Here is a 72089-nt window from a genome sequence, read left to right as displayed (position 1 = left end):
GATATTTGGAATTTATGGATATCGACCACCTACCTCATTTTGTGTGCGGCAATAAACACGGAAAAATCTCAAAATCCTAAATTTCTTTTGGTCGGGGGTTAGGAGCTTTAGAATTCAAGCTTTTGTCTAACTTTGAATGTGAGACCAGTAATTTCTACTCAAATTATATATACAATTACAAAAAAAAAAAGAACTGATATCAAGCATCACGCATTCACAACGTACATGGATGCTTATTAAGGTGTACTCCAATAAGAGAGAATACAAGCTCTATTTATATAGGCTAGACACAAGAATATCTAAGTAAAATAATCGTAAAACCTTAGATATTCCCTAGATTATAACCCGTGCAATACACGTTTATAACAATTTTATAATTCTTAATAAATTTTAATTATTTAACGGTGTCAACACCAGTTACTACGTGACTTTCACAAAAACGCGTGTCCATATTTAATTTAATCTTATGGTTACAAATGGATCGATCCAACGATTATAATTTCATTAAAATTATGCACGTTCAGAACTCTCGTCCAACCCTTCAGTCTATGCTGTGTTTCTAACCCCTTTTATGTCTTCTTTCACCTGCAAATTCGAAATCCATCAACCAAAATTTAGATTTTAGACTGATTTGAGTTTTATTATAAACCCGATTCCAAATACCCACGTAACTCCTCATTCACCTCCTAATACACCCATATTATTGTCATCTTTATAAAACCCTAAATTTCAGATTTGCAAAATTTTAACACATATTATCAAAACTAATGAACAAAATGAAGATCAAACGAATACATACCAAACGTTAAATATCCCAAATAAATACTCGTATCCTTTTTATTGAAGACTAATAACAAGCCCATATTAAGGTAAAAGAAAAACAAAGAGCACACCAAACAAATAACAGATTACCCTGTAAATGTTGATTATTGTTCCTACATAAAAGTAAAGATTTAGATCGATTCCAAATACCAGATTACACATTTTCTTCTTCAATAGGTGGTCTTCTTCAATAGGTGGCTTTAGCTGTTACTGTACCTCCTATATAAGCTCAGCGGGATGCCGTTTCTGCTGATTTACCGAACATTGAGTAGATCTGCCCGATGGTTTCTTTGTAGTAAATAATCCATGGGAAGAACAAGCAGACACTCATGACGAAAATCAAAACCAACTCAAGGTCTGTTAAACCAGGACGCTTGGTGGTGGAAGTTTGGTTCGTAAAAGGGATAGGTGTTCCGATATAAGCTGGTGATACCATACTTCCCACGGTGATTAAATAAGTTAATGCCATGGAGCAGCAAGCTATCCACATACTGCAAACAACCCATTGGAAGATACGTTTTTTTTTGAAAGGTAGGTCAGTTAAGAGCAGAAGAATTGTGTTTATTGAGCAGAGGAACGCCAAAGTGTTACAAGCGATCACAAGTTTGAAACGGCCAGGATTTGCATTAAATAGTACTGACACTCCGGCGTGTAAGGGTGTCTCGTTGTAGTTTTCTTGCCAAAAACCTCCAGGTGGAGTCAGGGCAGTTGTAAAGGCCATGGTTGCTACCAGTACTGCTACCACTATGATCGCGTTCCATTTATCTTTCAGCCATTGCACGTGCTCATGATTATCTGCGCCTGGTCTCTCCATTTTCTCTCTATCTCAATACTATTACTTTTTATATGCTTGAATGAGTATGCATACAACTAGCAGTTTGGTACCTATTTATAAGCAGAGTTCCTTAACGGTGACGACTGGTTTAACAGTCATCACTTAAATCAGCCGCCAAAGGAGAAGTAAAAGTCCATCGTAAAGTCAAGAAAATAACACATGTGGCCCTCTTCAGATCCATTAGGATATCGCTCTAGATCCATTAGATAACTAAAGCCCCGAGAATAGAACTCGTCTGACTAATATTATAGGCTAGTTTAATACTATTTCTTCCTTAAGAAAAGTAGTTTTTCTACGTAAAATATGCTAAATGTTTTAGGAGAATCATGGATGAAACAAAGAAAGATAAGAGGAAGGAGAAGAACAATATTATTAGGAGAGTAGTATAGAATCAATACATAGTTTTCCTTATATACAACCCTAGAAATCTAGTTGGACCGCACATCCATGTGTCGTAGGCCCTGTAATACCCCCTTGTGCAGTTCAATAATAAAACTTTATACATAATGCTTTACATATAGTTCTTCAAATGTCGTTCTTCCTTGATGACTTGTGCCGGAGTCCATTGTCTCATTAAAACTTTGATAAGGAAAAAATCCGGTGGGATAAAATCTTAGTGCAACTCTTCACATGTAATACTTCACATGTTGTCTCGTATTTTATATGTAGTTCATCACATGCAACATGATCCTCAAAAATCGACGAGTCTAAGTTAATTGCCTCGTTAAAACTTCGTCAGGAAAAACCCAGAGGGACAAAACCTGAACTAAAGAAAAAGAGTACAATATTAATAAACTTAGAGCATAGTTGGATGTGTATACGTTGCCTCATTAAAACCTTGACAAGGAAAAACCCAATGGGACAAAACCTTGACGAATGGAAAAGAGTACAAAGTGGAAGATGCAAGTAAAGGTGGATATGTTGCAGATGATCACTTTGCTTTGTTGAAGTTGACTAGTCGCTTCACAACTCCTAAGACAGAAAATTCTCGTGGGAAAAAAATAGCCTTATCTGGGAAATTACATTCCCAGTGTTTGTTGTGGTCTCATTGAATACCTTACCGAGTAACAAAACCCTATGGGAAAAAGTAACCCCGGTGAAGGAAAATAGTTCAACACACCATTAGATGCTCCCCCTGATGTCATACAATTTTCTTTAGTCTAATGAAGTCAAAAGGAGTTCATTACACTTTACTTTGGTGACTGGAACGTTTATAAAACCTTGTTGTTGAATCTAGAAATTACGTTGCTTAACAAACTATCGCATTTCATTTCTTTGATTCAGATATTTTCAGTAATATCAACACGATCTTTATGTCTTCAACGTTCAACATACTTGATGTCTTTAGTGTTGTCTTGCTAAAAACCTTGTCAAGTAACAAAACCCTTTGGGAAAAACTATTCTCGGTCGAAGGGAAAAAGAGTACAACACAGCTTCAATTTCAAAGTAAAATATGTCGACATCATATCCTTGGATCCTCCCCCTGATGTCGACATCTCCCCCTGATTACTTTCAGAGTTGTTCCAAACAGTTCCTTTAGTGATGTATTTTTCGAAACCGAATATTGGTAATGACTTAGAAAATAATATACCATATTTCCCTCTGATTTCTTTAGATGGAGAAGAGATTATTGTTCCTTCATAATCCACAACTTATAGATTGCACTTTCATTAGCATTCCTTTTAATGTCTTTGTAGGGATAAAACAAATTTTGTCAATGGTTACTTTTAATTACATGATTACATTAACTATACCATTCTAATGATGTTGCGTTGGCGTAGAGCTATATCTAGCTAACAAGTTCCCTGAAGATGTAAAATTTAATCGAGTACATTATTATACTAAGTACAACAATGCGTCTATTGTAGTTGGATATGGGAATTTCATCTCCCAACACATCTTCCTCATATTCTTTTGGATGAAATGGTTACTTACCTACAGTTGAACCTCGACTAATCATGGGAGTGTTATCAGGATGCATGTCTTTGTTAAATTTTCTGACAACTTTAGACATATGCAAACTGGTGGAATAATATACCATATACTCAGTATTCGATCGAGCTTTCCCTAAATTTTTCATCTCAAATTCGGATTTTAAATAGCCTTTAAGTTCTCTTATTACATCAAGAGTACACATCATGTTTATACCATCAACATAAATAACTACAATTCCAAATCAGGAACTTTCTTATGAATAAGCAAGGAAAAATAAATTACTTATCTATGCCCTCCAAATCAAATAGCCACTTAGACGGGTATACCACATCCACCTGATTGCTTGAATTACTAAGTGAACGTTCTATCTAACTGTAAACGCACTCTATGGTTTAGAGTCATTTGATTTGGGCAACAAAAGTCTATCAAGTACTTTTGTAAATATCTCCTATCTCTTGATTCTTTCAGAGATACGTAACAACCACATATATATGTTGCATTTTAAGTCCTTTTGAAATTACTAAGCTAATTAAGTAGCGAAACTCTATAACGTTCATTACAAGAGAACAATTCCAGGGCTTCGTGAGAAACCTCGCGCCACAAGGCGAGTCTTTGTACTTTAAGACTACTTTATTCTCATTATGCTTTATGACAAATTAATTATGTATGTCAAAAATAGGCTTTACACTTGGTTGGTTAGCACTACCACACCAAATACCCGTATATTTTCCAAAGAACTAAGTTCTACCTGGATTGTGTAGGCCAAATATGATATTTATTTGAAATTAATCAAAATAAAGCATGGTTCGATCTCAATGTGCTCTATTTCTGGAGCAACTATTTATGAATTATATCATCACTGTGCACGCATGATCCATCCATTGACTCATATGCATTCTCATAATCTGTCAGGATTTCATTGTTCTCTAGAATCATTTAAAACTTCGGAGCATCCTCCAGTATTGTTTCATGGACATAGTCAGAGACAATCAAATGAGATGATTTCATTAATGACACAAATTAGGTTGTGCCTTACTCGTCTACTTCCTCTCTAGGTGAGCATTGATTGAACCCGGTGGTCTCTCCATCTTCCTTTATGGAGCCACGGCCTCAACTACGCTTCCACCAAGTGTAGTTGCAACACCTTAGTCTATAGTGTACCCCATACTGAGGATTTCTAACCTTGCAGGAATATTTGCAGTTGGTATTTGTGATCTTGTCACTTTAGTGGCATCAGTGTACATTCTGAAAATTGATTATTTTTTGTCACTGCACATTTACATTTGTGGAGTAAAAGAATTAATATGAGACACAGTGGGAACACACAACGACAATTCATATCGTTCCCTTAGAAAATACATTTTCTTATCTCCCCTTAACGACGGATAGGGCAAGACAATTCAGAGACTGGAAATAGAAGACGACAGAAACTTGAGAAACAAATGTGAATCCTTAATGAAAGGGTAGGTGATGCAATTAAAATGATATGTTTTGCGGATTCTGAAACGGAATGGAAGACGCATCGCGCATGCGTGTTATACTAGTGAAAAGAAAGTAATGATGGGTTTTGCAGAATTCACTGTTTCCACGAATTTATAATCTCATGGGATTATAAATTCCGGGATTCATGTATTTTCGTTGTGTGTTTGGTAACTCAATTAAAATTCCTAGGATTTATAGAGTTTTCTTTTTTTAAAATCTTTGTATCTTTTGGCATTACTCTTAAATCTAAAAGATATATATATATATATACAAGATTTATAGTTAAAAGAAAAAGTGGGTCCATAAATCCCTTGATAAGTTTCCCAGCAAATATTAGGAGGAAAGGTCGGACTCCATATGCAGGATTTGCTGGAAAACCGAATCCCGTAGGAAGCGTGATTCCTAGGATTCGAACAACCAAACGCACAGAGGAAAACGTAATCCTACCAAATCCCCTGGACCCACAAATTCCACCTTTAAAATTCTACATCCAAACACATCTTAATACTGTTTACAACAGGACAAATGTCACATGAACCTACAAAGGCATTAAAGACCTGCTACAGGTTAAAATAATAATCCAATAATGTTCGAATGATTATAGAATTAAATATGGAAACTAATTTCCATATGCCCCCCGTGTTCCATTTTACTTGATGTTTTAGTTTTTTTTTATGTTCCACAATAGATGAGTGTTTAGATATTTTTCCCAAGTTCTTACTAGTTTTCCCTTGTTTTGGGTTCATATCATACCATTAATTTTCATTGAAATTAGTAAATGGATAATTTTTAAATCCACTTCATGGAGGATAAATACTCTATCCCAAGTAAATTGCAACGATTCGTAATTTACACTAAATATAAAAACTAAAAACTAGGGGCTTTAAATTTTTAGGAAGCTATTAATATGGGTAGGTTTGGAAAAAATTTACACCCTATGTTATTTCTTAATCTGCGTGAAAAACTCTACAACATCATGTAAAATAGAACTGAGAGAGTATATGACAAAGTAGAATATCTTTGTTTATCTCGCGGTCCTATATGTTTCTTTCCATCCCTCTTCCTTAATAATTTCTCTCTTCGTCTTCTCCGTTTATTGGGTCCCTCCTCCTTTATAAGTTCTCAATTCTCATCCCAAGACTCAATTCTTCCCAACATCCCGTAATAAGTAAAATTAAAATAGAAATTGAATTTGTGACTCAAACAGATTTCCTTAAATACGTATAGGATTTTAGAAAAATAAGTAGATTCTTGTACTTAGGGTTTGGCAGTTGGATTTGGGTTTGTCTATTACAAAAAGAATAATTGGGATCACTATTTCTTTTTATTTTTTTTGAAGGGAGGATCACTAATTCTTGAATCAACATTTATATGATTTTTTTATGCTAATGTTTATTATTGACGCATGATTGATGATTCTAATCAATCATGATTCTACTCAAAACTGTGTATGACTCAAATATTTGGTTTTTCATGTTGGACTAATTAAACCCAAAAATTTACAATCAAGTAAGAAGTCGTACCATGCTAAATTGTTCCAAAGACAAGCTTAGATGTAAACTAGAATGAAATGGGATTTTTACTGTTAAAAGTCTTTATGCTAAATTGTTCGAACGTAGGAATGCTAATGCAAACACCGTCTGCAGAAATTTTTTTTGGAACCTTAATGTTTCTCAAAGGATTAAATTTTTTCTTTGTAAATGTTTAAACAACGCCTTACCTACAAGGCAAATATTGTCCTCTACAATGAGCGAAAGGGGGTTTGATACCTCTTGTCATTTATGTGGTTTTGCTGTGAAGTCTTTGACTCAAGTTTTCTTTGATTGTCCTTATGCTAAGTCGGTTTGGGCCTTGTCCCCGGGGCCTAATGTTTCTAATGTGCATAATAATGACTCTTTTTTAGATCATTATAATGAAATGGACTAGGGATGATTCGACTTCATTGTCTTTAAAAGTAGCTGCAACTAAAGTTCGGTATATACGGAAAGAGAAATGCGACAAGGTGTTTTATAACAAAACTAGTACTAGTATTAGTTTGTCCATACAAATCCAGAGGTTTATACAGTTTTGGACTCCTTCTAGGAATGTTGATCAGAATAGTGTTACTGTGATTATTCAAAGTTCAAAGTTACCTTTACCTAATAGAGAGTGGACTAGTCCCTTAGGTGATACTTTTAAGATAAATATGGATGGTGCGTGGACTTGAACGGATACAAATGCAGGTTACGTGATTGTTATTCGTAATGCACAAGGATACCAAGGAGCAAGAGGAGGGACCTGTGGGTTTCGTCTCCTGAAGAAGCTGAAGCACTAGCTGCTTTTGAAGCCACAAAATGGGCGAGGGAGAAAGCGTTAACACATTTCTCTTTGGAAGGGGACTGCAAAATATAATGGACTATTTGAACGGAATGAGTACTTCAATCTCTTGGCAGGTACAAAAATTACTTGATGAAGTAAAAAGGATGATGGTTGAAGTTACACATTTTCAAGGATACACTTTCATTCACAGATCAGGCAACGGTTTTGCTGATCTGCTCGCAAAAGAGGCTAGATCTTCTGGTTTTTTCTCAACAGATTTGGGTTCATGTGCTACAAGTGATCAGCCAATCTCTTTTAAAAGAACAAGCCAATGTAATGCATGTGTTTATTTTCCTGAATCTCTGGATTGTTCCACTGAGAACCCTTGTAATATTAAATATTTGGGTTAGTTTTGTATGAAATGTTTGTTTCTCAAAGAAGAAAAAAAGTAAGAAGTCGTCTTAATCTTGAAATCATTTGATATAACAATAAGATTTTCTACCGATTTTACTGGATGAAGAAACTGGAAATAAGGATAAGTTTTGAGATGGGAAGACAAAGAAACTAAATTGCCATGGTCAAAAGTAGGGAAATTAATTTAAAACACTTAATAGAAGGATAAATAAGGAAAGCCCGTTTTTTCTTATACTAATAGGTTTGCCTAACCAAGAAAAGATTTACTTAACCAAGAATCTATGTGATTCCCAAAAACATTTATAAATACAAGAAAAAATAACTAGATCACCGCTGCCGCGGTGGGGAGGGCCCACCGAAAAAAGTTCGAAACACCGTTATGCGTAGTAGTGTTATAAGGTTAAAATTGATATGCATTCAATTTATGGTAGTTTACATAAATTTTTCCCATTTTTTATGCATTTTGTGGTGGTTTATATTAATTTAACCCATGTGCTATGTATCCTTTGTGATGCTTTGTACTATGCACTAATTTCCCCATGTATTATGCATCGTTTGTGGTGCTTTGCATAATAACTATGTATTAAATTTTAAAAATCACTATCAAATTTTTCGTAAAAACACTAAATTTGATATTGTTGTTTGTACTCGTTGTGTAGATTTTTTAAAATCCTTTCCAGCAGTAAAAAATTTGTAAAATTATAAGACACGAATTTTTAGATATGTTATATGAAAGTTTGATTGCCAATTATACCCCTGAAAAAACAGGGTGTATAAAGAATTATAATAATTAGACTAAAAGGAGGGACATTTTAGGTTTTTCATGTCCCAAAGATTACCATCAAATTCATTTCCAATTTTTTTATCAAATTGCACATTTCTGTTAGGTTTCAATTTATAAAAAGTGGCTATAAAAAGGATCCATCCCTACGGGCCCTCCGGTTGGTCTGCCCAATAATATCTTAAGGCAATTAATTTGGAACCGTTTTTGGGGGACTACTCTCCAATTTTTGGGGGTGGATATTAGTAATAATGAGTCACCCCTTATCTATTTTTTAATATCAAACTTGCCCTTGGTAATTAAATTAGTTAGTATAATGATTAATTAGTGTTAGTATAATGATTAATTAGTGAGGTTAAGATTAATTAACCAGGTGTTTTTAAAAGAATAATTTTTGAGAGGAAGGTTTTTTTTTTTTTTTTTAAGATGGTTGATTTCGAGATGAGGGTTTTGGGTACTTAGGTATACTTCAAATTTAGTTAATGTTGCTTGAATTGGCAAAATCTTTCGAAAAATTGAAAAATTTATAAAAATGATTTCGACCATTGAAATAGAGTTCGGCAAGGACATCTGAAGAACAGGTAGCCAAACTCATCTGCAAGTGTAGTTCGGCTAATAGTTTTGAAAACACAGGTAGCCGAACTCAACTTTAATGGAGTTTTTGCTTTCAAAAAAAAGTTCGGCTATGAAAAAAGTTGCGACGTAACCGAACCACATGTTCGACTGGGAAAAAAATCGACGAAACCGAACTCAATATATATGTTTTCAGAGAAAAGTTCGGTTAGGTGAAAAAAATTGTGATGCAACGGAACTAAACGTTCGGCTAGGAGAAAAAGGAAAAAAAAAGTGCGACGTAACCGAACTAAAAGTTCCGTTAGGAAAAAAATTTGCGAAGTAAACGAACTTTTCTCTGAAACAAAAAAACTCCATTAAAGATGATTTCGGCTAGTTCAACAAACTGTTTCACATAATTCCTAGCCGAACTTTTCTCTGTAACTTCCATCTTCAACTCATTTTGATGATTATTTCTCATTTTTTTGCAACGTAAAACGAATGAAAAGTAATGGGTTTGTTATAATTTTGATTTTGATTTTGTTTTGTTAGTGATGTAAATTAAGCTATATATATATATAGGTGGCGGTGGTGGTGATTTGAGGTGGTCGGTGGTGGTGAGCGGCGGTGGTGATGGGAGGAGGTGATTATATATATAGGTGGTGGTGATGGGAGGAGGTGGTTATATATATATGAAGGGTAGGTTAGTCATTTTCACAATTCAGGATACCCCTTTTAAGTATAGGATAGACATTCCTATCACCAAGTAGTCCCCCATCATTTTTGAGTAGCCCCCAAAAACAACTAGGTTGGCTTAAATGAATTCCTATTTCCATACGATATAGATTGGTGGAATCAAAACTAGAGTAAAAGAGCATATGATTTTTCAAAATTCCATAAATCAGTGTAGAAAATTGTGACCAAAAAGGGGCGAATATACTTAAACTTGGAAATCTTTTGGAAATGAAGAAAATTATTAAATCAGTTGGCATAAAAGAGCGTCATTCAAGAACTAATGATTCTCCGTTGAATATGTTCATGAACAATGCATGAATCTCATATTATGTGGTTCATATGTGACTATTCTTTTATCGAATCCTAAAAGTTTGTGGTCCAAGATAATATTTTTATTGTCAGGCCCACAATTAATTTTATCTACCGTGACACTCATAATTATGAAAAATATCTACCGTGACACCTATAATTATCCGAAATTATTAAAAATGTTTGCATGACGGTTTATGCATTCGCATGACGAGTTATGCATACTATTTTTCAGGCATGACTCGATATGCAGCCTAATTTTTCAGGGGTATAATTGGCAACACAATTTGGATATAACATATCTAAAAATCTGAGCCTTGGAATTTTACCAATTTTATATCGTTGGAAATCTTTTTAAAAGAGCTACAGAATGAGTACAAACAACAATATCAAATTTTTGTTTTTCACGAAAATATCGGAGGTGATCATCAGTTTAGGGAAAGATTTCGAAAACTAACTACATATTCGTTATACATACTCCAAAAAAGATGCATAACACAATATGCATACACCACAAAAGATGCATAACACGTTATGCAATCATATTTTTGTTCATGCATCAATTATTTTGGTTATGCAACCACTAAAATGATGTATATGCCTGAATCCAACAGAAAAAGCAGACGCATAACAAATTATACAATCATTTTCCCGACTGCATAACAAGTTATGCATCTATAACAGATTATGTACCCATTGTTTTGGTTGATTTTAGTGCACACGGATAAAATCAATGCATAATGCATTATGCAACCATATTTTCGGACGCATAACCTGTTATGCATCCATTTTCATGGCTACATAACATGTTATGCAGATATTATTGTAGGTGCATGACAAGTTATGCAGTCTTTTTTATTGCTGGTTTCGATACTAACAAATAAGTTGATGCATAACGTGTTATGCAACCATTTTCTGGACTGCATAACAAGTTATGCTACAATTTTTGTAGATGCATACAATGGTATGAATCCGTTTGCATGAATGCATAACATGTTATGCAAACATTTTCTCGAATGCATAACATGTTATACAACCTGTGGCCTAGGCATACATCTAACATTCATCCAATACCAATTTCATCTGATATTCCCTTCAATACTCTCAGCTGCATTTCCAGTACCATTAATTCTGAAATCCACCACCTGCAATAGCTCACAATCTAGCCAGTAAGTTCATATCCATCCACCTAAACCCATTTTACAACAATTCAATGGCACCACCAGTACCTTCATTGCAAGCCTAAGCATTTATCTAGGTTCCACCTACACCATTTCAGTTGAGTTCCTGCAAACCCTTAATCCTAATACAGCAAAACAATAAGCCTTTGTTCAGTTACAGCAGTAGCCATTCCTCCTTTGCACATTGTCGTCCTTGTTGTAGTCAGCAACACACCCATACTTTTCTAAATCCATTGTAAAACCACCTGCAACACCAGTTAACACTGCACCAATAACACAACTCCATTTCCTGCATCTTCACCAGCACCGCAATCCCCTGTCAATCATCAAACCAACGATTCCATTATTCTGCATCTCATGTCACGTTACCACATTCACGTTCTTTCTCCGTCCATCTCTCAATCTTACTCTTCAAAACCCACAACCCAGAATTTACCTTCTTAAATCTTCGATTTTTAGTAACAGCAACAGTGGTAGACTCATCTTCTTCAATACTCTAGTCTCGATCTGATTCATTTCCTTCTTTGAGCTCAATTTCTCCATCTGAGAACCCTAATTTCACCAGAATTGTCAAATTCGTCAAACCCATCTTTCAATTTCTCAATCTCAGTTTAGAAAAACTTCATCTTAATTCTTCTCGTTCTTCCCTAATTTATCCGTCTCCTAAGTCTCTGAGATTTCATTAAGTCTCAGCAACAACCGTCATGGGGAATTCACGGTATAGTGGAGAGGAAGAAGAAAAGGAATTGAAGATGAAGAAAAAAAAGACTGAAACATAATTTTATAAATTCTGGGTGTAGGAGAAATTTTACCCCAGAAAATGGGTGCGCGCCTGAACTTTTCTGGGTGTGGGTTTCACAGTGGTAGAAATCTGTAAAATGGGTTTGTCTGTAGTTTTCTCTTTTCTTTATGATCATATCATGGGTTGTGTTAACCTGTGCACACAAATTAATAGCCTTAAGATATTATTGGGCCGACCGACCGGAGGGCCCGGAGGGCCCGTTGGGAGGTATCCCTTTTATGGTCACTTTTTTATAAATTGAAACTTAACAAGAATGTTCAATTTGATAAAAAAGATGGAAATGAATTTGATGGTAATCTTTGGGACATGAAAAACCTAAAATGTCTCTCCTTTTGGTCTAATTATTATAACTCTTTATACATCCTATTTTCAGGGGTATAATTAGCAATCAAACTTTAATATAACATATCTAAAACTCCTTGTTTTAGAATTTTATATCGTTGGAAAGGATTTTAAAATATCTACATAACGAGTACAAACAACAATATAAAATTTAGTGTTTTTATGAAAAATTCGATAGTAACTTTTAAAATTTAATACATAGCTATTATGCAAAGCACCATAAACGATACATAATACATGGGGAAATTAGTGCAAAATGCAAACCATCACAAAAGATACATAGCATATGGGATAAATTGATGCAAACCACCACAAAAAATGCATAAAAAATTGTGGAAATTTATGTAAACCAGGTCGTGGAAATAATTAACCTATCCATCATGAAACCATCTAACACAAACCCTCCTCCATCCATCTGGAATGGTGGTTTCGTGGATATCTAGTCTCTCCTTCGGTGGATATTATAATAAGATTCGTTATCATCATGATCACTTTGTATTGGTACTTATTAGCTTCTCTAAGAAAAGCAAAAGAAAGGAGATGACTGAAATTTTAAAGAAGAACAAGGAACTCAAAAGAAAATGAAAAACCCTGACTGCAACACTTTGGACCACAAACTTTTGGGGTTCGATAAAACAAATAGTCACATATGAACCACGGAATAAGGGATTCATGCATTGTTCATGAACATATTCAATGGAGAATCATTAGTACTTGAATGACGCTCTTTTTATGCCAACTTGTTTAATAATTTTCTCAATTCCAAAAGATTTCCAAGTTTATGTATATTCACCCCTTTTTGGTCACAATTTTCTACACTGATTTATGGAATCTTGAAAAATCATATGCTCTTTTACTCTAGTTTAGATTCCACCAATCTATTGTATGGAAATAGGAATTCATTTAAGCCAACCTAGTTTTTTTTTTGGGACTACTCAAAAATGGCGGGGATTACTTTGTGACAGGAATATCTACCATGTACTTATAAGGGTGTCCTAAATTATGGAAATGACTAACCTACCCTTCATCTATATATATATATATATATAACCACCTCCTCCCATCACCATCACCTATATATATATATATATAATCACCTCTTTCCATCACCACCGCCGCTCACCACCACCTACCACCACCGTCCACCACCACCACCGACCACCTCAAATCACCACCATCGCCACCTATATATATATAACTTAATTTACATCACTAACAAAACAAAATCAAAATCAAAATTATAACAAACTCATTACTTTTCATTCGTTTTCCGTTGAAAAAAAAGAGAAGTAATCATCAAAATGAGTTGAAAATGGAAGTTACAGAGAAAAGTTCGGCTAAGAATTATGTGAAACAGTTTGTCGAACTAGCCGAAATCAGCTTTAATGGAGTTTTTTCTTTCAAAGAAAAGTTCGGTTTTTGTTCGGTTACGTCGCAACTTTTTTTTCCTTTTACTCCTAGTTCGGTTACGTCGCAATTTTTTTCACCTAACCGAACTTTTCTCTGAAAACATATATATTGAGTTCGGTTTCGTCGATTTTTTTCCCCAGCCGAACATGTGGTTCGGTTACGTCGCAGCTTTTTTTTCCTAGCCGAACTTTTTTCTGAAAGCAGAAACTCCATTAAAGCTGAGTTCGGCTACCTGTGTTTCAGAACTATTAACCGAACTACACTTGCAGATGAGTTCGGCTACCTGTTCTTCAGATGTCCTTGCCGAACTCTATTTCCATGGTCGAAATCAGTTTATAATTTTTTCATTTTTTCGAAAGATTTTGTCAATCAAGCAACATTAACTAAATTTGAAGTATACCTAAGTACCCAAAACCCTCATTTCGAAATCCACCATCTTTAAAAAATAAGGGGGGTGACTCATTATTACTAACATCCACCCCAAAAAATGGAGAGTAGTTCCCCACCATTTTTGATTAGTCCCCAAAAAAACGGTTCCAAATTAATTGCCTTAAGATATTATTGGGCAGCCGACCGGAGGGCCCGAAGGTCCCGTAGGGAAGAATCCCTTTTATGATCATTTTTTTTATAAATTGAAACCTAACAAAATGTTCAATTTGATAAAAAGATTGGAAGTGAATTTGGTGAATCTTTGGAACATGAAAAACCTAAAATGTCCCTCATTTTAGTTTAATTATTATAACTCTTTATACATCTTATTTTTTCAGGGGTATAATTGGCAATCAAACTTTAATATAACATATATCTAAAAATTCGTGTCTTAAAATTTTACAAATTTTTTACCATTGGAAAGGATTTTAAAAAATCTACACAACGAGTACAAACACTAATATAAAATTTAATACATAGTTATTATGCAAAGTACCACAAACGATGTATAATACACGGGGAAATTGGTGCAAATGAAAACCATCACAAAGGATACATAGCACATGGGGTAAATTGATACAAACCACCACAAAATATGCATAAAAAATGGGAAAATTTATGTAAACTACCATAAATTGAATGCATATCAATTTTAACCTTATAACACTATTACACATAACGGTGTTTCGATTTCTTTTCGGTCGGCCCTCCCCACCGTGACAACGGTGATCTAGTTATTTTTCCTTGTATTTGTAAATGTTTACGGGAAATCAGATAGATTCTTGGTTACACAAATATTTTCTTGGTTAGGCAAACCTATTAGTATAAAAAAAACGGTCTTTCCTTATTTATCCTTTTATCAAGTGTTTTAGATTAATTGCCCTACTTTTGACCGTGACAATTTAGTTTCTTTGTCTTCCCATCTCAAAACTTATCATTATCTCCAGTTTCTTCATCCAGTAAAATCTGTAAAAAATCCTATTGTTATATCAAATGATTTCAAGATTAAGACGACTTCTTACTTTTTTTTTTTTTTTGAGAAACAGACGTTTCATACAAAACTAACCCAAAGAGTTAACATTGCAAGGGTTCTCAGTGGAACAATCCAGAGATTTAGGAACATAAACACATGCAATTACATTGGCTTGTTCTTTTAAAAGAGATTGGCTGATCACTTGTGGCACATGAACCCAAGTCTGTTGAGAAAAAAACCAGAAGATCTAACCTCTTTTATGAGAAGATCAGCAGAACTGTTGCCTGATCTACGAATGAAAGTATATCATTGAAAATTTGTAACTTCAGCCACCATCCTTTTTACTACATCAGGTAATCTTTGTACCTGCCAAGAGATGGGAGTACTCATTCCGTTCAAATAGTCCATTATATTTTTGCAATACCCTTCAAAAGAGAAATTTGTTAACGCTTTCTCCCTCGCCCATTTTGTGGCTTCAAAAGCAGCTAGTGCTTCAGCTTCTTCAGGAGACGAAACCCGACGGGTCCCTCCTCTTGCTCCTTGGTACCCTTGTGCATTACGAATAACAATCCTGTAACCTGCATTTGTATCACCTAAGGGACTAGTCCACTGTCTATTAGGTAAAGGCAACGTCGAACCTAGAATAATCACAGTGGCACTATCCTGATCAACATTCCTATAAGGAGTCCAAAACTGTATAAACCTCTGGATGTGTATGGACAAATTAATACTAGTACTAGTATTGTTAGAGAACATCCTGTCGCACCTCTTTTTCCGTATATACCAAACTTTAGTTGCAGCTACTTCTAAAGACAATGAAGTCGAATCATCCCTAGTCCAGTCATTATAATGATCTAAAAAAGAGTCACTACTTTGCACATTAGAAACATTAGGCCCCCGAGGCAAGGCCCAAACCGACTTAGCATAAGGACAATCAAAGAAAACATGAGTCAAAGACTCCACAGCAAAACCACAGAAAGGACAAGAAGTATCAAACCCCCTTTCCCTCATTCTAGAGGACAATATTTGCCTTGTAGGTAAGGCGTTGTTCAAGCATTTCCAAAGAAAAAGTTTAATCCTTTGAGAAACATTAAGGCTCCAGATTTTCATCCAAATTCTTTTTCCTGTAGACAGTGTTTGCATTAGCATTTCTAGGTTCCAACAATTTAGCATAAAGACTTTTAACAGTAAAAATCCCATTTCTTTGAGAAACATTAAGATATTCCTGTAATCCAAATTCCCGTCTGGCGTGGGGCAAGAGGTGATGCCTCCTCCTGATGAAGCCTGCAATATTGAAATTGAACTGTCAAAGTTAGGAAGGCACCGGAACTCGTCATATTTATAAAAGCTGAGATGATATCTAAGCTCATAGGCACATGCTAACTCATAGACACATAGAGTCAGACCATCAGCTGAAAAAATACCATGGAGAACATCAGCTTAAACTGCTATATGCAACAGTTTTTTAAAATATTACACACAAAGAACAGTTCCCTCTGAGATCCTGATCTATCCTGGTGATAAAAAAGAACAGTTCCCTCTGATACGCCACTATTGGTAACAAACAAGAAATCTTATTTGCATCAAATTGAGTGATCAAATAGTGAACTGCAGAACCCAGTACAGGAAAATAAACCATAGCGGCAAGATCTTTACCTTTTCTAGCTCTTGAACGAACGTCGCCTTCAACAATAAAGTGGGCTTGGCATCTCCTACATTCTCACTTTGTATGGAGGAGGTATCTTGAGGATTTTCAGAAAGAGGAGGTGCAAAGAGAAAAAATTCATGGCTGCATGTAGTGACTTCTTTCCTTGGATGACATCGTTGCAGAAAGTTGAAAGATACAAAACGGACCTACGTAGCAACATAACAGAATTTCAAGTTTAAATGTAGCAATGACAATAATATCTAATGGAGAGGGATAGGTAAACTTACATGTCTGACGGGCAAACAGATAAACCGCTACCTAACTGGAGAACTCTAATTGAAGACACATTCAGAACACAGAGCTGGAAAGAGACATACGTAAATGTCAGACTTCATCTCAGCATGATAACAAAAAATACAGGGGGAGGAAATCTTACATCTAAGAGGGAATATCACCAGCAAGTTTGATAAATCTGATTTTATTGAACCCCTTATAATACATATTCCCCTGGAAACCTTTTCTCTGACTTTGCATTTGTCATCACTTTCAGAGCATTCTTCTGGCAAATTTGGAGCTCGAAGTAAGAATGGTGTTGATGGACCAATAACAGAAGGATTTATAACCAGATGCTGACTGAGCTCGAAGTAAGCTTGCAAAACCTCATCAACTGATTCTTCTCTGTCAATCCAAGACTCCGGTCTTTGAAAAAAAGAGGTACCTTGAAATGTGAACCACCGAGTATAAGGTGAAGTTAGGTGTCGATGACCAGGGAACAAATGTTTCTCTTAACACTGAGTCTTTACTACTACTGCAATGTTGTTACTAACTAAGAAACATGTGGAGCTTATTTTTAATGACTGTATTGTTTCAAATGGATGAAGTACACTTAGTTATGAATTTATTATTATTAGTGATTAGTGAAGCTGCATCAGATTATGCTTATGCTATTGCTGATATGCACAGGTGATCAAGTACATCTCACAGTTCAAGTGGTGATAACAATAAGGTGTGACAACATTCGCCCGAGCCCTAGGATCATAGAACAACTTCCGCATCTAGCATTAGCAGGTACACTGATTGAAAGAGGCAGAAGTGTCAATCTTAAACTGACCGAGAATTGCAGTTACTGTAAATGAAAGAAGCAAGAAGTCCCGACCTGAAACCCACCCAGAACAAAGACAACTTCGATGTTCGGATTTCCTTTATTACTTTTAGACAATGTAAGCCCTGTATATATTCTCAATGCACGTTGTCGGTTCAAGTGGCAGGCACATTTGCGAGTGCAGTCTTTATTAAGATGTTTGTTTGACTGTACAATCTGAACCGAGAACACTGTTTTCTCCCAGTTGGATGTTTAATGTAATTACTGTTATCTCCCAGTTGGACCCAAAATAAAGTCAAGTTTTTCCTCATCACATGTGCTTCCAGCTTTTGGCCGGAATAACAGGCACATTGTGCATGCATTATCACATCAGTTTTCGATACTCGATCGCCGATTCAAACGGCTGGCGCATCGCGCGTGCGTGTTATACTAGTTATGATAAATGAAATTCAATAATACCTTACTGGTGTTTGCCACAATCACACTGAGCAGAAGTTGTATTAGACAATTAGTATCTTATCCTATGTTGTAAAAGGCGCTAGGCGAGGCGACCTTTTATTTAGAAAAAACCAAGCAGCAGTATAATTTGGCGCATGAGCGCCTTTTTTTGCCAGGCGCAGTATAAAGTAGAAATACAATTAATATCTAAAACTGAAGATATTATGAGGACCCATTACTCTAAAGAAAAATAAAATGTTGAACTATTCACATTTGTCATTTAATTTTCACAAATTTCCAGTCTGGCTTCTCTTTCTACATGTCATAACCAACAACTAGCATGCTCAACTGAACCTTTCAAAGGTGTGTGGATCCTCGCGGTGCTTCTCTACAAACCATCTCGTAATTGTTCACCCTTCAACTTTGAAAAGATCCAATTCTGAAGGAGATACGACGTCACAATCGTTGGTGTAAGGTCCTTGAATATCTGACCAAACCCTTAACCTACAACTCTTATTGGAATCAACAATGACAACAAAATCAGAATGAACCAGAGATGGGTGATGCCGGTAAGCCACAAAATCTGCATCATACTGTAACCCAGATTTTACTACCCAGTTCTTCTTTCGGAGATGAGAATACACAATGTAGGACTCGGGAAATGCTGTACTCTTTGACTTCAGGTCGGATCCTGGAAGTTGAAGAAGCAGGCACTGAGACAGTACTAGTGTCTTTGCTAGGAAGGATTAGGATATTATTTTGTGTTGAACTCAACCTTTTTGTAATGTGTAGATCCTCATGGTGCTGCTCTGGAATCATCTCTTCAACTTTGTAAAGATCCAATCCTGGAGGAGATACGACATCACAATCCTTGGTGTTAATCCTCAAAACCAATAAGGTTTTAGCTACACTAGCACAACAATGAACCGCACATTTAATATCTGACAATACCCTTAACCTATGACTCTTGTCGAATTCAAGAATGACAACAAATTCAGAATGAACCAGAGATGGGTGATGGCGGTAAGCCACAAAATCTGCACCATCTTTTACTACCCAGTCTTTCTTTCGAAGATGAGAATACGCAATGTAGTCTTATTTGTCAGCAAGTAGTATTCTTACTATAAACTAAGACGAAATAGAGACCCCAGTGACCGACTTCCCTTTGCCAATTAATTTCAGTTTTTGATTCCAATAACTAGTAGGTTTATAAAATCCTTAGTACATTGCATATATGATCCCAAGTCACATTCCCTAATCTCTTCTTTTCCCCGTAGATATCGGAAAACAAAACAATAATAAAAAGAGGAACACCAAAAAAAATAAATAAATAATAAAAGGATTTAACAACCACAAAACCTATAGCCGTCTGTATCTTCTTCTTCTACTGAAATACTAGTCTCTCTTTCTAGCTTGCTTCTCCATCCTTGTACCCTTCAGAAGCGATCATTCAGGTGAGAGTTATCGCGATTAGTCTCTCCTTTATTTTTTTGTTAAATAAAAGGTCACATAATATAGAAAATGGTGTTAGTGATTTTATTAAAATTTTATAAAGAAATTTTATAGCTTTGAATGTTCTGATGGGAATAGATTGACCTCAAAGTTTGATTCTGAGATTGTTTGTTTAACCCTAACCTTTTTTTTTTCTTTTTCTTGGTCATATAGAAAAGTCTACCTAGTCATAACATTGTCTAATTTCTACTCCAATTTCTCTTATATCAAATGAATGGGTAAATCAGAAAAAAAAGCATGAAAAAGTGGCTATAATGATTAGTTTTTTAATTTTTGTAAAAACCAAACAAACTTATTTTTTTTAGAAACGGGAAGGAGTAATTATTACGCAATAATACTAAATTATCAATTATGTCATTTTCATATAAATTTTTAATTGCTTGTGTACCCTCGTAAGTGCATTAGTACTTTTCTTCTGCACAAAGTTACAAAAGAGGACCTCTTATTTCCAATGTGCTTTTCATGCAACAATAAGCTTCATTCAACTTTATTTTACTGTGCTTTTTATCAAATGCATAAACTGTTTTGTGGAGTTTGATTGTTTTGGTGTTTGTAGTTTTGAGGGAAATGGCAGGGATTTTTTCGAACGGTAGCGTTTACCGGATAAGACAGTGTGCCCTCGACCTATTATCGATTGTTGATTTGATGGATGAGGAGGTTTCATGGGACGTTATAGGAAGAGATCTCCAGCTTAGATCAACATTCTTATACTGTGATTTCAAACAAATCATTTCTAAAGCAGCAGAGGACGAAAAGCAACCCTTAATTAACCTTGCCAACCGCTTATTATGTTCTACAGAAGAGGTAAAAATGGGTTTGTTTCTAGTTCTAGGCACTAGGTTCATATGGCACTTATATCTTTGTGTGTCCGTTTTCATTTGATTCGTCATATCTTAATAGGCTTAGGCCTTAGAGGACTTCCAACTTACAATGTGTAATGCCTATATGCAGATGAGCTATGCAGTAAAACTAAAAGATAGTGCTTTGATGGAGAGCAGATACTTAGACACAACAAAGGTTTTGGAAGACTTGATGGCTCTCCTTCCTTATCGCGACCCATTCGTCGAGGATGAATCGGACGATTAAGTGAATCCTTTATTAACTGTATATGTTTTACCCCTTCCCTCGTGCCGTCTGTAAATACTAAATACCAGTTTAGGATGATTTCATATGTAAAAAGTTTGGTTTAGGCTTAAATGTTTCAACTCTTGGATAGATTCTAGTATAATACTCCCTCCAGTTTTACTTTTTTAATTTGGTCTAATTTTAAGTAAAAATGAAAAAAAGCTGAAATATCACTTTTCCTAGGACCGAGGTAATAGTATGTATTGTTGCTTGCCGACAGTTAACAACTGTTTACTAAGAGTTCTGAATGAGAAATCTGCTCTCACATATAGTGAGTGCGGACCAACATCCTCTGCCAATGAAGACAAACCCTGTCTATTGTGAGAATGCTCCGTGCCAGGGCGGTGTCTGACATTTCGACGATCTTGTGCCAAAAAGTACATAACGCCCTTTTACGCAAAAAATTTTTTCGCAATTATAGTTATATGTTTTCCAAATAAAATATATTGTATAACACGGAAAATGAAGTAATTTATGTCGCGCAACTTAAGAGCAACATTAAATAGTTAGCAATTTTCCATCAAAAATGAAAAAAAAAAAAAAATTAAATTTTGAGAGGACAAACTAATAGGATGATAATCAAAGAAGCAATTTTACGGCTAACACAAAATTATAAGAAATGAATCATATGAAGTCAAAAGCTTTCAGTAAGATATCAAAAAAAAATGTTAATCAAATTCCAAAATCATTAAATATCCACTAAGATCAATTAATCGATTAAATTGAAATATCAGAAGCAACTATCCAGTAAGATTCAAAGTGAAATCAACAAATAGAAATCAAGTTAATCAACTAACCGCAGTAAGGCAGTAACTCTAATTCTATAACCATCAAAAAAACGCAACTAGTCTTCGAGTGATCATGACTATTAAACTATATAAGACTATAAGATAAGAGATTACATATGAATCGAATGGAATGGATTGCTTCCTCCTACCAAAATGCATATGAGTGGAAATATGGAATTCTTGAATCTTGGCTAGGGTTTATCGTCAAGGGTTTTCTTTTTCTTGAATAGATAGTTTAAGGCAGAAGGAATTACTCAGGAATATAATTATTAAGAAATATTGGGATCATTTTATCAAACATGTGTGATATGGGTGACTAAACCGTAGCAGGCCTCCAAAAATATTAGTATATATCCCACCACTAAACCAAACAACTAGTGAGCACGTGCGTTGCACGTCGGTAAACCTTAGTTTCCACCCACCACTTAAAATATGCGATTCTCGCAATATCAATTCCACCAATTCAGTTATAATTCACCAGCTAAGCCTAAAAGATATATAATATGCAGGTGCAAAAAAATCATTGAGGCGTATCTTCAATAGCACTGAATTTCAGCAATGTCATATTGCAAAACTCATCCAAAAATTAGTCTCATGCTTTCCGACATGGCACTGCAAGCATTTTTAAAAAGAAAAAGCAACGGTAACAAATCTCGTGCACAATATAAAAAACAGATAGATGAAACTAAGGGTGCACAGGAACCGAGCCGGACCGACGGACCGTCCCGGAACCGGTGGTATTGTACCTATTTTTGTACCGAACCGAGGAAGGGGATACATGTACCGGTCCAAAAAATAGGAACCGGCCTCTTGGGGGTACAGGTACACGGTTCTATGCATGTCCCGTCCCGTCCCGTTTGTACCGACTAATACTGATCATTAGATTTAGGGATTTAATCTGATGGTGTATATAGAAAAATTAGCTAGGGACGACGATTGTTCAAAGTTAAATCTGAGAGCAAAAGCAGATCGAAATGAAATAAGGGCTTGTTGATGGTGCGATTCGGAGATGTAGAAGAAGAAGCTGGATCTGTTTCCGCCATGGATGATTCATTTGAATGAATGGAACTTACAGAAAAGAGATAATGGATTGAAGCAGATCGAAATGAAATAAGGGCTTGTTAATGGTGCGATTCGGAGATGTAGAAGAAGAAGCTGGATCTGTTCTGCCATGGATGATTCATTTGAATGAATGGAACTTACAGAAAAGAGATAATGGATTGAAGCAGATCGAAATGAAATAAGGGCTTATTGATGGTGCGATTCGGAGATGTAGAAGAAGAAGCTGGATCTGTTTCTGCCATGAACGATTCATTTGAATGAATGGAACTTACATAAAAGAGATAATGGATTGAAGTCTGTCGATGGGGTTTTAAATTGGACCTGTGAACTCGATAAGAAGGGTTGGTGGTGGATTGACAGGATAATAAGATGGTGGATATGCAACAATATTAAGATGGGTATGGTTTGATTTTGAAATTGATGGTGGTGTTCTTGATGATTTCAAAAGCCAAGGGAAATGGGTTTGTGGTAATGCCGAGATTGAAATCAAATTCAGGGTTTTCAGAGATTCCAGTCGAAGAAATAGGGTTGATAAATAATGGGTTTCGATTGATGAATGTGTTTGATTGATGAAATCGTAGGAAGAAGATTAAATGGATTTGAACATGGGTCTGAGAAGATGATGAAGCTGCTACTGTTGATGTGAAGTACAACAAGAAATTTTGCTCGAGAATCAGCAAGAAAAGTACCGACTAGTACCGGAACCGTTCCTGGTACCGTACTTTTCCCGAATGGTACCGGAACCGAGGACACAGGTACAAGTACCGGTCCAAAATCTGAGAACCGAGGCTAGGGAGGTACAGGTACTCGGCCTCGGCAAGAACCGAGCCGAACCGTACCGTGTGCACTCTTAGATGAAACAGTTTTGATACCGTTTTAATCAACTGAATAACAACTGTTTTGTTGAGGATTAACTTAAAAACGAACAAAAATGTTGTAAGCTTCTCCAGCATTTCCTATGGATTTACAGGAATTAATCATGAAAATGGATTTACTGGATTTTTTTTTTACCATATACAGATCTAGGTAATCACCATACTCAAGTATTTAAACTACTAATAGGGTGTTAGTCCTCAAGAGAGTTGGGGGAGTTGGGTGTAGTTAGGTTTATCCCCGTTAGTCGTGGGGAAATTTGAAGGAGTTTCTCAAAATCCCCGTTAGTCATGGGAGAGTTTAGAAGAGTCTCTCAAACTCTCTCAAACTCCCTGTACTCTCTTACACTCCCTCAAAATTCCCAAGATTCAAAATACATTAAACTCCCCCAACTCACTGGTGGACTAACCCCTGGAAATCAAAACTAATTAGAGCTAAAAACACTTTGAAACCCAAATTCTGAAAACCCCTAGTTTTAATTTCAAGAATTTAAACTACAAAAGTCAAAACTGAAAGTAATTATTAGTACAAATGATTTAGAACCCTTATTACCAAGATAAGTTTTTGATATTGAACACTTACCTGATGACTTAATGAGATTAAACGGAAACTCGATTTGGATGGAGATGAAAATCATCAACTCAATTGTTGTTGCCCAAGAATAAGTTTGGGAAGATGAAACCAATCGAATTTCGATTTGGGGAAGAAGTTGAAATCAATCGAAATTGTTGTTGTTGAATTAATCATAGAAGATATCTGTTGGGAGAGTTGGAGAAGATCCATGAGACCAAAAATAAGGAGAAGAAGAACTGGGGAGATCTAACGATCCAACGGGCGATGTTAAAAAAACGGATTTATTGAAAAGTTCGTGTGGAGCACCAAATTTGTTAGCGTTTTTCAGTTAGGCTTGCTTGCCTTAAAGAGGGGGGAGATATTCCCGCCTTGTGCCGTTGTCCCACCTCAGAACCGGGCCTGCACCTGAGTATGGAAGGGGAGTCATACCATACTTAACGGACGCATTCCAAGCTATCTATGTCAAAGTTCCTTACAGAAGTAGAATTTCACCCTCAGCCACCGATTCTGAAATCCTAGAAGCACTGCACAAACTGATGGGAATGCAGACTAGAGTACTTGTTGTGCACATGACAAAGTCCTTGGAAATACGTGTGTTTCAAAAGGCAAAAATGACTGGGATGATGAGTGAAGGGTATGCATGGATCATTACAGATGGGTTAGCTAACTTTTTGGGCTCGTTCAATTCTTCTGTCATTGATTCGATGCAAGGAGTATTGGGTGTAAGGCCGTATATATGTTCCTAGGTCATTAGAGCTTGTCGAATTTGAAGCTCAATGGAAAAAGTTCTCCCAAGACAACCAGATACCGAAAAGTTGTAGCTGAACATTTTTGGTTTAAGAGCTTATGATACGGTTTGGGCACTAGCAAGTGTGATGGAGAGACTTGAAACAATGAATTTATCAATCCCGTTGGAGCCGCAAGCAGTATCAGGTGTTTCACGGATAGGTCCTATGCTTTTGCAATTAATGCACGAGATAAACTTTGGTGGCCTTAGCGGGGATTTCAATCTCATCCACAGGGAACTGCAATCGGACGCCTTCCAGATACTTAATGTGATTGGAAATGGAGGTAGAGAAATTGGCATTTGGACAGCATCCAATGGTATTTTACGTGACTAGAACTAAAGATTTCTCGAAGCCTGGAGATGACAACCCTTAACCTACAACTCTTATTGGAATCAACAATGACAACAAAATCAAAATGAACCAGAGATGGGTGATGCCGGTACGCCACAAAATCTGCACCATACAGATTTTACTACCCAGTTCTTCTTTCAATGTAGGACTCGGGAAATGCTGTATTCTTTGACTTCATGTATTTCCATACATCATCACTATTAGCTACCAGACACTTATTTTCATCATCCATAACCTTAAGGCATTCAAGAGAATAGCACAAATAAAAAGCTTCCTCAAAGTCTAGCTCATACCATTGTTTATGTTCATATGAATTAGGTCTAGGTATTCCAAAAAAGAACGATTCATGAGTTCAATCACTTCAATTTGTTCATGGTCGACTGGGAGAAGAACAACTGAACCTAGAGTAACCCTTGTGCATCTGGTGATAGTTAAGGACTGTATTATGCATCAATCAAACAAACACATGCAATACTTCACAATGTATAGCTAAACCCATTATTTATGATAGTTAAGGACTGTTTCTGGTGATTCTGCAGAATGTTTGATAGGAATTTAAAATCTACTACCAAGACAAAATTGACATATCAATTTGCTTCAAAGAGACAATCCGTAAAATGGTAATCTAGACATTTTATATATGTGTCAAGGGTAATCTAGATATTTTGTATATGTGTTAGGGTATCCCATAACTATTTTTTGGACATTAGGAATCGAAGTCCCTCTATTGAAATTTGACGCCATGATAATAGCCTTCTAAATAAAAAAACATTAATGGGTTAAAGCCTAAATACATTAAGGGTTAAAAATCTAATTAGTTGGCCTTTATTAAAGGTGACTAATTAAATTTTATTTTATCCTAAAAAGTGGATGAATTTGTTGATGGTAAGACCTGGCATGATTTCAACCCAAGAAATTAGAATTAATCATGATTATTAGTCCAATACATTAATTAATTAATCTGGTAGGAGGAGAGGGATATAGATCGTATATTGGACTAGGTACATTTTTAATGTCTAGATACATAATTCTGATTTCAAATAAAGATGAACCTGAAAAACATTGGGTCCAGGTACATTATCAAAATGAATGCAGACAGGTAATTGACTAGATGCATACCCTCTTCAACCAATAAATATAGGAGGAATTTCAACTAGAAAGGTACACATTTTTAATCCTTTTCTCTCCATAAAAACCTGCTTAAAGCTCTTACTCATTAAGGCATCGGAGTGTGTTTGCGGGAAAATTGCGAGTCATCTAAATGGTTTACAATTCATCCACCGGGTATAAATCTTGGATCATCTAGCGGTTAAAATTATCTGTTTCAATATAAATCTCCAGGAGTGCTATAGGAATATTTTTGCTACAACATAACTCTTTATAAATAAAACCACAATTAGGCAGGGCTCCCACATGAGACGATTAATTAATCTTGGCTGCATTTTGAATAATGTACCACATATGGCCTCCCACATGAGGCGATTAATCTTGGCTCATCCAACGGTGAAGACAACAAGCAGTCGCTGAAACAATAATGTACCCCAACAGAGAAAACAAGGTAACCTTATAATCTCCATTGACAATGGATTCCATAAGAAACGATCCCATAATTATCATCAACACAAAGAATGATTGACCAACTTTGACGAGAATTCTTGCCGAATGTGGCCCCACATCACAGTAATTGTTAGGCTCTATGGGAATTGTAGCTGAAAATAAACCAATTCAAGTCCCAGAATGTAGTGTTGTTACTCTCCTTGACACAGCCAAACCAAGTCCGCTAGATGGACTAGAACATGATCTTGACCACGAAGTATACCAAATGCCCAAAAGAAGTCGTCTAAAATTGTCTAGAGTTGGGTAAAGATTTTGCTTTCATGAAATTTTGTCTCTTGTTAAGATCAGCTGTCAAGCATCAAACTCATCATTTTCATACTCACCCTGGATCGCCAAGTACCAACACACTTCTGAAAGATTATGTCAAAACCAAAGCTACCCAGAAAGCTTTACTACTCTTCAGAAATCTATGGAGTAAGAAAAACAAAGCTATTGATAGTTTCTCCCTCTTGTTTGTGCTGAAGTCATGCACTATAAGGTCATCTGCAGGTACAGCAATGGGAGAAGGCAAACAGTTTCATGGACTCATTGTTAACTTGGGATTTCAAAATATAATTTTTCTTCAATCAGCTATGATTAATATGTACTCAGCATATGGGAGTCTTGATGATGCACAGCAAATGTTTGATGAAATTGTGGCCAAAAATGTTGTTTGCTGGACTTCTTTGATTTCGGCATACGTGGATAATGGGAAACCTAGTAAAGCTCTGAAACTATTCAGACAGATGCAGATGGAGACAGTGGAACCAGATCAGGTTACTGTCACTGTGGCGCTATCGGCTTGTGCAGACCTTGGAGCATTAGAAATGGGTGAATGGATACATACTTATGTTCGCCGACAAGGGTTTGATATAGATTTGAGCTTGAATAATGCTCTTATAAATATGTATGCAAAATGTGGGAATGTTAAAATGGCTCGAAGAATTTTCGACAGGATTAAAGTGAAGGATGTCACTACCTGGACGTCGATGATTGTTGGTCATGCAGTACATGGGCAGGCGGTAGAAGCTCTCGAACTTTTCAGGGAGATGACTGCAGCTGATGACAGTAACTCGAAGAAAAGTGTGATTCGTCCGAATGACATCACGTTTGTTGGAGTTCTAATTGCTTGCAGTCGGGGTGGACTGGTTGAACAAGGTTTATATCATTTTCAGAGCATGAGAAATAAGTATAAACTGAAACCCAGAATTTCTCACTGCGGCTGCATTGTTGACCTATTATGCCGCGCTGGGTTTGTGCAGAAAGCTTATGATTTTGTTATTGATATGCCAATAAAGCCAAATGCAGTAATATGGCGTACCTTGTTGGGTGCCTGTAGTCTCCAACACAATACCAAGTTGGCAGAAAATGCTCGACATCGGTTGCTTGAGTTGGAACCTGACTATGCTGGGGATGATGTGACAATATCCAACACCTACGCTGCTGCAGGGATGTGGGATGAGAAGATGACGGCAAGAGATCGGGTCAAGCAACGAAGGATTCCTGGTTGCAGTTCCATAGAGGTTGACTGCGAAGTGCATGAGTTTGTTGTACAAGATAAGAAGCATCCTAAATGTAATGCCATTTACGAAATTCTCGAATGTATGATGAAGAGCATGAAGAATCATGGCTATGGACATGCCTGATACTTGTGCGGTGCAATGTTAAACAACTGCGTAAAAAGAAATTCCATTTGAACTAAAAAAAAAAAGATTGCATTCTACAGTCAGATATTATCTTTTGTCAAAAACCCTTCTCCGGGCAGTAAATTATTCTCAGAGAAATTACATCAGTAGAAAATATCAAAATCGGGACAAAACTACAGGAGCTTCTTCCTCTCAAAGAAGTTCTTCAAATGCCATAGCTGCAAGCCTGCTACTGATAAGCAGACGATCAGTGACAAGAAACCTAACCACGCCATTTTAGAATTGGTTGCTCGATTGATGCCCTGCATTTCTTCCTCCCTGAAATCCGCAATTGGAATAATGCAAAGAAAATTAGGGTCACATAAATGGTTTTTTCAGGATGTAATGAAACAAGTAAAGCAAAACAAAGTAGTTTTTAATTTTCTTGATTGTATACCGCTCACGGAGATAAATCATTTCGTCATGAACGGATCTGACCACGTCTTCCAGCTTCCTCAGCTCCATTTCCATGAACTGTACAGAAAAAGAAAAGGAGACAGATCAGTGCTTTCCGAACTCCATCATATTAGTTTTCTAGAAAACACGAGCATGGCAAAGTTCATTAATAGTTCACTGAACCAAAAACGAGACTCTAAATGTATCAAAACTAGGGCAGGCATTCTTAGCATTCAAAGAACAACCTCAGTTCAGCTGCATCATCATTTGTACAAGGACAAGTATTACGAATAAAAGAACATGTAAGGTAACACTTAGTGACCTTTTCGTAACTGAAACAAGCACAATACAACTTCTGCTTCAAATTGTACAAAACAAAACCACACTCGACACACCCAAGCAATCGACAAATTTTGTATCCCCAAAACTTATCTACAATCTGAATCCAAATGTTTTACAGGAATGAACTATCAAGCAAATCAACCTTCAATTTCCAAGAAACTATCAAGCAAATCAACCATCCAAATACACTAGGATATCATAGACGCCACTAGAGCTTGGGCTTCCACCAAAGAGAAACCGAAACAAGAACTCCACTCTCCTAAGGATAATCTCCTTAATGCGAAACAGATTCTCCTTAATGCGAAGCAGAGATTCAGCCGCGGATAAGAGAAGAAAACCAATTACGACGATCGCAATTCCATATATTCTCATCTTCTTTTGGGGTTCAGAACAGAAAGTTTCAGAAACTGTTTTTAATCGCAGAGAGAAACGATTTCGGTGCAGAAATAATCACCAAGTGTCTTGATTCCGTGGAACGCTCACGTTTGGATCCACGTTCAAGAGGCGTCCAAGATGCGGACTTAATCTATCCTGTGATGCTAGATTTCTGAAATCCAACGGCTACTTTTGATTGGGATTTTTAGAGCCAACGAGATAAAGGTGAGGTGATATGGATTTTATTGCTGCATGAATGCATGTCACGTTGCAAGAGGAATAAGAATATTGTTGTTAGATTCAGAGTTTAACAAATAGTTTAAGTCATAATAATCCGGTTTGGAATCTGGATCTTAACTCAGGCCCGTGATTCGATCCGAGTGAGATGTCACATTGTTTGTCTGTTCATTTTGTGACGGTATTTTGATTTGGTTTGTCCATTTTTTTCTGTATATAATCATATTGTTAATAATTTCAAGAAGAAAATATGATTTGTAATTTGAATCTGAGTCGGTGTTTGACTCGGTTAGAGATTGATGTCAAATTGTAAGTGATTTTCATTTTTCTTTTTTTGGCTCATTCGTTTTTGATAGTCGTGATATTTTTATTTTTACTTTTTATATTTATAACGAACTTGAGTGACGGCTATAAGCCGATGTTATTCTAGTAGAACGGTAATGTCTTAGCAGATCTAGACATAGCTAGAATAAAGCGTGAAGTTTCATGCCGTCGAGTTGTAAAATAGTGTTAGGATCCGTGAAAGTTGACGAGATTCTTGTAGATTCCATTAGTAAAAAAGAATTTTTTAGATAGAAATCTCCAAATCTGAATAATAGAGAAAATAAAAGTTTAAATTTTTAGACGTGTGAAGATATTTTTAGAGTATTGGAGATACCTATAAAAATGAATGACAAAGTAGAACTGAGATATAAGGTTTTGTGCGTGAGTTGCAAGAGGCCGAGCATGTAAAATAAAGCCAAGATATTGGCATTCGAAGAATGCTTCATTCACATATGACCAGAGAAGAATCAAGGTTGATCTTAAGGAAGAAAACAGGTAAAATAGAGAAATCAAAGTAATTATTGGTTGCAGAAAAATGCTCTGTAAGATGCCGTTTAGTATAGTTGATCAATGCTCTGTTCGATTAGATGGAGCAATGTGAGAAGCACTCCTTTCATGATTACAAATATGCATTATCTAATGTTGTTTTCGAATGTGTGTTTGTTGATATAAAATTCATTACAACGCAAACAATCAACTAATATGAAGTGTATGAGTTTCCTCCCCTATTACTTATTGATAAAATCATCTGAAACAACATGGCTATATGCCTCTTTTCACCATTCTTGGTAACTTTAAGTACCAGGGACGCATTTGTATGACATATTTGAAACTCGGGATAATTAACTTTTTTTTAACACTTTTTCCGTTTTGAGTAAATTCCTAACCTTTTAGCGCAAAAAAAAAAGAAAAAAAAATGAACATGTGAGAGTTGTAATTTAACTACCAACCTACCAGATTATGGAATTTTAAGTCTCTTTTATTGAGCTTAGTGTATCGGTAGATATGCTTTTTTTTATTCCTTGTCTCGTCGTGAACTTTTCCGTCGAAAAAAATAAGTGTCTTTGAGTTAAGATGCAAAAAATAAATGTTTGTTTAGCATCATCGTCTTCTTTAAGCAATTTTGGTATACGTTATCCTATATAAAAAAAAGTATTGAAGTGGATATGCAATCATACGCAATAATGCATCTATGCACCAAATATAAATATTAGCCACCAAACAACAGGTCCAAAAAGATAACACTTCTATAAAAAAGAATATAATATACCATTATATGATTATTTCAATGAAGCAACTGATAATTATCGGAATGACACGATGGTCGCAAATCCTAGGTATCAACGTTTGTGAACAAAATCACCATGCTGATAAAAGATAACTATTAACTTAGTGGGTGAAGATGTTGAATGTGTTAGAGCATCGGTCGGTCAAACTCACAAGTTTTGGTATTGTCATGTGGTCAAATTTAGTTGATCAAAATTATATGTTGATTTACCATATTCTTGAACTTGGAATAAAGCATGGTAGTTGAATATCAGAATTCACCTATCGACCTTGAAGATTGAAGAATGAACTCTGAGGAACAAATGAAACATCTACAGGAACTTCATCATAAAATATAAATAAAGACTGATCATCATATTTACTCATATTATCAACCATTTTATCTACTGAACCAATGTTGATGATTTTAATGGTGGAAAGTGAGATTGGTCCTACATGTCCTAGTCACAACAATGACAACACCGTTTCCTAGAATATCATGAGAGAGAGCTTGTTTTCAATTGTACTATGTCCTTTCTTTTATAGGCTTTTCCCGAAACCCTTGTTTTCATGACATCATGCCACATGTCATAAGAATCTTCTTAGTTACCATTATTGTCATTCCTCCCAATATGACCTTCCGTTCCTCATTGATTTGCTTCCCTATCCTACTCATCCCCATGGATATACCTTATTGGATTTGGGCCTCAATCCCCAAGTTTCCTAAGAGGCTTACTTCTTTAGGGACTCCATGGCCTTACAAAGGGGTAATTATTTTCATGTATCAACATATGATTTTAGTACTATGATGGATATTGCAAAGAAGAAATCACGAGTTCAAGCTAATACTTAGTAAAAATCGAATCATAAAATCGAGCAATAAAGAAACAGCGGATCACCTTATGCTGCAGTGTGCATTGTCTCATGCCATTTGGAGTTATTTCATCAATGGGTACAATATAAGATGGGTGCAAGCTCGCTCTATTATTCAAGCATGGCAGTTTAGGAGGGGAAAAACAGAGGGAGGAAACTTTGGCCTTAGGTAATTTGTGCAATTTGTTGGGTATTGCGGAATGAGAGAAACAAGAGGGTTATGGCTAGGAAAAGACATCAAGTTGAAGTCATTATAGATAAAAAATTACTTTATATTTGGTGTGTAGGGGGGGTGGGTGAAGGAAAATTTTTCAGAACTACATTCTTCCGAGAAATTGTTACTCATTGGAAGGTAGTTAGCTTGTAAATTTTTTAAATGGGGATTGATCTTTTGGGCATTGTTACATTTTTATTTCAATAAAATCTCAACCTTTAGAGCCAAACAAAGATATAGTTTTGATCATCTAAAATTGACAACAAGCTTGAGATATCAAAACTTGTGGGACGTCCGAGAATTTCTGTAACAACGTCTTCAACTCTTCGACGAGTAATTAGAGATTGCCTCAAAAGTACATTTTACGAGAAGTAAAGAAGAGAACAATGACGAAGGGTCAAAGGAAGGAATTAGTGAAGGGTCCGATATAAACTTTTAATGATCTTTGTCGTACATCTAGTTCTTCTTTCAAAGCTAATCTTTCGACTTTACATATGTACAATATTATAGTTTACAATTGTTTAGATAAATATGATGATATTTTTTAAAGTTAAGGTAAAATTCGCTAAACGCACTCGGTAAAAAAAGTCAAAAAAAAATGAAAGTTTCACGACTGTCAAACAGAGTAAACGTAAGGTTTGGGTACCAAATTCGAACCTGGACAGCTGTCTATACCAAATCCAAGTTATGGATAAATCCTAAGCACCAAAAGACAAAAAACCCAGTATTTACAAGGTACTTTCTCTGTAAACTTGAATTTGTAAGGAGAGTAATAAGTTTGATTTTCAATCGACGATGTCACGAGAAAGATAAAATGAACTAGCATTGTTATTTTTTGAACTAGATCTGGTAAAAAAAAATGTTGATTATGATAGTAGAAAACTCCAAATTTTTAATTTTTACATTACTTACTAGCTTTCTACCTTCTTAAGCAAGATTATAAGTATTTTAATATTGCATTTGAATTGATGAGTTTAGATATTGTTTTATCACCCACCGTATGATATTTTTTTTGCTTATTATTTTGCATTTTTCCAAGGTAATATGTGTTTACCCATATTGCAAATCTCTTTACATATTAATTTTTTTAATTAATATTTACCCGCATATTCAAAGCTTAAACCGAATTTTCATTTAGGATTTGCAAAATCTTGAATTTAATCATACATTTATATGTTGCATAAAAGAACTAGAACACCCGCAAAAATGTTCGTACCTTAGCTCATAAATGCGGTTAGAAAATAGTGTTTGCTAATAATTTTCTATTCACATGTACAAGCACAAATAGAAGCATGTTTTATATCGCAGAAAGCCCGTCGTCAACAAAAAATACGACCATCAAAAGTAAAAATCAACCTTCACTAAGTAATTTTATATTTAAAATTTGACAGGAACGGTCCTTGGAAAGGAAAGCATATCTTGAAATAAGTAAACAAGACACGAAGGTAAATTTGACTCAACACAGAATGTGAACAAGCACATAAAGAAGCATGATCCTTGCACAGAAGCCACGTCGTGGACGAGAAAAACAACTAAAAGTACCTCAACAACAAGCAAGCATAGCGATCAAATGCTATTTATTTAACGATGTTTTTTAAGAGAGTACCATGGATTTCATACCTTGAGTAACTAAAGAATACTTAACGCATAAATTAAAAAAAAATAAATCGTTGAAGCTTCTATGCTAAATAAATAGCCAACAAATCAAGATGGATGTCGCGTGTAGCGATCATGTAAATATAGAATTAGTGAGAAAAATCATTTTAATTCCTGACTATCATGTACCAACAAATATTGAGAATCAAATTGTTTCATAATGTGCATTACTAAGTCTATACCCACATAGTAGATCGTTCTGTCAAACTTTAAGTAGAGAATACAGTGGAATTTTCAACTTTAAGTATTGCATATCTTGAGAATATTGTACCAGCAAAAAAATATTGAGAATGATATTTCATAATGTTCATTAATCGGTATATTCTCACTAAGAAGATTACAGAATCATACTTTAAATAGAGTCGGTATAGTGGAATTTCTTAATTTAGATATTCTTTAAAATTCAGGTTATATATATATTTTGATTTAGTTTATATAAGCAAAATTTATAGCATAATAGTTTTATTTTTGTATTTGAATATTTGAATAATTGTGTGTAAGATTTCTTTCTAGCATATGAATATATAAGGTCTATACTCAATATGGACTATTTACTCTTTACACCTTCGAATATTACAACTTTCGTCTATCTGATATCGAGAAAATCAGATGTCCTTTGCCGTATGATAATCGATCGAACCATCTTGCAAAGAATATAACCGATTAAGTTATTTCTGTTTTTATTTAAATTTAATCTTCATTAATAGATCAGGCAGTGATCAAAATGGTGGTTTTCACCATTACGTTGGGATTAAGACCTTTAGTACATCAAGGTAAAATGGTTAGTTATACTTGGTTGTTGTTGCTTTTAAATATGGTGTACTTTCATTGTTTCTTTCTTCCCTCATAGTTAGGGGAGGATATCCGGTCCTAATTATAACCTTTTTCTAGTATGTTATAAACCAGTTACAATTGTTGATGTACTCAAATGTTGTTTGGGAGTAGGATGGCCACCACCAATAATAAATTATATCATTTCTAAAATATTTTAAATAATTTTTGTATATTAACTAATTTGACATTCTTACAGATGTGTCATGCGCGTAATCACATTACTGTGGATTGAAGTACCAATGCATCAGTCTTTTGACACACAAGATGTAGTGATTATTTTAATAACAGATGACTTTGTCGTGGCTAAGATTGTCTTTCACGACTACGGTGGATGTAAGAGTGTAACAAGACAATGTGATAGAATTAATATTTTTAATTGACTTTTAAATTCAACCCCAATTAGACCCGACTTCAAACATGTGATCCTCAATTCCTCAAATTCTATGGTTTCAGTATGTTGAGTAACCTAAGTAGGTAGAGGTTCTCTCCAGATCGATGATTTTTTTTGTTTTTGTTTTTTGAAGCGCTCTCGATATGTGCATGGTAAAATATTTCCAATATTTATTTATTTTGACTATCTTCTTGACCACCTTTTATTCGATTCTCTTCATATTCACTAAGTTAATCTTAGTGTCTCCATATGGACTGTTGGGATTCATCCACTATATTAACTTCTTATCTTCAGGATTTATTCGTCTGCAAACATCACCAAAAACATCTCGCCTGAATTAAATTTTTTTTGTTGTTGTTTTGTTGCTTGAAGGAAGCTATTTTGGAAAACATATATCTTCTCCTTCATTGTATTTCGTAACAATATCTAACCAATATATGTATATTTTGGTGTATAATGCAAAGACATATCTTTTCAAGTAGAACATCTTGTTGTCTGGTAACATCTACAGTTAATATATCTTTTCAAATACAATAACTGAATTTGCCATATGGGCATGACTTGGTATATGACACGACGCTCTATTTTATGAGTATTTCTGAAAATGAATGTCCTAACGACACATGGGATTTAAGGATTCTCCTTTATATAAGAAAGTATTGATCGATTTTCTCGCAGTATTTGTGGGATAAAACTGTATTTGAGTATTACTAAAAGAATTACAAAAAATAAACATGACAAAAGAATTACTAAAAATGTAATTGATAATTGATAATGCATTGAATTATCAAGTAATATATACTTATTGTGCGTATTAATACTAACTCAATTGTCAAAATATGGGATATTAAGTGTGGGACTAAGATTTTCATTCGGTATGACAAGTGGGTTAAAGAATTAACCGCAGAAAGTAATGCAGTTAGGTTTTCTGTTTCAATAAAAAGAACAATAAATATAAAAAAGGCATATCTTATTAGAAATTTGAGGGAAGTTACAATGTTAATGACACCTCTTTTCTTCTAAGTACAAACACTAGTTATCTTTCAAACTATCAGATCTATGACATCTACTGCAGGAAATAAAATATTTGTAATAAAAAAACTTGCTACTACTAATATAAAAAATTATATCCATCAAAAGTGAAAAACATGTTTACCATCAGAGGAAATTGATTTTTTTTTCTAGCGTGAACGATTTGGGTGGTTGTCTTTGTTATGCTAATCCAATTTTTCACGACTGTTGAAGTATTTTCCTACCCCTGGAGATTTGGGTGCAAATTTTTCGAAGCCAACGATCATCTTCTTGTATGTCTTCTTTTCTACATTGCTTTTCATCTTTTCTTTCAATATCTTTCTCTATCTGTTTCGTCTTCATTTTCTTCTCATGATCATTGTCTATCTTTTTGTAAATATTGTAAGAATTCTTCTTTCTTCGTTGTAGACTACCTTGACACTTATAATCCAAGAGATCAAACTTGTGGTCTGCAATGCGGACATTAGACATAAGTTTCACTAATACACTCTTCTAAGTCATGTACTTAATAACCACACCAGAAACATTTATACCTTTTTGGTTTCGATAATTTGGGTGCAGATCCCTGTCCCCCTTCTCCCTGTGCCCTCATGTCCCTCCAGTTATATGCCAACACGTGTCATCATTTACTTCCCTTACTTTTCACGGTCAGAAGATTTAGTTATTTTGAGAAATATTAGGTGAAAGATAATAACTTTCCTTCGTCCAATTCTGAATCTATATCTTCGTCTTCTTCTTCTCTACTGAACTTTGTCCACCTCTTAAGCTTACTGGCTTTGAGTTGCATAACTTCAAAACATAAACAAAGACAAGCTTGATATAATTTTAATTAATTTTGCATGTTGGTTTTCTATAAAACGAGTAGTTCATCATTATATATATAAAAAGTTCTCATTCGGCTGTTATCCAGGCTTCAAATGATCACTTGATTTTCTGTTAACCCAGTCTACATTAGCTTATTGGGAATGATAAAATGCTCAAGATAATAAGTGGGTTATGGTTTTTAAATTCTCACCATTTGAATTTTGAAACATAAAAACATTACTCTTATAATAAATCTCCCAATCTCTCACATATGAGTTGAGTTTGAAATATTCTCTCTGCAAATGCATCTAAAACAAATGAAAGTTATCTATTTTTTTTCATCACAACTAAATTTGTTACATATGGTTACATACATATAACAAACCTACAGATTTTGAAAATTGAGCATCATTTTATTTGTAGTGGTGATTTAAAAGCACAAAAAGACCACAACACAACAATGATCTTGTCCAACGTCCGAGCTCCGGCCGCCCGTTTCACTATTTTTAATCATTTTTGAAATGATTCTACTATTGATAGTTGTAGGAAACCCTTGTACTTCTTGTATTCCTTTCGTTCCTAGTGTAAAAAATATACATCATAATGATGAGAGTTTAAACCAAGTCGAGAACAAAAAAAATAATCCTGGAAAGGTGTCAACTATGTCGGTCGTGTCTGGTTGATAACAGCTTCCATGTTACGATATGCAATTAGATATTGAAAAGATGATCCATCAATCCTGATTATAAGACTTGTAAACAATAAGTAAAGAAACACAAATAACATAAGTTTCAACCGATAGAGCATAGGCATTAGTAAACGATAAACGATACACGTTGACGCATCTTGTTTAGCAAAGAATCTGGTGACTCTAGTGAGCTATCAGATTATCTTGTTAATCAATTTAGTATTTGTGCCGGGAGATATGGGATCGGAATTGGCTTAATGCTAACAAAGGAAATCGATTATCTTTCGGTTAATACGGCACAAGGAATTAAAATTTTATCAATCTTGTATTTGTTTATGTTTTGAACTTATGCAACTCAAAGCCAGTAAGCTTAAGAGGTGGACAAAGTTCAGTAGAGAAGAAGAAGATGAAGATACAGGTGTGTAATTGGATGAAGGAAAATTATTATTTTTCACCTAATATTTCTCAAAATAACTAAATCCTCTGAACGTGAAAAGTAAGGGAAGTAAATAATGACACGTGTTGGCATATAACCGGAGGGACATGAGGGCACAGGGAGAATGGGACAGGGGATCCGCACCCCGATAATTTGGACTAAGGAAATTTCTCTTCCTTATCTCGCAATCAAAATGTATGAGATGTTCTATTGTTAATGAGACACCAGGAGACCATTCATTTTGGAAACATTCTAATTCTCTGTTGTAACCTGAGAGAGTCTATCAGCCAAAAAAATTTGTTCTCTAGGAACATGGTGGAACAACATAACCAGACATTGACTCCAAAAATTTTGAGATCCAATCTTAATAACTTTTTTTCGCAATATTTTTGTAAGAGACGGTACCAATTACCCCCCCAAAAAAAAAAAAAATTTTGAGCTCGTGAACCAAATGGAGAAAACCCTTGAATAATCAAGGTTAACTTATATAGATCTTTGTTTAAAGATCATATCTTTAATTAATCAAGATCATAATTCTCTTAAAAACGTGTAACTTATAGCAGTTGGTGAACTAAGATTTCTAGATATTCCTAGAGAGTTGTAAAATCTCATGTTAGTGGATCAATACATTTTTCAAGTTTCTGAAAATCCTTGCTATTTGATAAAGACTTTCAGGAAACCCTTGAAATTCCCTGTTATAAGATGTTAACTTTGAAATCAAGGATTTGAGTTGTAGAGAGATTTTAAATGACTTTTTAGTTCGAACAGGCTTGAAAGAAATCTCTCACAAATAGGTGATATTTTGCGAGACTTTATAATTCTTTTCTCTTCTTTTCTTTTAAATAATATATGAATAATTAAATATCTCCAAAAATACTAATGGAAGCGATAACACATAATGAGGAAAAAAGTGATAACTTCACTTTTAATACAGTCCACAAACATATAATGGTTTATTATATAATAGAAATTTCTATCAAAAAGAATTACAATCATGTTGACAACAAATAAACGAATTTTAGCTATTATCTTATTAGTCATTATAAAAAATCAATTATTTGATAGTATATTTTTATCTCAACGGTGTAAATAAAAATCATTAGTTTTGATGATCAAATATACTTTTTATTATTTGGTCAATATGTTTGTCTCCGCACTACGTGAAAACTCCATGCAAATTAATGAGATTTATCTCTACAAGTCTCTCGTGAAATTCATCCGAGAGTCTCTCAAAATTTATAAACTTACATGTCTCTCAAAACATCTTAAACTACAAGTCTTTTAATATCTCCAAGAATCCTAATTAACAAACTCCATGTTAAAAAATTTCATTGTACTATACTTTGGTAAGCTTGTTCCATTATGATCAATGATACTTTAGATCTTCAAAACATAGGCGATTTGTGCAAAACATGAATACCATTTTGTGAACCCGGAAGACCAAAAAAAGCGTGCCATATTAGAAGCAACAACTTCTTGATAACAATTTTTTTCGGGTAATGACCCTCATATTGACCGACCAATACAGTCATACTACCCAACATTCATGGGAATCCCCTATCCAAAGTTGGTTTAATATTACTGTAACATCTTCCTCTGTTGATTTTCGTAAATACGTTGGATCCAAAACGATTAATATTACTTCTTAAAAAAATGAGAGGTACTTGAATAAAGTTTTTTTCCTCGTACGAAGGTATTCATAGTCCGAATCCAAAGGACACCCGTGATCTAGAATCCCTAGGACAGAAGTAATTTTTTGTTCAGGACTATGACTTCCAATATTCAGTACATCAAACTGATAATTAAAATCGAGGTTCTACCTGACAAAGCTCATTAATTATCTTTAGCACCAAATGTCGGGGAAATACAATATCGACGTTGGAATTTTTGATCAGACTACACATAATTGAGAACAAAATAATCGTACATCAGCTTCTGGGGGAACCATTGCCTCTCTCGATACGTGTATCTTTTGTTGAATACTACTTTTTTGCCCAAATGAACTAGCATCATAGTATTATTTCAATATTAAGACACAATTATTGTTGTGATTATTTATATAAATTTTCTTATCCTCATCGAAATTCACAGTTGATTATAAAATTTAAAATCGAGAAATACAGGTAAAGAATAACAAATTTTAATTTTTTTATACAATCCTTTTAAAGAAGGGAACGTGTTAGTAATACGAGTAACCCACCATAACAATTTCAACTCAACTACACACCTGAAATTCCTCTTTCGCAGATTCTTACAATCTAAATACCCATCTCCATCTTTCATTTGCTTCTGTTGCATGATCATCTTTCTCATCTCCCCCCTTATTTTCTTTTCAAATTTCCCCAAATTAGCACAATCAGAATCATTTTCTTTTCAATTTCATTCATCACTGTTGCATTTCAAGCTTTCCCCAATTCCTAATTGATCTTTCTATTAACTAAAATCTATTCTCTCTGTAATAGTCCGAAAACATGCATATTCAGATTTCCTAATCAATTCTCGTAGAATAGTTAGCCAATTTGAATAATAGTTATAATTGACTGTCTCTTATAAGTTATATCTCATTGGTAGATGGCTTTACAAATCTGCGTATATTATATCTCATTATCATTTAGGGTGAATATTACACAGACTGAATCTGTGTGCATATTCCATCCACTTCGGGCAAATTCATTTGAAATAAACCATTGGTACATAAATAAGCAAGCACTGATATACCAATGAGATAGCTTATAAGCAGGCCCATCTTCAATTGTCTTCAAACAAATCTCCCTTTATAACGTTAGCAATTTAAACTTTACTTTTTTTCTTCATTTTAAACTTCTTTCGATTATATTTTACCGGAGCAAGAATATGGCAAAGACATCATGTTTCATCACTGTGAGCAAGACTCATATCCGAATATCTACAGTAAGAAATTCCACTATACGGATTCAACTTAAAGTATGACTCAGTAATCTTCTAAGTGGGAACAGACCGATTAATGCATGATTTTGCTGGTAGAATACCTATAGTCGAAATTCCAGTCCCTACTTAACGTATGACAGAATGATCTTCTAAGTGGGCTTAGACCGGGTAATGCACATTATGAAACAATTTCATTCTCAACATTTGCCGGTATATGCTACTCAGTAATTAAAAAGCATCCATATCTAGATTTGTTGGCTAAATAACATAGAAGCTTCAACAATTTTCAATTTTTATTTTATTTTTCTAACTGCGTTTATGAACTAAGGAGTTATCTTTTTTTGGCGGGTGTACTAATTCTCTTATGCGATGTTTTTTCACTTTGAACATCTACCAGGTTTCTATATTTGACATGCAGAATATAAATTGGTCTGAACACATGGAAAAACACAATTACATCTGAAATGTAGTTAGGATTTGGAACGCCATTTAAACTTGGAAATATAGTTTAACTCGGTTAGGATTAGGGAAGATAGTTAAGTTTTTTTTTTTTTTGGAGAAGATAAAATTCATTCACTAGAGAGTGCTGAGCTAGCACTAAAAGAAACAACACACAGCTATTCAAACTGGACAACACAAAACGAGTAAAGGGGAGTGTAAAACATGGAACAAAAAAAACATTTCCCCTACTACATGTTTGAAGCTAGTTACTACTTAAAAACCTCCCAACCGTGCATGAAATATACAAACTTAAAATGCTTAAAGGATTCATGAACTCTCGCCCAACTGAATAAGGAATCCTTCACTTGAATAATAACCCTTTCTACTGTTTTTTCCTTGTTGCGGAAAACTCTATCGTTCGTGCTTTAATCATAAGATATAACCGCGTCTTCTTTAGAAGATTGATTGGACCTAGGGATGGTCATGGGGAGGGTATGGGGCGGGGATCTTGTATCCCAGTCACTGCCCCGTTCAAAAAAAAAAAAGCCCACACCCTCCCCATTACCCGCTTGATCTGGGACGGGGCAGGTATGGGAAATACCCGTACGGGGCAGGTTTTTTACGGGTTACTCATAACATTAAGCTCAAATATGATGAGTTAATTTAATAATCAATACCTAAGTTCAACCAATAATAATAATAATAATTTAAATTTTCAAACTCATAAATTCATCGTAAAACAAGCAAAGAAAAACAAAATGGTCTATAAACGAGCATCACTCATTTTAGTTCTTAATTATTTCTTATCAAGTATCTTCCTCCATGTTGATCACCTCATCGTCTGCTTCAGTTTCTTCCCAAAATGTTTCACCATCGAATTTTGATCCACCTAGCCAAAATAAGAAAGTGTATCATATAACCATAATGATGTATTAAATGTAAAAAAAAACATTTCAATAAAAAGAGAATTTCATTACCATTCAGCATATCCCATAGCCAGTCTTGAGCGCACATCAAAGCTTCCAACGTTTTTGGATGAAGTCTATTACGTTGGACACTCACAAATCTACCTCCGGTACTAAAAGCTGATTCGGAAGCTACCGTTGAAACTGGAATCGCTAAAATATCTCTATCCATACACTGCAAGACTGGATATTTAATCCCATTTGTCTTCCACCATGCTAGTATGTCAAAATTACCAATCCTAGGTAAAAGATCTTCTTCTAAGTAATTGGTTAATTCTGACTTAACAGTACTAGTAGGAGAGTATTAGAGACAAACATATCAAACTTTTCCAAAGGATCTACGTCATCGTTAAAACCATGCATCTCTGAAGTGAAAGACAAATCATTTTGGCTAACATATGTTTCAGCAAATTTTACTTTCAGTTCATACTCCGTCGCCAAATCAACGCATAAATCGCGTACTCGATCAATTTCGATTTTTGAAAAAGCTTGACCATAAATTTGTGGAAAATAAAACTCAATCAATTTCATCTTAAACCTTGGATCTAACATAATTGCTACGGCCATTACTCCATTGATCACAAACCAATACTCTTCAAACTTCTCTATCATTTCATATGCCATTTCCTTAATCACACCAACTTTAGATTTTTTCCACTCTTTTAATGACAATCTAATATCACAAAAACTTGGAAAGAAAAGGTTGGTGGTAGGATATTTTACTCCGGAAAACTTCTCTGTGAAGGTATAAAATATCTTAAGTTTTTCTTATACTTTTACCTTTTCTCTTATAATATAATATAATATAATATCTTAGTTTAAATATAATATAAATAATTAATAAAAATATAAAATCCTAAAATGGGAACGTACGGGGCGGATATGGGGCGGGGACCTAGAATCCCATCCCCGCTTCACTAAGTTCGGGTATTACCCATACCCAACCCCAAACCCGTTTGTACGGGTAAAACCCTACCCAATAGGGGCGGGTATCCACGGGGATGGGTTTGGGTGGGTAAATGGCCATCCCTAATTGGACCGGGCTTACATCTCAATCTGTCCTAGGGTTTAGTATAAAATATCACGAGAAAAGAGAAATAGGGTTGGGTTTGAAATCATTGTACTTTCTCGGGTAAATATCTATGTCTCCTCTCCGCAATTTATCTGAATTTTCTTCGTTTGAGCTTTGATTGATTGATTTTTTTTTTAATGATACTGCTTTATTAAGGCTCTGCACTTACTTGTAGGGGAGGAGATCAAATCCAATGTTGCTGCTGTTTTTGTTTAGATATAAGTTAGTTGTGCAGATAGGTTAGCTTATATGCCAGGAAAGCTAAGGCTATGTATTTTGATTGTATCAATCTGGTCTGTTTTTAGGTGCCCATTAGAATACCCTATTCCTAGGTTCAAAATAGAATTGTGAATTACTCTCTAATTCTAGAAGTAGACTTCTATTCCTAGAAGGTTACCAAAACTAAGGGGGTTGCCTAATCTGACTATGACTGGTTTTACCATAGACTTCATATAAATAGTTACCTAGAGTGCTTGTAGAGGGTTACAGGCAGAAGACTAGAGACATACTAGCAGAAAACAAATTAGGAGGAAGGAAGAAACAACACCTAGGGAAGAAAATCCTAAAAGGTAAACGTTGTAAACTTCCTACTCTAAAGCAATAAAACTAATGTTTTCTATTGCATATTACTTGTACCCTACTTTTGTGGCTATTCTAAATCAGGGTCCAGAATTGATCACAATCAGTCTTGTTATTAAACTCTCTTGAGAGAGGACATGAAATTTTCTCCCCTTAGTTTCTTCAAAATATGTAAGATAGTGAAAACCCTGATTAAGTTGTTTTTATGTAATTTACACTGACCAGTTGTGCATATCTTGTTATTAAACTCTATTAGAAGAGGACATGGAATCTTCTCCCCTTAGTTTCTTCAAAATATGTAAGATAATGAAAACCCTAAGTTGTTTTTATGTAATTTACACTGACCAGTCGTGCATATGTATGTAATATTGAAGCTGGGTCAATTCTACTACTGTAGTAGCTCATGTTTTATGAACCGAGTCATGTTAGTATTAGCTGCTGCTTTCTATGTCTTTCTTGATGGTCTCACTTTTCCTCTTGATTTACTACAGTATGTATGACGATGAAGATACCTCTCGAGGAGGCAGCGGGAATAATTCTGATAATGAAGGAGGATATGACTCCTCTGGCAGTTATCTTGACATAGACGAAAGTTGTATCTCCTCTATCGACTATTGTTACTCAGAAGAAGAGAACTATGTCTCTGAAAATGATGATACATGTGATGACGATAAGACTAAACGCCTGAATGAAGATATCTCTGCAGCTATCAGTGAACGAGGAGTACCAAATTCAGAACTGGTGAGTACTAAAAATTTATACTCGGCATTTTTCAGTTTTATTTATATGGTACAATATTTACATAAACTGTCATGTGACGTAGTTTCACTGGAGGTTTGTAGTAATTGGTGAAGTATTATCATATGAGAGTGGTATGTGTGACAAATTTTAAAACTAAATTATGAATATGGAAACAGAACGACATCTGAAGTTTTCTTTTTCTTCTCACTCATTTGCCTTGAATCACTGTGGTATGTATTGAGAATTTAATATCAATTTCCTAAAATGTCCCAATTTCTCAGTTAAGCAAAGTGATGGGTGCATATAATGTGTGTTGTATTAGATTATAACACTCAGTGCCACACCTCCCCTGCCTTCAGGAGAGATTATCAATGTGTATATCTCTTGTGCCTTCAGCACAATTGATGACACGGCATTAATCTCGTGTTATAAAGTTTTCTGTTAGTAGTGCATCATTGCTGTTACTTTTTGCAATACATAGCATTAATCTACTTTTTCTAGATGGGAAATCGAAGTTTAAATTTGCTTCTCAACTTCGTATGAATAGTGCTGTATTTGACTTAGAAAATCATTGAACATAGTCCTTACAAGAGTCTCTAATCCAAATAGGAATTAGATTTAGATATCAAAATATTTTGTTGTGTCAAATGTGAAGCACAGCATTCACCATGAAGTTATTATGTTTTCCAGTTTCGTAGTTTGGTCTAACTGGGAACATATATACATCTGCAGTGGCTTATGCTACAGTTCTATTTGCTTAATGTGCCTTTGCATAGAGACATAAGGACGCTTGCATTGATTTTTGTACGTGTTTCGTACAAAGTGGTCTTGCTTGTTACCTGTTTTCCAAGAAGAAAGTTGTACCTGTAATAATCTGTCTGACGTGCTCTTTCCTTTCAGATGTATGGTTGGGGAACAGAAGAACATGATAATAGCAGTAAAATGGTTCCCCAGAGGGTTCAATTTCTTGTCGGGGAGCACACAGTCGAGGTTCATGATACTAAAATAGTTATCCGTTAGCTCAATTTTCTTAGTTTGTTTGGAGTAAATCATGTTCTGTCTTTTGAACTATATTATATATATTTCCAGGTTTCCTGTAGTGCGCATGTGGCACCCACTTTGTTGCATTTAACTCGCGACAAGCGAAAGTTCACGGTATGTAGCCTACACAAAAGTTTGAGTACCCTACTTTTTTACTGCTCTTGGGACCTCCATGTCTCTTATGAGATGGAAACGAAAAATCACCTTTAAATAAAAAGAAACCTGGCACGGCTAAACATTATCATCTTACAGTATATACTTGGATGACGTTATAACAACAAGGATGTTTTGCAGGATGACAAGTGTGACTCTGAACTTGCTGAAGGGGTGGATGCTCTCAAGTTAAGCATGCCCCCTAAGGATATTTGGAAGAAGACTTGGCCAAAAGAAAGCAAGAATATTTTGGTCCATGTGTACGGTTACTATAATAAAGAAAAAGGTTTCGGAGGACACACAGTTATTGTACGCGACATGTCTGCAATGCCAATAGCTGCTTCAGCCAACTTCACACGGTATGGACTATCGTATCTTCATCACGTGTTGAAGGGATTAGAGGATGGTCTCAATCTTGCTAGGAAACATGGCTGTTCTAGTCCTACTGTGCTGTGCAATTCCAGATTAGTTGCTCAGCTTCTCAGGAAGGCTGCCTGTGACGGTTGCCGTTGCAACAGCAAAACGGTCAGAACTGTTTGCGCGGTATGTACGTTGAAAACTGTCCCTCATTTGAAAGAGGTTTACGTGAGAAATTTGGTGCCTCACATCGAAACACTCCAAAGAAAGCGAGGTCCCTCAACTTTTGAATGGGATTCAGGGAAGAATGAAGCTGTGCGTTATCTGGCAAAACTGGTAAAATCGAACTCACTGTACCATGGCTATCGTTTTGACCAGTGGGTTATGGAAGAACCAAAGGATTATAAAGATGAACTAGTAGACATTCTGTTCAAGGACGCCTGCAACTTCGATGAAAGGATTGGGATTGCAGTTTCCAAGGCTTCAACTGGAAATACCTCGAAGGATGGAGACAGGGCAGGGAACAACATTTCAGGGGATATAAGGGATGGAAATGTAGATGTAGTGGCAGCAAATGGAAGTAACTCGAACATAACTTCAAATGCAGGGAATGAAGTTGTTTTATCTACTAGGGAAGAAGAGATTATGACTAAGGGAGTAAAATCAATGGCAGAAAAAGGTCAGGGTGGTGATGATGCAGTCAACTCCAGTGTAGGAGAAACGATTGGTGGTGGCAACTCAATTGCTAGTGCAACTGCTAAAGACTCCAACACTGTTGAAGCGAGTGTGGAGAATTCTGGAACTGAGGGTTGGATCTCAGTAGAAAGGAAGAAGAATTGGATTAAGAAATCCCCTGAAGCAAATGAGGGATACCCCGTAAAAGGGAAGAAGATATATTCCATGAGGAACACACAGGCGAAAGGTGTTGAAACGTATGATATCAGTTACTACAAAGAACTGGCAAGGAAGTTTTCAAGGCTTCAAAATTGATAGTTGTGTTGAATGGTGGATCTATTTATTTTACGCTTACCCACAGTTACAACCCTTGATAGTCTCCTACCTCCTTGTAATCATATGCCATAATGCTTCACCGGCACCGGTATTAATTCCTAGCCACCAAGCAACAAAGTCTAAATTTTAGTGAATACCTATGTCCTCGGAGTGAATTATTTTATTTGGGCAAAATCCATTCACAAATTATACTACCTGAAACTAGGGCGTAAATATGCACGAAATTACTCAATCTGGCTGTACCCGTCTGAACCCGAAAGAGCCCAAAACCTGTTGTAGCTCGTTATGGACTGTTTGGCAATGGCCTGGTTAGCTTAAATGGGCAGGCTCGGGCTTTTTTTTTTTTTTTTTTAATTTAATAGCATACCCGTCCAGACAATCCGACCTGATACCCGTTTGAATTATTATGAGAGCTTTAGTTTTATGTTGAGATTAGTTGCATCTTGGTTATATTTTAGTTTAAAATCCTTATTTCATTTTTACTCTACACTCTGAGGATTAATTGCATAAGAATTTTTTAAACTATGGCTCATTGAAATTAGTTATTGCAGTTTAAAATTCTTATTTTTATTTTTATTCTACATTTTGAGGATCAGTTGCATAAAACTTTTCCAAACTATAGCTCCTTCAGTCTCAAATTCCAAACACCAACTAGTTATTACAAAACTTAAAAAGCACGAAAATCTTGTAACTTGTTTGGACTGCCTAGCCTTACCTTGTTAGTAAATGGGCTTTGGGCAATCTTAGAGCGTCCACAATGGTGCGAGTATAACTAAAGACCAAAGACTAAGAAAAAAGATCAAATTTGGGTTTAGTCCGTCCTGTGGCGTAGCGGGTGACGAGTAAATTTGGTCGCGCGTTGATATAAAGTCCGCTTCATCGTCCAGCGTAGATAAAGATTACGCCTGGCATGGGACGTTGATAAAGATAACGCCTGGTATGGGGCGTTGATAAAGATAACGCCTGGTATGGGGCGTGAACTATAGCAACGCCTGTGTGGGACGGAGATTATACGTTCGCCCGGGTTCAAAAATTAAAAAAAAAAAAAAAAAAAAAATGGGGCGTTGATAAAGACAACGCCCCAAGCAAATTTCCTAAAGTTTTAAAACTTTAGGCGTTGACTATATAAACGCCTCTCTTTAGACGTTAAGAATATAAACGCCTGTTGCCCGCGTTAACTTTACGTACGCCCGACGGGGCGTACATTTAACCAACGCCCCATCCAGGCGTACATTTTACCAATGCCTGTTCGTTGGGCGTTAACTATACGAGTGCCTGATGAGTGACGTAGACTATATCAACGTCCGTGGTGTAGGCGGAGATTATATAAACGCCTGACTATATTTTGGTTTTGGTCTTGGTCGCCGACCAAATTTGGTCTGGTTTTTACTCTTTGATCAAATTTTGATCGATAGTCTATCCCACTGCGCCAGCCCACTGGACCAAATATTTGGGTTTACTCGTCCACTGCAATTGCTCTTAGGGCCTCAAAATAATTACAGGCATGTTCGGCCTGACGGGTTTTTTGGGTAGCTGAATATGAAGCAAATCGGGCCTTATCTGGATTAATGAACGGGCCAAGCTGCTCGATTTGGTCAATTTACATCCTTAACCTGAAATTAGAACCCTCCATGTATGGAGCAAAAACCGCCGTGAAAATTTATATATCGGCCTAGGCATGAACATCTCAACCTCCTGAGACAGGATTGGCAACTATATATATTTGAGTATTTACTCAGTTACCCAACCCCTCGGCCTTATGTTTGTACTATAACTTTTAACGTGTAAGCTTTGGAAGCTTAAAGTTTAGGGGTGAGCATGGATAGTCCAACTTGCCAATTCTACCTAATCCATGGACAATTTGGCTGGTAGACACTCAACTCGCTCATGAGTAGATTCGATCCATTTTTGAAAATCCATTAAATAATAGATCGGACGCGGGTGCATAGTCGACAAATCTAGTGGATACTCGTACCCGCTAGGTTAAAAGAAGAAAATTATGCCAGGTATGAAAGTAAATTTAGTAATTCATACTTAGTAGTATATCGACTTGTTTTCCTCATCTATATAATTTTAGTTTCAGATGATGCTAATAGATCACGTAGAGAGTTTAGTCAAACAAAAAAAAGGACATTTGTTCGACTTGTTATCCTTATCATCCTCCTTTGGATTATTGAGGATCTTAAGAGGTCTACTACCATGCAACTTCTAGACTGTCCCTATTTGATGTGGTTTCAACCGGGCATATGGAGGGTGTTTAATAATATTGTGGGGGTAACGGATGGTTGTACCGACCATTGGGAACACTCCCCGATTTGCATCGACTCCCTATTCAATACAATCTTAAATGGGCAGTCACACTTCCTTATATTACATTTATGTTAATTCGTCGTCTTCTTTTCATACTTATAATCCTTTTCTTTGTGAGTTACAACACACATTTTTCTCTCGCCAGTCATCTTAAAAATTTTAAGAATGGTTTGGCTGTTTTGAACCAACACACATTTTTCTCTTTGGCCTTGGATATAACCCATTCATTTATCTCATACTTATTTTCTCATGTCTACATTGCGCAAGTTACATATTCATGAGACAACTAATGAAATAATTTGGGAAACATATATCAATTCAAAGTATATGTAACATACCAATTCAATCATATAGAGGTGGGAAGTATTCGGGTCTATCTGAGATACGGGTTCGGACTACCTCTAGCTACTTAGTTCCCTCAGTATTCCTACGTCTTCGACTTATAGAGTCACGCACGTGAATAACAAGTTCTTTGAATCGTATTCCAAACAACAAAGGAAGAATCTGTTTGGCAACCACTCTAATCAATCTTGCTACAAGATATAGATGAGTCGTTTGACAAAGTATCTTCCGCTTAATCTAATAAACTCCTTTGTCAGCTTAGACCAACCTAACTTTAACTATCGAAATAGTCAAGTATAGATTCACATTCATACAATATAGATCTCAAAGAGAAATATAGAGAATGCCGAAATTGCATCGATTTTTCTTGCACAATTATTTTCTTAAGCGGAAGCAGTTGAAAGAAACATACACATTATAACACCGCAATTGCACCGAATTTCGTTAAGCAAAAAAAACTTGATACCCAACAATAAAGAAGATACAAAAAAAGAAGCCAAATAAATTGGCACAGTTTTTCTTAACCGTAAACAATTGAATCACATAAACAATCCATACACATTATAATGGAACATATTAATTGTACCGAAATTTTGTTAAGCAAAAGAAAAATATGTGCAATATAACAGGCTTTTCTTAAATAGGAAAACGATTAACTAACAAATGCGTTACGTCATATTCCGCAGCCTCTTCTCCCAGAAAAATATATCATTAAGTGCAACTTCAAATAAGAACTCTCCCCCAAATGTGTTGTCATCCTCTCGCAAGAACAACAACAAAAACAACCTTTACCAAATAAAGGTTGAATTTTAACTAATGCGTGCCAATAGGAAAAGTTGAAAACCCGAAACACTATGTTATGCTAAACAAAACTCATGTAAACACAAATTGATTCAACATATTGTGACTTTTCACATATGAGTTTCAATCGGAACACCTTATGATCCTTTGATAAAGCCTACCAACATGGGCTAGAAATTAATCCCGTTAAATCAAAAAGCTACACAAATCATAAGGGACACATCATATGAGATCGAATATTAAGGTTAGTGAAAACCGAAATTAGACATCTCATAAACCGAATACACATATCAAAAATGTAGACATTCATTCACAGGCTATGTAATCCGAAACTATCACACAAAAATTAAAATAGTAATTCTTATTCATAAATAGTAATGATAGTTTTATTGAAAATAGACCTTATACAATAATTGAAATAAATCAAAAACATTGATGTTTATTTTATGATTAAGTTTTACAGCATATAACTTAATCTCTAGTGGTGCTCTGATTGTTCACTGGCGTTTCTTCAGTGTTCAAACTCCTAAAGCATGTCTCGAGAGACTTGCCAGCAACCACTTCTTGTTTTTTTTAAACCTTTTCAACTTGTTCCTTCATGCTTGCGCAAGATCAACTTTTGTTTCTTCAATTTTATCCTTCAGCCAATCTTGATTTCGAACCGTTATTATGAGATTGGTTCTTAGTTCTTCAAAACCATGGATATAGTTTACCATGCTATCAGAAGGTATCCACTTGGTTTATTTTAGATCCTGAAGGTTGTAAGCCAACATACATGACTCATCTTGGGATCCGGTAGAACTATCAGATTCATAACCAGACATAATTTTTGATATGATCTTCTTCTTCCTTTCTGTATTGATTCCTTGACAATCCTTAACTCTTTGAGCTTCCTCCTTATTTACCTTTCTAATATTGCGAGTTAATGGAGGCATGCTCAAGGATTTAAATAATAATTAATCAGGGTTTCTCTATACAAGAAATAGAAAGTTTCTCTTAAGAAGAGACAACTTTCAGACTGGAAATATCTAGGACTTTCCGAAAAGATATCAAGAATATATTTTTTTCCCTGTGTACGAAACTCTCATGCTAAAGGTTTATTAAAATTCAAAAATTCTCAAATAAAACCTAATTATGAAATATCATGATAAGCATGAACATTACTATACACAAAGTGGATTCGCAGATTATCCAAGCATTGTCACGAATTTTTGATACAGACACAAAGCATGTGCTCTCGTTTTATATGCTTCCTCATCCCAAAAGTTATGAGCACGAACTTGGATGAGGTTGCACATTCTACATAGAACTAAGTTGTATCGGAGTAAGCCATGTCACGCTTACAACGAGAATCAGAAACATACTTTATGTTTCTCCTTTGAGATTTCTGCCCAAAGTATTTTCTCTCAAGAAAGTGATCTTTCCTTGTGGTAAAGGTGTGATCATGACGAGAAAATGTACTGATGTGAGAATTTTCAGAGATAGATAAATCTCTCTTTATTCCATCAATGAGACTTTCATATGATTTTCATTCTAAGGATATCCTTATTATGCACATCAGCTTTACCAACTTAAAATATTATAGGAAACTTTCCCTGAATGTTTCTTTCGGCAGAAATTATTTCCTTCCCATTCTTCTGGAACCATTCAGTAAGTGAACTACCTTCATGTAAAAAAAGACTGTTTCGACATGAGTGAGGTGGAACCTTTTTCCATAAGTGATTATCAACCCTTTCATCAGATTCCTTTGAGTTGATTTTATCAGGTTCAGGTACATTCGATCTTTCTACTGAGGAATGATCTTTCATATTTTTAAGACAAGATACTTCTTTTACTACTTTTATAATAGTATTTTCAAGAAGTATAAGTTTACCGTACCCAAAATGAGTGATTTTATTTGCTGATATTGTTAATAAAATCTAGAAATCTCACTCTTCCCAGAACTAATGTCCAGTTATAAACCAGATCCTCCCCTCTCTTATAGTCTCCCAAAGAAACAAGAAAGTATAATAGGTTTGGTTCCACGCATCGACAACTTAATCATGCTAGAGTTTCTCTTTCTTCCGCCCATGCAAGACCCTTTCAGCCTTAACCTTTCTCTTCATAACAAAGCTCATGAAGCATTTTCTTTTTCTTCACAATTATTTGCGTCTTCTCAGAATGGAAGAGTTGTATTAGGCTCAAAAGTCTAGAGTTTAATTGCTCCAGTCAATAAATAAAAATTTAATCTTTCTACCCTTATCCGAAGAGATAAGAATAACGTTAGCGCTCTGAAAAACTATATTGAACAATGGGTTATGATGAATCTAAGATAGATCCTCTCTTATTACCTAATTTTTTATTTACCTCCACACTTGTTACCAGTCAACTCTTATTCCGGTCCTGTCTTTTATTCTGCTTTCCGTTATTTCTATTGAAGACAATTTTTTCCTTACTTGTCCTGTTTGTGATTCCGACATCCTCGATTGTGTCAAATCAATGGGTCCTATGAAGGCTCCGGGACCTGATGGAGTTCAAGGATGTTTTATCTTAAATATTGGGAGGTTATAGGGCCTTCTATGTGTTTTATGGATAAGCGTTTCTCACATGTGGGAACGTTATAAACACCCCTACTATCCATTATACAAATACCCTTCCCTTTTTAAAGAGAATTTTTTTAAACTATAGTACCAAATATGCCCTTACCTATATAATACAGTAAATCTAATATTTCCATAGATCTTTTTATTTTTATTTTGTCTCCTCATCTCCCGAAGACAGACACCACACCATCTTCATCGTCGTTGCAACACCACCTCTACTACATCACCACCTCTACTTTTGCCACAATTCCATAACCATCTCTACTCGAACATAAATGGTAGTTTGGGGTTAGTCTCATCTATATTTTAGATTGTATTTGAAACTTATTTCAGTATGGTTTTTGATTGTGATTACTTCTCTTGTAGGAGTTCAAATTATCGAAGGGGAACCATATACTCATCAGTTTTAATTTCATGGAAGACGAATGCTTCATCTAAGCTAGGTTTGTATGATTTTGTGTTTCTTCCCATGAAGGATTAGCTTAGAGGGAGTTAGTCGTGGGAGAGTTTAGATGATTTTAAAGTATTTCAATGGAGTTCCTAAATCTCCAGTTAGTAGTGGGGGAGTTTGTGAGAGTTTTCTAAACTCCCTAAAAAACCCTGTTCGTCGTTAGGGACTTTGAGAAAGACTCTTAAAATTCTTGTTAGTGGTAAAACCCTAGAATTAAAAGGATTTTATAAGAAAAGAAAAGTCCATATAATGATATGATATGTGATACAAAAAGAAAATCAATCATATTGCACTAAAAAAATATATGTACAAATCAACAAAAACAATAGTCCATATAATAACGCATTATATTTTTCACACATGAGACAAATTTTGACAATTGAATTAGTAGTACCGCGAATAGTAAATGTAATAATATGCTTATATTTTGTATATAAAAGAAAAATTCATATGCAAATAATCAAATGCAAGACTATAAATCATGTTACAAATTTCGCATTTGTAAACTAACTTTTTTAAAGATGTTAACATTTTTCTTCAACAATTTAAAAATGGCGCAATCCAAATATATATAAATAAATTTGGGATGTCGTAAATCCTAAATTGAAAATTTACAATTTGTAATATGGGTAAGCACCTATTACCTCGATTTTTTTTATATACGAACAATAAAAATATGCCTGATAATGGGTAATAGAAAAATATCCAAATTCATCGACTCAACCGTAAATATTAACATATATTTACAATCTCGTTCAAGAAGGTGTGCTAAATTGAATACTAAGTTAAACCTACATGCCATGGTATGTCAAGTTTAAAGTTCATGCATGTTTTTTCTATAGGTTCTGTAACGAACAATTGATATTATACTTGGTACCTCCTCTTTTCAATGTGTAATGTAAACAATTAATGTAAAGATTGAAACAACTTAGGTAGTTAGAATGAATCCAAGGATACATAACACTCATTTGTGAATGTTGTTGGATTAATTTGATGATATTATGTAGTTGTATGACTTTCAACTTTCTTATGTGTTTATCATTTGGAGTCTTTGGACAATCCGTAATAGGGTTGTCGTGCATAATGTCGGCAGAATAGGAGAATCTGTTCAGATTCTAAAGTTTGTCAAGGTATTCATAATTGGGCAACAAGCATAAATGAGAACTAAATAACTTTTCACACTCAGATAATTTTATAAGTGAATGTTTATAAAACAAACACATGGGATGATTCGCTGAGCAGTGCACGTACATGAGAATTTTGAAAGATACATATGAATTGTTAAATTTTAGTTATTAAAAATTAAACGAGTGCATTCATAGTATCTTAATTTGTTATAATAATATATTTATTAGGGAAACATGCTCATAATAATAGCTCAATTAGATTTTGTATATTAAAGATCTATATATCAGGTAAAAGATAGTATGGACGGGTTTCACGAAGAAACCTACGTTTGAATCTATCCGCAACTAATATACATTTCGTACGGATTGAGATTTTACTTTACAGGGAGTCCTCTATTTACAATAATGAAACGCGCTGGATTGCTTAAGGTTCAAGCAATTTTTTTTTGTGATCAAATCAACCTCGTGAACTAGTTTTCGTGCTAAAGAATTACTTTAATCCCAAACAAACTAAATTACTCAACATAGACTGCTTCCAAAGAATGTAAACCATGTAAACACATGAGAAGTTCTCCTTGAAATACAAAGAAGAATATACACCTGTAAATTTTTCGATTAAAGAACCGTGCATAAAAGTTAGCTCACGTATATCCAAGTATGGTTCGTGAACCATCAAGAAATGTTGGAGTTCGGTGACACCCAAAAACATACCACTTTGCGCACTAAGAAAGCGGTTCCCGAACTCCATATGTTTGAACTGTCTAGAAACATAATCAACAACACATAGCTCGAAAACTGAAAAATTAAACACAGGAGCAAATTTCAAAAAATGTTTGGAATACCGTGAAATTACATAGTTCGCAAACTGAAAAATCTGTTTGTGAACACTTGTGCACCTTGGAGTTCAGTAACATCAAAAAGAAAAAATCGTTCACGAAGTAAAAAACCAGTTTGTGAAAAGTACAATTTGACGTTTTTAAGATTATATTTCGCATACAAATTTTTTTGAATAATAAAAATTAGTCTCAACCTTAGAAGTGATAAGACCTATGAACATCCAATGCTTGAGTTGATATATTCTTCTTTGTGATTCATTATATACTAAAGCCATACGAAATTGTCTTAAAAGATTGAATGGTAGAAGTAATGAGTAACTAGTATCTTTGTTCTACAATTTTAAATCTTTTGAAGGTATTTAGTGATTTCTGATACTCAACTATCATGCTTTAATCCAAGGCCGAGGGTCACTTTAGTATACTGTAAATCAAGATACAGTTTTGGTTATCTAACATCGAAAACAAGTTTGATATACCAATACTTGTGGATTCAACCAAGCGATGCTCTAAGAGGGATCTTGATTTCAAAGAGTTGATACTTGAAGTTTTAGTCTTTTCTAGTTTGATGATTTTCGTTATAATATAATTTTTCCATTAATTGTAACATCAAACTTACAATGATATTTTTATGCAAAGATTCCTCAACTACCATGATCATATCAATCACAACCTCTAGGAAAAATTTTAGTAGTAGAAACATTGGCCATACTTATGGTAGTCTGAGCAACAACGAACAAACAATATTTTTTTTTTTTGCTTAGAGTCTAACTCACAAAAAATCATTCATTTCACCCATATTCCGGCGGAGACACCATCGTACTTGCGATATATGATCAATAAAATCAGAGGCCTACTACGATCCCTTATTATAATGCAATCCATAATATTTATAGAGAGGCCAACTAGAAGGCTGATGCGCTAGGAAATCAGGAAGCATACATAAGTCAACGAAGATCTTTTGAAAATAACTTTTGGGAATACTTAGGCCCTTCTTTTTAAGATTATATGTAACTATGACTCAATGGGTTGTAACTTACCCGCTCGTAATATCTTTTTAGTTTAAATCTATATAATATGCTCCAAAAGAAAGAAGAGATATTGGATCAAAATTTGAACTTTTTCTAGTGGCAATATTGACAATCATAAAATTTTATACGAATTAACCAGGAAAGAAGACACCTAAATTAGTTTGAAGAAAATTACTCAATACATTAAATTCTAATGTTCTTATATAAAAGCGTGCAAAAGTAGATAACTAGATGGAATTGGTAAGCAGTAGAAGCAACATCTAATGCTTCGAAAAAGAAAAAATAAAGCAGTATTATCCACCTCTTCATTGACATCTTGGAATATATTACGAACGTTGTCTTGGTTGACTTCCTGTAACAACCCCCTCCATGTTTATCATTATTGGAACCACAGATTCAGAAATCTAAATGTATTCTACCACGAGGGGTGGGAGTTTTCAAATCCTCATCTAGGCGTGGATTAGATATTTTTCCTTTTTTTCTTAATGAACGAAAACCAAAGCATTAGCTAAACAGAATAAAGTATTATGTTATCAAATAAAATAGAACTAAAGAATGAAGTAAACACAACATTTGGAGTAAACAGACAACAGTTCGGTTACCTGGTATAAATTTCAAGGTAATCGATCGAACTAACTCTTTGGTTATTACCAGACTAAAGATCGGTTACCTGATACAAATTGCGAGGTAAGCGAACTACATATTACAAAAGTTCGGTTACCAACAAAATTATCAAATCCAGGGTTTGACAAAAATTCTCCTAGCCGAAATGTTCACTGTAACTACCATTTTCAATGAGTTTTGATGATTTCTAATCGATTTCTTCAACAAAAAACGAAGTAAAAGGAATGGGTATGCAGGAAATTACACGTGGATTTTCATTTTACTCGAATCAGAATTCTTGGTTCCTGTTGGATGCTTGATTTGGTCTCTCAACTTTGCTTCAACTTGTTTATCAATTTGAAATTGATTTGGGAGATTCGCAATATTTGCGAGTCCCGAACTCAATCTTGGAGTCTGTTTGGAACGCATTTTTTCCAATCGATTGACTAATCGACGATGCAAATTTTTCGAATCGACGATTAACGTTGATGTCTACGAAGAAGAGGAAAAGACGAAGATAGTAAGTTTTTTTTTTAAACTGAAATTAATCAGTTTTATTTTCATTTAGTGGGTTAAATTAGGATTAGTGGGTAGTTAGATTAACGATTTATTAGAATTAATTACAATCTTAATTAGGGTGAGGGAAGATCAACCTTTTCTAATCTTTAAGACACCCGTTAGGAATGTAGGGTAGATATTCCTATAACTTAGTAGTCCCCTACTAAAATGGGGTAGTGCCTAAAAAACCGTCTTCAATTTTGGGATCCGCATCCAACCCAACATTCAACATCCACATTCACATCCAACCCAACATTCAACTTATTTCAACGAAACAACTAGTAACTACTAAGCAAATCATATGTATCAATAGTTGTGACCAAAATCACCGTGCCAAAAGAAAATAACTGCTAACTTAACAGGTATAAATTTTTTAATCTCACATCCACATCCGATCCAAAATCCATTGAATTTCAAAGAAAGGATCATGTCTAATCCATCGCCATGCATGGATTGGACACCCACCCTTAAAATTTGGTGGGCCAGGTGGGGGTTACAGATTTGGAGCCCAATGCTCACCCCCCAACTATTGATGTACTCCCTCTGTCCTCATTATATAGGCGGAGAAGTGAGTTTCTCTTAGAATAATTTTTTTTTTATTTCCTACATTTCCATTTTTTTCCTGTTTTATCCTTTGTACAATTTCAATACTAGAATCATTAACTTAATTGATATGATAATTACCTATAATAAACAAGTACAATATATGAAAAAACCCATCTTGGAATTGTTATGATAACTACCTTTATAATAAGGACGGAGGGAGTATTTGGGAACTGAATCTATTCGATTAGAGTGACTCAAAAAAGTACTCCCTTCTCTTTTCTCTCTTTCTTCCAGATTCTTACAAATAAATATCCAAGACCATCTCCATGTGCACACTGTGAAAAGCAGCTCAATAAACTAAACTAAACTAAAATGGTTTTTCAATTTCTTCATCTCCCAGGATCATTTTCTTTTCGAATTTCCCCAAACTCACAAACCGTAGCACCAAAATCAAAATCATTTCCTCATCAATTTCATTCACCACTGTTGCTTTTTTTTTTGGGATTTTAATAAAGTGCCACACTTCCAATTTGCAGTTTAAGAAAATGCCACCGTTTTTTCAGAGTTTATTTAATGCCACACGTTTGACCTTTTCCATCCAAAAAAACTGTTGCCATCAGTTAGTGCATAGGTTGCATTTATCCAGCTTAGTAAAAGACATATACACCCTCAAATCTGTCACCAACTCACCAAACCCATTCCTTATTTTGGTAGTTCCCTTCTTTTCTTACACTTCTTGTAGCCTTCACCGTCAGTTCATAGCTCAATCTTCTCAGCTTACAGCCAAAGCCACCAACTTGGCACTATTCTTTCAGCTTCTCTTGCTCTTTCTTCACTTTAGTCACAGCTCTATCTTTGCTTAAACATCTCAACTCCATTTACTCCATCCATCACCCTGTAATCTGGCATACTCAGCTTCACCAGGACCACGGCCAGCTTAACCTCCTTTCTTCATTTCCAGCAATCTCTTCCTGCAAACACATCATAACTACCACCAAACTGCAGCGGCAACAATACCAGCTGCACCATTTCATCTCATAAACATACATCTCCTCATACCATTTCCAGTGCCAATTCAATTTCATTACCAGCACATCTATTACTCATCTCGCTTGCAATCTCGCCATGTCCAGTTCAACAGCATCATATCCATCCGTAATCCATCACCGATTCCTCCTTGTTCTTGGGTTCACTGCACCTGCAACATCCACCAGTAAAACTCTCCAGCATCAACACTGTCATGTCACCTGTCCTAGCATTCATCTAAGTCACCAAATACCCATGGAACTCTGTAGCAACACTTCAGTTCCATGGAAATTCATCACCAACCATCGCAGTCATTTTCTCTTGCTTCATCTCAAGAGCCTACAACAACTCCCTGCAGCTCCTGTGACATTAACCAAGCACAAACCACCTTCAATTCCGTTGCAACTACCACTGCAAAACACACCTGCAATTCCAGCTCAAACCTATCTTCAGTTCATCTATAATATCAACATCAACATCATTTCCTCAAGTACCATCAATGGAACTAGCAGGAGTGTCTTCTTATCCCTTGTTCTCATCAACTTCCTTTCCTTGAAGTTGTTCTTCACTGAACCCTAAAATTCAATTCGATATTAATTTCATCCCCAAAATCACTCAAAACTCGAATCCGAGTTGAACCCATCTTCTATTCAACAACTTTCAGCAACATCCCTTGTACACAGGCTCAACTGCTAGAAACTGAGCTTGAAGAGGTGAAGAAAAATCCATTTAGGACTTTTATCGAACACCTAATGTGCCATTCTCATCTTGGTGTAACATTGAAATTTCTAGCGCTTCTAAACTCACCGAAACACCTGCAAATTCAATTCACAACAAACCCATAGTTCAGAAACTATTCAACAATCATAAATCTCCAAATCCAGTCCAAATTATCAACCAACAAGACCATTATCTTCACTGGTTTAATTGGTCTTCAAACTCCATCAACTGCTCGGCATTTCGAACTCATTTCAGCCTGGAAGTCGAGATATAAAAGCTCTTGATAGACCCTGGCAAATACCTATTGTAGGCTCTGAAAAATGATTCACGGAAGCAGCACATTTCCTCCTGTTATTCTTTTCTTTTTTTGTTTACCAGTGATAAATACGGTGAACCCATGACTAGTATAATAGGGTTTTCAAGGGTAAATATGTAAATCACGAAAGATTCTTTTGACCGAGTCAGCGAAAAAGACCAAGTGTGTGGGTCCTGACGGAAAAACTAACGGTTGTGGCATTTAATTAACTCTGAAAAAAACAATGGCATTTTCTTGAATCGGGATTTGCAAGTGTGCCAGTTTGTTAAAAATCTCCTTTTTAATTTGAGAGTTAAGCTTTTCCCAACTCCTAACTTAATTCATCTTTCTGTTAACTAAAACCCACTCGGCCTTCCTGCTGGGGAAAACATGCATATTCAGATTTCGTCAATGCTCCTAATTGAATAAAGGAATTCTATCAACTACTTGTTTCTCAGAGTTTGTCGAATTTTCTTGTTACTCCATATTTTTAATTTGTTTAACTTTTTGTTAATTCGATTTAGGTGTAAGGGTTTCAAGTTATTACTTAGAATTCAAGTTACACTGATAAGGAAATAAGTTTCTTTCGATTTTTCACAAATATTGATGCTGCCTGTGAATTGTTCGAAGAAATTCCTGACATGAACCGTCTCTTTTGAGCAACAAACCATTGGTACATAAATAAGCAAACACTAGTATACCAATGAGATAGCTTATAAGCAGGTCCATCTTCAATTGTCTTCAACAAATCTCCCTTTCTAAGGTTAGCAAGAATATAGAAAAGATATCATGTTTCATTACTGTGAGCAAGAGTCATATCCAAATATCTAAAGTAAGAGATTCCACTAATACAGACTCTACTTAAAGTATGACTCAGTAATCTTCTAAGTGGGAACAGACCGATTAATGCATGTTTTGCTGGTCTGAAGTCGGGAAATTCCACTACAGTCTCTACTTGAAAGTATGACAGAATGATCTTTTAAGTGGCTATAGACTTGGTAATGCACATTATGAAACAATTTCATCCTCCATATTTGCTGGTATATACTAGTCAGTAATTAAAAGCATCCATATCTGGATTTTTTTGGCTAAATAACATAAAAGCTTCAACAATTTTTCTAACTGCATTTATGAACTAAGGTATTAGCTTTTTTGGCGGCTGTTCTAATTCTCTTCTGCGATTGGGAGAATCCTTTTGTAACTTGTGGAATGATCATTTAACTTTTGAAAGAATCACTCAAAGCCTTTTGTTTTCACTTTGAACATCTATGAGGTTCTTATATTTGAAATGTAGTTAGGATTAGGAAAGCCAGTTAATTTGGAAATATAGTTTAATTCGGTTAGAATTAGGTAAGATATAGTTAAGTTAGGAAATCTAGTTCAACTCAGTGATAACCCCCTCTTCCTTTGATTGGACCGGGCTTATATCTCAATCTGTCCTTGGGTTTAGTATAAAATGTCACGAGAAACAAGACGAGAAATAGGGTTAGGGTTTGGAATCATTGTACTTTCTCGGGTAAATATCTATGTCTCCTCTCTGCAATTCATCTGAATTTCTTCATTTGAGCTTGATTGATTGATTTTGTTATGATATTGCTTTAAGGCTCTGCACTTACTTGTAGAGGAGGAGATCAAATCCAATATTGCTGCTACTTTTGTTTAGATATTGTAAGTTAGTTGTGCAGATAGGTTAGCTAAATATATCAGAAAAGCTAAGGCTATGTATTTTGATTGTATCAATCTGATCTGTTTTTAGGTGCCCATTAGAATACTATTCCTAGGTTCAAATTAGGAATTGCTCTCCAAGTAATTCTAGAAGTAGACTTCTACTCTTAGTAGGAACAGTAGGAATCCATTACCAAAAATAAGGGGGTTGCCTAATCTGATTATGACTGTGTTTTGGCATAGACTTCATATAGTGCTTGTAGAGGGGTACAAGCAGAAGAGTAGAGAAATACTAGTAGAAAAAAAATTAAGAGGAAGGAAGAAACAACAACTAGGGCAGATAAAAGGTAAACGTTGTGAACTTCCTACTCTGAAGCAATAGAATTCATGTTTTCTATTGCATATTACTTGTACTTTTATTCTACTTTTGTGACTATTTGACATCTACTAAATCAGAGTCTAGAATTGATCACAATCAGTCTTGTTATATGAAGGGCATGTAATTTTCTTCAAATAATAAGATAATGAAAACCCTGAGTTGTTTTTATGTAATTTACCCTTACCGGTCACCATCAAATATTGCCCCCATAAAAAATGGCTCCAGATCCTCTGTCACCAAAAAAAATGCCTGTACCTCTGTCCTTACCAATCAGAAAGTAACACGTATCCTTACATTTAACCCCGTTAAACTTTACTTCCTTTGGATAGTTATTATTCATGAAAGCCTAATTTATCTGTTACTTAAAAATTAAAATCAAAACTTACATGGAAGAACTGTTAGATTAGGCCATTCTTATCAGAATTAACAAATCTAAGCTTGTTGGAAGCGTTGAGAAATTTCTAAGGGATTTCCGGTAGCTTTTGGGACTTAGGGTTTTGCCAGTATTCATACTTCTTTCTTTTCGTGATTGTAGCTCAAATGAATGGGAATTTATGAATCATGGGATTAATGAAAATTCTGAGGTTTGATGGAATTGGTTTTTTCAGTGCAAGTGTATGATATTGATCATGATTTGCTTGATTATGGAAGAATTTTAGTTTAATTATTTGTTTAATGGTAGAATGAATTGAGATATTTTGTTTGGGTTGATGTAGAAAGTACCTCATTCTCCATCATGGACCCATCAAAAATTTACTCGATGGACTCAAGCTAGATACAGTCACGAATTACTAGAATTACATTCTTGATACAGGACATGGTCACAAAAGCAACACTACTTCATTGATGCAAATTCAAGAGATACACCTGCCAATACAAGAAGACCCACAGGCATTGGATAGAGTAGACAACTTACAGATTCATAAGAAGAAGAAAGAGATTGACCACCACGACGAGTTAAAGAGATTGACCACCACGCAATTTAACTATATCTGACAGTCATACTAGACTCCTATCTGACACTCATAGTAGAATCCACCCCGATATTTTGTTATATGTGGGTGCAAATAAACAAACTTCGTTAGGGTTTTCAGAATTCTTCTTGTTCTACTTAGAGCTTCTCCAATGGTGAATGTGAATATTTCATATGTGGCATCACTTCTAAGACATCTTTTGAGTATAAAATCCTAAATATTAGGAAAAATAAATTTTTATCTCCAACCCGTAAAGTGTTCTATTATTTGTTTACTTATTTGTAGGCATATAATTGGTTAGAATCCTTTCCATTTTTATTTTTCATTGACTTTTATTAACAAAAGTGTGATTTGGATGGGAAGACATCTTCTAAGTGAATGTCTAAAACTAGAGGTTCACTTAGAGGATGTTTAACTTTTTTTTTTGCCACATCATCTTCACATCAATGGGTTGGAGATGATTTTTTATAAATATTGTTGTGGATCCTACGTGGATTAGGACTTTTTCCTTCACACACATTCCATTGGAGAGGCTCTTATATTCGGATCCCTAAAGACAGATGAAGCTGCATGCAACATAGGTTCCCCCTCATTCTCTCAGATGGGTGAAGAAAGCGCGGCAGCAACATCAGTTGACAGATGAAGCTGCATGCAACATAGTTTCCCCCTCTTGCAAAACGATATTGGCAGAAACCAAGTCATCAAGGTTTGTTAATTATATTATGTGATGATGAAAATTATGATTACTCTCCTAATAATTATAAGTTTGGTGATTGTTTTCTTTGGAATCTTGCAACATTAGAGGCCATACGTCCTCCTAGTCTATCAAAATGGTACGGTGAATCCACTGGGTTTTATTTTCAGGATTGTGTCTTATCTTCAGCTCCAGCTAGTGTCAAATCATTGGTCTTATTCGTCTTCTCCGATCGTACTGAAGGGAATTGTGAGCTTGTGTTTTTATATTGTGTCCCTGGTATGGTATTATGAAACCATACTTGCAGGTGATATGATATCGCTCCATTATTTAATAAATAAGTTTTATCTTATGTGTGCGTATGAGCAACACTTAAGGATCTCTACTGTTAGGACAAGTGGTGACAGGATCCTTCTTTTTGTTGAGGAAATTGAGGTAAGAGTCATGGGTTCATATCCATTAGTAGGAGGATTTGAAACTAGTTGTGCGACGTATAATTTTGTGGAGAATGATTACCAACTTTACTTCATTCCGATTACTTACACTCTGAAAGGATTTAAGAAGGTGGTTATCCATGTATCTGTGATGAGGTTGGATTTTTATGTAATGGAGTGGGAGATGGTTGATAGTATTGGTGACCATGTTCTATTTCTTGGCAGCAGCAGCGACACCACGGCTTATTGCTCTGCAGCCGAGATGGGACTTGCCAAGGGTTGTTTGTACAAATTTGACATTGAAAGTACTAGTAATTCGTTTATTGTGCCGCGTTTTAAGAAGCCATGGAAGGGTTCGGAATTTATCATGATGCCTAAAGGACTAGAAAGAAAAACGAAAAGTAAAAGAAAGGAAGCACAGGAGGTAGATCGTTTGTCCAGTTCTATTATCAGTGTTACTTGCTACACTAAAAATATTCCGTTAGACGAGGAGGCATGGTCATCTCAATGGCTGATGTTCACCAGTTATCACAAATATGCCGCCTTCAGTTTGGTAAACTCAATGCACAACAACGAGAGTTACCCCTGGACGCTCCATAATCTCGGGGGAACTGTAATTCGTTTTCAAAATGGAGGCTGGTTACTGGTCTCTCATGTCCTACTGTCTTTTCTTCTTTCCTTTTTTGTGTCTGGGTATATTTATATGTTAACAGAAATTCCGAGAGGATTATTTATTAATTTGCTGCTCCAAGAAGGGTTTGCCAACAAGTAGCCAAGCAGAAAGGCACAACCTGAAACCACCCCCCACTTTAAGTTTGCACATGTTTTTTTTTTCTTCTTTTTGACATTGGAGCAGGCATTAGAATACAATCGCATATAATTGCAAGTTATTGGAAGAACCGTATATCCATCCCTTTGACAACAAGACATGAATGACCAAAACTAGTAGTAGCCACAGAAAAAGAAAGCATAATAGAGCACACGCTCCATCTCTGCCGCTGGTTATCTTCCTAATCATATTCATCGTCATCCTTTACAGAATCAAAGCTGCTTTCAGCTGTCTCATAACCATCACTACCTTCACCCCCGTTGATAAAATCCTGTGGGGCAATTGCGATTCCTTCCATAACGGATTTCCACTTTTGTTTCTCATTGTTCTCAAAGTACTTGACGTGCCTAAGGCCAAGATAAGCTTTTATGCGAGGGACTGATTTTAATGGAACTGAGTTGATTTGAAGAACCTCATGATCGTGGTCTTCGTATACAAGTGACATATCAACTTCGTCCGGTGACACCTGCTCCAGATATACAAGCTCAACCTCTCTTAGAAGTACGACAATGAAAGGTTCTTCAAGCAGCCCAACTAGGGAGGAGAAAGTTAAGGCAAAGGCACTCGACGCCTTCGAGGGAAAAACCCCATGAAATTCATGCATCTTCTCTACCTATTCAAATACAATGCTAGCTCTCCACTTAGATACAACTTTTTTGACAAATTCCAATAACTCTTCGTTACGATCACTATTCGTCGATAGCTCATCATTTTTCTCAGTCTTCTTTGGCATCAAATGGAAGTGGATGTACTTAGTCTTTTTTGTCCCGACCATTATGTAGTGGTGCAACTTGAAGTGCAAGAGAGGCGGTGTCCTGTCGTCTCCAACTTGATAAAATGCACTCTCTAGACTTTTATACCAAAAATAAACACAGAAATTTGGCCTTGAGGTTGTATATTGGAACCCACCCATATGAGCTTCAAGGCTACCAGTAATGTTCTCTCCATCTTGTCCGGCTCCTACTAGTTTGGGAATGATTGAGAGGTTAGTTATTCTGTCCCTTTTTCTCTTCAACCGCGGTTTCACTGGAGGAGGTTTTTCCGAAGACTTCTTTTTTACGTCTATAATATTTCCGCCGGAGATTCACCGGAGGGATATATATTCGAGCATGGCAGCTCTTTTTGTCAGACCTATCTGCTTTCAAGGACTGAGTCTCACCAAAAAATTTCCTGGCAATTGCTCTCTGCAGCAGGAGACCAAGTCCTGCCTGATTTTCTCTCTGCAATTTTTCCAGATCCATCTCCCCAATGTCAGAGCTTTGATCTTCTGAGCAGTAAACAACAACGATAGCTAGGTTCCTTCGCGAATCTCTGTCCTGGTGCAAAATCTCTTCTTCCGATATAAAAAATAAATCAAAATGCTCACCAAAAGAAAGATAAAACCCTAATATATATATCGTCCCGGGAGAATAAAATCTGCTGGGACTCGGAGTTGGAGGAGGGGTATCGGATTAAAGAGGGTGTTTTTACTAAATTACCCCATCTATAAATGGAAAATAAAAAAGTAGTGTGGTGTTGTCAATTTCGAAGGAACCTGGATTTGGAACTTGGCAACCCAATTGTTTTTGTTTGTAAGGGCGCCTTGAGAGCGGGACTCTTGAGACTGTTGATGAGTCTAGTCGAATTTAATAGCGTTGAGATTAAAAAAAAGATTATTTTCTTAGCGAATTTATTAATTTATCGAACTGAGTCATGTTAGTACAACTGCTGCTGTCTAGTCTTTCTTGATGGTCTCACCTTTCCTCTTGATTTACAGTGTGTATGATAATTAATGGTCCCATTTTTTTTCTTATTAATTTACAGTATGTATGACGACAAAGTTACCTCTGGAGGAGGCAGCGGGAATGCTTCATATGACGACGGAGGATATGACTCCTCTGACAGCTATCTTGATTCAGATAAAGGTTGGGCTTCCCCCGTCGACTATTGTTACTCAGAGGAAGAGAACTATGTCTCTGAAACTGATGACACATGCGATGAACATCGTGCCAAGTCCCAAGATAAATATGTAGATAAGACCGGACGCCTAAATGAAGATGTCTCTGCAGATGTCAGTGAACGAAGAGTACCAGATTCAAAAATGGTGAGTAAGAAATATTTACACTCAGCATTTTCAGTTTTACTGAGATGGTACAATATTTACCTTAACTGTCATATGAGGAATTTCACTGGAGGGTTGTGATAATTAGTGAAGTATTATACAAATTTTAAAAGTTAATTATGTTTTCCTTTTCTTCACAGAGATCCATTCTCAATTAAGCAAAGTGCTGGGTGCAACATATAATGTGAGAACATGTAATGCGTGTTTTGTTATATTATAACTCCAGGTGCCACACCTCCACTGCCTTCAGGAGAGATTATCAATGCTAAGCTAATTATCAATCATGTCAAGAACATAACATTTTATTAGTTTTTTTCTTAATTATAGTTATACAGTATTCCTCCACCATTTATATAAAAACCTATGTGAGAATTATAGTTCTACGCCGCGGCCTCGCCACGTCTCGTGCTGCGCTTTACGCCCTAAACAACATATAACATTATTGGTTTAGGTGCCCGTGCTAATTATGATATAACATTTTCTGTTACTGTTACATCATTGCTGTTACTTTTTGCCATACACAGCATTAATCTACTTTTTCTAGATGGGAAATCGAAGTTTATTAGGTTTGGTCTTCAACTTCGCATGAATGATGCGGTATTTGACTTAGAAAATCATTGAACATAATACTTAAAAGACTCTAATCCAAATAGATATTAGATGACATATTAAGCTCATGAATATCAAGATATTGTGCTGTGTCAAATGTGAAGCACATCATTCACCATGAAGTTATTATGTTTTCCAGTTTTGCTGGCTAAACCGGACTATATATGCATCTGCAGTGGCTTATGCTACAGTTCTATTTATTTAATGTGCCTTTGCATGCAAACATAAGGACACTTGCATTGATTTTCGTACATGTTTTATACAAAGTTGTCTTGCTTGTTACCTGTTTTGTGATCAGGAAAGTTGTTTCTGAATATGCAGTTGGTGTCTTGGTGATGTAATAATCTGTCTGACGTGCTCTTTTCTTGCAGGTGTATGGTTGGGGAAGAGAAGAAAATGGGATGCTTGGGCTTGGAGATGATAATAGCAGTAAAATGGTGCCCCAGAGGGTTCAATTTCTCGTCGGGGAGCACACAGTCGAGGTTCATGATATTAAAATAGTTCTCCGTTAGCTCAATTTTCTTAGCTTATTTGGAGTAAATCATGTTCTGCCTTTTGAACTATAATATAAATCTTTCCAGGTTTCCTGTAGTGGGCCGGTGGCACCCACTCTGTTGCATTTAACTCGCGACGAGCGAAAGTTCACGGTACAAAAAGTTTGAGTACCCTACTTTTTTACTGCTCTTGGGACCTCCATGTCTCTTATGAGATGGAAACGAAAAATCACCTTTAAATAAAAAGAAACCTGGCACGGCTAAACATTATCATCTTACAGTATATACTTGGATGACGTTATAACAACAAGGATGTTTTGCAGGATGACAAGTGTGACTCTGAACTTGCTGAAGGGGTGGATGCTCTCAAGTTAAGCATGCCCCCTAAGGATATTTGGAAGAAGACTTGGCCAAAAGAAAGCAAGAATATTTTGGTCAATGTGTACGGTTACTATAAGAAAGAAAAGCGTTTCGGAGGACACGCAGTTATTGTACGCGACATGTCTGCAATGCCAATAGCTGCTTCAGCCAACTTCACACGGTATGGAATGTCTTATCTGTTGAATAGGTCGGTGTATAAGAGTTTGGAGAAACTAAATTTCTCCAAGTCGGTGAGACTAATTTGGGATAAACAAAATTTTAGTCGGTCACCAAGTTAGATTAGGATTAAGAGTTAAAATAATTCTTAATTAGTTTTCTTGATCCTAAAGACTAGGAACTTATTAGCTAAGTTATGGAACCCTAATCCCTACCTATGTGTATATAAATAGCCATTAGAGAACCTAGAAAAACACACCAAAAATTCTTCTTTCTCTCTTAGGCTTTATATGTTTTCTCCCAAACGATAATATATAAATCTCTTATTTTTCCCGAGGATTCAACCTCGTTAAATTCTCGTCTCTTTTCTTTTCTACTTTGTGTTCTTTGCAATATTTGGAGTACCATTGTGTAGCTGTGCAAATCGCTTCCGCAGGATTTTAGCGCAACAATTGGCATCAAGAGCTCGGGTTAGGTTCTTGGAATTTTCGGTATTCATAATATTGCAGCGGGAGTATTTTTTTCTGAAGTTGCTTGAGGTAATTCTGATCTCAAAGTTTAGTTTTTTATCTATATTTGGTTGTTTGTGAACAATGGTTGACGGGAAAGATCCAGTTGATCCGAAAGATCCTTTAGGAGAACACTCGGAGTCCACAAGTAAAGATAAAGAAACAAAAGAAGAAATACTGCATTCTCATAGATCACAACTAAAGGTTGAAAAGTTCAGCGGAACCAATAACTTTGGTTTATGGAGAACAGACGTAATGGATGCTCTTGTTCATCTTGACCTAGAAGAAGCTCTAGAAGGTCGGCCAGCGGAGATGTCTGACAAGCAGTGGAACAAGATGAATAAATTATGCCTGGGTTCGATTCGTGGGTGTTTAGCAACATCAGTAGGAGTTAATTATCAGCACGAGACTTCAACTAAGGATCTCTGGGAAAAGCTAGAGAAGGAGTACCTTGTGAAGAACATGGCTAATAGGATACATCTTAAGAGAAATTTGTATCGCTATAACATGAAGAAAGGTGCAACTCTAACAGAGCACCTGGACTCATATAATAAACTTCTTGCTGAGTTAGTTAACTATGATGAGAAGATCAACGACGAGGAACAAGCTTTGTGTCTGATAAACTCTCTTCCTGAAAGGTATGAACCCGTGATTAAGGCTTTAATGCATGGAAAGGCTAAGATGGCATACGCTGAGGTCACTACAGCATTGCGTAGTGAGGAGTTCAGGAAGATGGACCGTGAAGACCTGTCAAGTGAAGCTAACAGTGACTTGCTTCTTGCAAGAGGTCGTTCAACAGACAGGAGAAAGAAGAATGGTGATTGTGGCAAAGTGAAAGGGCGTTCAAAGTCAAGAGCGCGTCTGCAGAAGGATGAATGTGCATGGTGTCATGACTTTGGCCATTGGGCTAAGGATTGTACCAAACGTAAAGATAGAGAAGGAGATAACAACAAGACCGAGGTGAACATTGCTAAGGCAAGTGATGATTCAGATGTAGCTTCGGATTTCTCACTGACTGTGACACCATCAACTTGTATCGTAACTGACGGTACATGGTTACTAGATTCTGGTGCTACTTATCACATATGCCCTCATCGGGACTGGTTCTCAAGCTTCGAGAAGTTTGATGGAGAAGTACGTATGGGGAATAATCATACCTGCATTTTGATCGGGATTGGTAGTGTTCGAATCAAGATGCATGATGGTATGGTTCGGGAACTGAAGGAAGTAAGGTTCGTACCTGCTGTGAAGAAGAATATGATTTCGCTCGGAACTTTGGAAGCTAAGGGCTACAAGTTAGTCGCTGAAAATGGCATTCTAAAGATAATCTCTGGATCGTTGGTAATCATGAAGGGCACAAGGCATCATAACTTGTACTACTTAACTGGGAGTACAGTAACAGAAGATGTGTCAATTTCTGAACACATCGAGACTGCAGCGATGGAAACCACGAAGTTATGGCATATGCGACTTGCACATCCAGGTGACAAGTCGTTACACTCTTTAATTCGTCAAGATTTATTGAAAGGTGCTATTGCCTGCAAATTAGAGTTTTGTGAACAGTTTGTGAAAGGCAAGAAAACAAGAACAAGCTTTGGCACAGCAATCCACAACACTAGTGGAGTTCTTGATTATGTTCACTCAGATGTTTGGGGTCCCTCCA

The 72089-nt window shown here is 35.6% G+C and overlaps 3 protein-coding genes across 3 annotated transcripts; all 3 read left to right on the top strand.

Moving 5' to 3' along the window:
* Positions 1–20394: 20394 nt before the first annotated feature.
* On the top strand, positions 20395–21232 carry LOC113337339 (photosynthetic NDH subunit of lumenal location 3, chloroplastic-like). Its single transcript, XM_026583035.1, has 2 exons — positions 20395–20804; positions 20952–21232. The coding sequence occupies exons 1-2, from the start codon at positions 20568–20570 to the stop codon at positions 21084–21086; spliced, it is 372 nt and encodes a 123-aa protein (XP_026438820.1). The 5' UTR covers positions 20395–20567; the 3' UTR covers positions 21087–21232.
* Positions 21233–27298: 6066 nt separating this feature from the next.
* Positions 27299–28885, top strand: LOC113337354 (putative pentatricopeptide repeat-containing protein At1g74400). Its single transcript, XM_026583056.1, has one exon. The coding sequence runs from the start codon at positions 27438–27440 to the stop codon at positions 28800–28802; it is 1365 nt and encodes a 454-aa protein (XP_026438841.1). The 5' UTR covers positions 27299–27437; the 3' UTR covers positions 28803–28885.
* A 15248-nt stretch (positions 28886–44133) lies between these two features.
* LOC113337319 lies at positions 44134–48140 on the top strand. The gene is made up of 5 exons (XM_026583027.1): positions 44134–44154; positions 45165–45414; positions 46315–46404; positions 46504–46569; positions 46750–48140. The coding sequence occupies exons 2-5, from the start codon at positions 45166–45168 to the stop codon at positions 47953–47955; spliced, it is 1611 nt and encodes a 536-aa protein (XP_026438812.1). The 5' UTR covers positions 44134–44154; position 45165; the 3' UTR covers positions 47956–48140.
* Positions 48141–72089: the final 23949 nt, after the last annotated feature.

The sequence above is a fragment of the Papaver somniferum genome, unplaced genomic scaffold, assembly GCF_003573695.1.
Source record: "Papaver somniferum cultivar HN1 unplaced genomic scaffold, ASM357369v1 unplaced-scaffold_16, whole genome shotgun sequence".
NCBI lineage: Eukaryota > Viridiplantae > Streptophyta > Magnoliopsida > Ranunculales > Papaveraceae > Papaver > Papaver somniferum.
Note: the sequence above shows the minus strand (reverse complement) of the source record. Positions and strands in the feature narration are given on the sequence as shown.

Coding starts and splice junctions, on each gene's coding strand:
- LOC113337319 (XM_026583027.1), top strand. CDS start 45,166: ATGTATGACGATGAAGATACCTCTCGAGGAGGCAGCGGGAATAATTCT. Junction 46,405..46,503: donor TCGGGGAGCACACAGTCGAG/GTTCATGATACT, acceptor ATATATTTCCAG/GTTTCCTGTAGTGCGCATGT. Junction 46,570..46,749: donor GCGACAAGCGAAAGTTCACG/GTATGTAGCCTA, acceptor GATGTTTTGCAG/GATGACAAGTGTGACTCTGA.
- LOC113337354 (XM_026583056.1), top strand. CDS start 27,438: ATGAAATTTTGTCTCTTGTTAAGATCAGCTGTCAAGCATCAAACTCAT.
- LOC113337339 (XM_026583035.1), top strand. CDS start 20,568: ATGGCAGGGATTTTTTCGAACGGTAGCGTTTACCGGATAAGACAGTGT. Junction 20,805..20,951: donor TATTATGTTCTACAGAAGAG/GTAAAAATGGGT, acceptor GCCTATATGCAG/ATGAGCTATGCAGTAAAACT.